This window comes from Zingiber officinale, chromosome 6B, assembly GCF_018446385.1.
Source record: "Zingiber officinale cultivar Zhangliang chromosome 6B, Zo_v1.1, whole genome shotgun sequence".
Classification (NCBI taxonomy): Eukaryota; Viridiplantae; Streptophyta; class Magnoliopsida; order Zingiberales; family Zingiberaceae; genus Zingiber; species Zingiber officinale.
The window spans coordinates 101,754,591-101,826,679 of NC_055996.1; the positions used below are offsets into that span (position 1 = coordinate 101,754,591).

The following is a 72,089-nucleotide window of genomic DNA, read 5'->3' on the forward strand; positions in this document are numbered from 1 at the left end:
ACAAATGAAGGAAATTATATTTATCAACATAAATACACTAAAGACTTACTTAAAAAATTCAGAATGGAAAATACAAAAGAAATAAAAACACCTATGGCAGTAAACACAATCTTAGACAATGACCCAAGTGGAAAACCAGTTGACTTAAAATATTATAGGAGTGCAATAGGTAGCCTACTATACTTAACTGCAAGCCAACCTGATATTTTATTTGCAGTTAGTATGTGTGCTAGATACCAAATTTGTGCTAAGGAATCCCATCTGACACATGTCAAAAGAATTTTTAGATACCTTAAGGGAACAACAAATGTAGGAATTTGGTATCCTAGGACAAATAATTTTGAACTAATAGGGTATTCTGACTCAGATTATGCTGGATGTAAATTAGACCGCAAAAGTACAAGTGGTGGATGCCAATTATTAGGTTCATCACTTGTCAGCTGGTTTAGTAGAAAGCAACATTGTGTTGCTCTATCTACAACTGAGTCAGAATATGTAGCTATAGGCGAATGTGTTGCACAATTATTATGGATGATGCATACTCTAAAAGATTTCAACTTAAACATCACAAATGTAAAAGTATTAATTGACAATATAAGTTCAATTAACTTAACCAAGAACCCTGTGCATCATTCAAGAACCAAACATATTGAAATTAGACACCACTTTATCAGGGATCATGTTACTAAAGGTGATATTGAACTCAAATACATTGAGTCTAAATCAAATTTAGCTGACATTTTCACAAAACCACTCCCTGAAAGTGAATTTAGCAACTTACGTCGAAAATTAGGGATGTGCTTAATAGACTAGGGTTTCTCAAATTTATTTTCAAAAATAATTGTTTTCAAATTATAAGTTAAAATTGTTTGTTTTCAAAACTTTCTATTTTTAGATTTTCAAAAACAGTTTTGGCCTTAGACTAGTTTTGAATCCCTAGAAAGCATGTACCCATAGGACTAGTTTTTGAGCATCTCACCAACACCTTAGGCTTACCTTGCTTGTGTTTGACAAGCATAGAAAGGGGTGAGATGCATAGGCCAACTGTCTGGACTTAAGATGCTTATTTCAGTGCATCAGCATAAGTCTGGACGTTAAATACAAATCAGACAGTAATCAGATTAAGATCATCAATCAAGTCAAACACTAACTGCTTGTAATCACCTTAATCTGACTAACCAAGTGAAAGCTACTATCTTCTGATAGTTAGTTAGTACCTAATTGGTTAGACAGCTGTTTAATGTTAAGTATCAAGTTCAGGGGGAGAAATTAATTAAAATTTTGTGTGTGTTTGAAAAATACTTTTATACATCTATTTTAAAACTAACTTATTTTTTAAAACACCAGTTTTCAAAAAGTTAAATTTAACTAAGTGTTTGAAAATTTTAGAAGTTTAATCCCACCTAATTTTTAAACCTGATTTTAAAAGTTGAATATTGCAAATTTAAACTTATTCAGTTTTGTAACATATGCTTGAAAATTAAACTTTCTAAACTTAGCTGTTATCAAATTAGCCTTAAGTAAATATTACTTAAACTTGAAAAGTAAATTTGAAAAACCTGATTTGAAACATTTTACACGTTTGAAAAGTTAAACTTGATTAACTTTAAAATTATACTTTTCAAAATTCAACTTGTCTCCCCCAAGTCAACTTGACTATTTTTAACTTAGTGTTAAAAAATTGTACTTTTATCTTTGAATTTTGAACCAAACTTAGATATTTTTCAAAATTAGCTGTTTTTTATTTTGATTACCTTTTACAGTAACTCTACACTATGATTGTTTACCCTTGCTTATTTTTTTGATGAATGCCAAAGGGGGAGGGTTAGGTGGTTAAGTTAGAGCAACTAAAAGTCAACTTGAAAAACTAACTTAAAACCTTAAAAACCTCGAAAATCATGCTTGATTTTTGCATATATTTATCACTAACTTAATCAGGTTGTCATTCCATCAAAAAGGGAGAGATTGTTGGTGCGGTTAGCACTAATGGTCTAACTCAGATTTTGATGAATGATAAATCAGGTTAAGTTAGGTTCGTCGTTATCTAACACTCCCGTGAAACAGGATAAGTCCAGCCGGTCGACGGGCCGACCGGATGTCCGCACGGTTCGACTAGGTCGACGGTGACCGGATAGTGGCGAGAAGTCCAAGCGGGTCGACGGGCTGACCGGACGCTGGCAAGAAGTCCAACTAGGTCGACGGGGACGGTTAGCAAGAAGTCCAGACGGGTCAAGGGCTGACCTCTGGCGGTAAGTGAGGTAAGTCACTAGAGGGGAGTGATCGAGGACGCGTTCTCGTGAAGGGAACATTAGGCGTCGATCCGCTTAGATCCATTTCGGATGTCTAAGTCGAGATCGTGACTAGATTCCGGTCTCGGAAAGACGGAATCTAAGTCATACTATTTGTGCAAATTCATAAATGTGCTAACAATCTATTTTGCAGGATATATATTGCCTCGGACTAACTTTGTTTTGCAGGAAAAGGGAGTTTTCTGGAACAAGGTGGTCCGGGCGCCCGGAGGTCCGGGCGCCCGGAAGGGATCCGGGCGCCCGGAAAGCAAATTATATCCAGGCCAAGTCGTCGCCACGTGGAGCATCTCGGTTTGAGCAGCTACGTCACATTCCAGGCGCCCGGAAGGAATCCAGGCGCCCGGAGCAACATATAAAAGAAGCCCCAGGCAGGAGCTTCAGAATCATCTTTCACATCTGAGAACTCTGAGATTACTCACTCTGCTGCTCTACGCTCCAACGACGATCACAGAGCTCCGACGACACAATCCCGCTCTTTTAAATTCCTTGTCTGTCGGTACAGCTTTGTTTTTGTTTTCATTAGCATCTTTTTGTACTTAAATTGTAATTATTCGAATTGCTAGTGAATTGCCCAACGAAAGTACTCAAGGAGTACGGGCCTTCGAGTAGGAGTCGTCACAGGCTCCGAACGAAGTAAAAAAACATTGTGTCTACTTTACTTTTCCGCTGCGCTTATACTCGATATTTTCGAATCGATATTCACTCCCCCTCTATCGAATCTAACGGTCTAACACTAGTGAGTGAAGCTAGGCAGAAGGGAAGTCCTTGTGAGGTTGATCGGACACTTGGTGAAGATAAGTCCAAGTGGGTAAAGGATAACCTGACACTTGGCACGAGAAGAAAAGTCCAAGTGGGTCAAAGGGATTGACCAGACACTTGGCGAGGGAGTCCTTGTTGGGTTTTTCGGGCCGCGAAAACCGCTTTTCGCGTTGTGGAAACCCCGAATCACCCAAAGCCGTAGGATCCGTGCAAAGAAAAATTTCGAAAACACGAGTACGAGTTATTAACTACGATCTACAGTAGATCTACAAAGAAAAACATTTTACCTTCGATGCGTGCCCTCGCAAAATCCCGCTTGTCCAAGGTACGTGTCGGATCTCCAAAGTATCAAAATAGATACTTCTCTAGTGATATCCACACGAACAAGTAGTACTCTCTAGCACTCAAGGATGGAGAAGAAAGACCCCAAGTGTGCTAGCACTCTCTCTAGGGCTCTCGGATGGGAATGGAAGAAGAAAGAAAAACAAAGAAGAGAATACAATACACTCCTCTAAAAATATTACCTTTCTTCTTGGACTTCTTGGATTAACTCACTCAACCCCCTTCTCCTCTCCATGAAAGTCACGGCAACACCTAGCCAAGAGAGGGGAGAAGCAAGCAAGAAGATAAGAGAATAAATGCACACATAACTCCACAAAATCAAAACCCCCTATTCCATTAGTGTGGCCGGCCACATAATGTAACTCCCCATTAATGTGGCCGGCCACATTAAAACCATGGAAGAGTGTAACCCCCATGAGGTGGCATGCCTCATGAGGTGGAGGTGATGTGGCAAGGATGAGTCATCCTTATGATGTGACAATACATCAAGTCAAACTTGATGTTTCAATTTCTACTTGGTCAAGTCAAACTTGACCAATTGTCTTCCTTGTTGAGTTAAATCCAACCTTTGACTCAAGTCAATTTTAATTTAATGAATCTCAATTCATTAATATAAATTGACTCAATGAATCAAATCTAAATTAGACTCATTCAACAATTGAATCTAATTGAGTCTAACTCAATAAGTCTAATTTGAATCCAATTGGTTCATCATATGAACCCAATCTCCATCCACTTGTTCTTTGTGTGTGACCCAATAGGTTCTTGTAACGTTGGCAATGTTTCTAAACTCCTTTAGAAACATAAGCAATGAGCGGCATCTAGCAATACATCATTGCTACCCAAGTTACAAGAAATGTTGAGATCCAACATCACCTTGTTACTATTAATTGTGACTCCTCACAATATATGACAAGTGTCCTTCTATCCTAGACATCTAGATTTATCAATGTGAGGCATAGACCGTGTCATCCTCTGGCCAATCTAAATCTTGAACTCCAAGTAGACTCACTCAATCAAATGAGCTCAATATCTCATATTGACTCATTTGAGTATGACCATACACTTCGTGGTCTTACTCTATCAAGAATATCGATGTCACTCCCGTCATATAGGAGGGATAGATCCCATCTACATCACTCACATCCCTCTGCATAATTCGTTACATACCCAGTAATCGCCTTTATAGTCCACCCAGTTACGGGTGACGTTTGACGAAACCAAAGTACATAACTCCTTATGTAGGGATCCATCGTGACTTCAGGTCTAAGGACTAATAGTCATACTAATAGCCACATGAGAAAGAATATGACACTCATATAACGATCCATGATACTTTCTCATGGCGAGTCATTCAGTATACATTCTCTAATGCATACCCATGTGTCAGCTTGATATCTCTATATCCATGACTTGTGAGATCAAGTCATCGAGCTGACCTACATGCTAGTCTTATTGTATTAACATTGTCCCTGAATGTTAATACTCGACTAGGAATGATTTAGAGTACTGTTCCCTATATCATCTCACTATCGATTCAACTAATCGATTGATATAGGTATGAACCTTCTACTCAAGGAAGCTATTATACTTAGTCTATTTGGCACTAATACAAATAAGTATAATAACCAAACAAATGCCTTTATTAATATACAAGAATATGATACAATGAGTCCATACAATCATCAAATGATTGGCTCTATGACTCTAACTAACAGTCCTAGCAGGTTGAGGGTGACCGGATGCTAGACATGATGTACCAACAGGTCATGGTTGACCGGATGTTGGTTTAGGGGACTTTGAACTTGGTTTTGGGTAAAAATCATGAGCTAGATCGATTAGTCGATCGATTGGCTCATGCCCAATTGATCGACTGATCGATTGGGTGAGTCCCCGCGACAAGCCTCCTCCCAATCGATCGATGGATCGATTGGGAGAAACTCGCAATCGCACAGAACAGCTCTGAATCGATCGGCCGATCGATTCAGAGCCTCTAATTGATCAGCCGATCGATTGGGAGCTACGATTTCACGCGATAAGCCCTGGATCGATTGACCGATCAATCTAGGCAATTCCCGAGAGCACAGAGGCGCTCTAAATCGATCCAAAGCCTCCCCAATCGATTGGGATTCGACCGTTGGCGCAGATAAAGACGTCGGCGAGCATTTTTCTCAGCACTTCTTCGATTCCACTCCACGAGCGACACAGGCAATTTCTCCACAGCTTTCTTCTCCACTCTCACACCAGTTCTTAAAGGATCTTGGAGGCACGTCCAAGTCAAGAGGCGAGTTACAACAAGAAGAAGAAGCTAGGGTTAGAGTTTCTTGTGTAAATCTTGTAAGCTTTTCCCTTGTATTTGCTTCTCTTTATTTCTTGTTGTATTGAGAGTGTTGTAAGGCTTCTCCGCCTTCGGTAGTTACCGTAAAGAAGTGATTTCATAGTGGAGGGCGCGTGAGTGTGTGGATCCTTGGATTAGTCACCTCTTCTTGAGGTGGATACCAAGTAAATCCCTTGTGTTAGTGTTGTGTGTTTGTTTTCTTGTATTTCCACTGCACATCATCGAAGAAACAAAACAACGAAGAGCACAAGATTGCGAAGAGCTATTCCCCCCCCCCCCCCCCTCTAGCTACATTTTCGGTCCCAACAACTAGAAATGTAGCTCAAGGCGCCTTCATCAGGTATTAGAGGCGCCTCCACATTGGAGGCGCCTCAATCAGCATTGGAGGCGCCTTCAATCTTGTTTGAGGTGCCTCAGCCCGGGTCAATTCGACCGTTTGAGCATGGATAGAGTTTTATTCGCTTGACTTGGTTGGAGGCGCCTTGGACCTTGTTGGAGGCACCTTGGACCTTCGAGATAGGATTTCTAGGAGCTATTTAAAGACCCCTGGAGCTAGGAAATAATCATTCATTCAAGCAATTAATTCCTAGCAACTTGTGAGCTCTTTTAAGTGTGTAAAAAGGCTTCTCCGCCTACAGTGAAGGAGACATTCTAGTGGAGCAGTTCAACCGCCTTGGATTAACAATCATCTTGGTTGTAACCAAGTTAATTTATGGTCTCCTTGTTATTTCTGCTTATTTTATTTGCTTAGTGTTGTATTTTTGAGTTGAAAGTCTTGATGAGGGTATACTTTGATTTTTCAGGTAATTCACCCCCCTCTTGTCGGCCCCACTGCACCAACATATAGTCGTCGCTCGACTCTGGGATTTAACGTCGCCGCTCGACCGTCGATGGAGACCTGGGTTTAACGTCGCCGCTTGACGATTTGATGAAGACTCGGGTTTAAGGTCGTCGCTCGACCGTCGATGGAGACCTGGATTTAACGTCGTCGATGATTTGACTTGTCGTTTGGCATGAAATTTGGTAACCTTTTGCTTTTGATTTCAGTCCTGCACTCAAAGGGCGTAGGGATAAAGAAAAATACATTGATTACATCAACGCACCTCTCATCCGACTTAGTATGGTTGGAGATGGTTTGCGCTCCACGGACGTTCTAATCGCCGTCCGTACTCATCCTCTAGGTAGTAGGCGCCCGAGCGGAGCTTTTCCATGATCCTGAAGGGTCCGACCCATGGAGCTTCCAACTTGGTGACGTCGTCGACCGACTTTACCTTCGTCCACACAAAGTCCCGACATGAAATAACCTTGGAATCACCCTTCGATTGTAGTTCTGCCTCATCCTCTGTCGGTAGGCCATCAGCTGGACGGTGGCTTTAGCACGTGCCTCGTCCACCAAGTCCAGCTCCAGGAGTCTCCGCTAGGCGTTGTCCTCGTTATAGTGATGATCTCCCTACTTCCTCTCACCGTTCGGCACCGTGGTGCCTGTGTCGCCGGTCAGGAGAGGGAGACCGACGACGATAACTTCTGGGCGTCGGTTGGGTGACTGAGTTGAATCCGCGACAATCGCGGGTATTGTGGGTTGCTGACTGATGGAAGGAACAGAACATGGGGGTTCATACCTTTCCTTTTGGTTTTGGGTGCCCTGAGGTCACATGCTGAACGGCGTGTGGCCTTGCTTCCTGATGTGGTCGTGCTCCTTCGGCTCGGGGCCCACGTGGTGGCTGATGGCTGATCGGCGGCCTTCGTTTGATCTGCGCTGACGGATCAGATGGCGTTTCCTTTCTTCTTGCCGCCTGGGCCTTTTCCACGTTTATGTATTTGTTGGCCTTTTTCAACATGTGGGCGTAGTCCCGAGGCGGCTTTTGGATGAGCGGCCGGAAGAAGTCCCCATCCACGAGCCCTTGGATGAAGGCGTTCATCATGGTCTCCGAGGAGACTAAGGGGATGCCCATGGTCACCTGGTTGAAGCGTTGGATATATGCCCGGAGGGACTCTCTGGGACCTTGCTTCATGGAGAATAGGCTGACGCTCGTCTTTGGTAGACGCTACTTCTAGCGAAATGATGTAGGAAGGTCGTTCAGAAGTCTTTGAAGCTTTGGATGGACCCGTTCGGCAGCCTTCTGAACCATCATTGTGCCAAGCCGGAGAGCGTGGTGAGGAAGACTCGACACTTGACTCCCACTGTATACTGATGAAGAGTAGCAGCGTTATCGAACTTATCAAGATGGTCGTCCGGGTCGGTTGACCCGTTATATTCTCTGATCGTCAAGGGAGCATAGTGCCTTGGCAGCGGATCCTGTAGGATTGCCTCGGAGAACTAGCGGTTGATCCGCTCATGCAACGAATCAGCTCGGGGCGCCTTGCCTTTCCTTGCGTCTCGCACGGGTGCTTTATCTGAAGAAGAGTCCCTTCCTTGATTGACTTGAGCAATCTCGGAGGGCGTTTGAAACAATGATCAATGAAATGGAATAAGCGCGGGTGGAGCCTCCCCGTGAGTGTCGGTCGGCCCTTTATTCTGCCCCCAAATGGACAATTGCTCCGGTCGGTCTTCATGGGCCGCTCGCCCTCCCGAGGCCAATGTTGCTTTTTGAGCCAGCCGATCGGCTAGCGCTCTTTGCTGCTGCTGCTCGACTAATTTTGCCGCTCACAATTGTACAAGTGCGTCAAGCTACTCTTGAGTGAACGTCACCGTGTGAAGTCACCCAGCTTCTTCCATCCTCTCGTCTCGGATGCAGGCGCTTTTCCACAGACGACGCCAAATTTGATCATGTCCAAGAGTCGAGGTGACGGACGCTGGGGATGTGGCACTCCTGTTGACCGTGCGTGGACCTCTGATGAGACTAGCCTTCGTCGAAGCTTGGGGTCCTTTATATAGGGCTCCCAGGGGTGCACGTGCACACTCCTCGAGGCGTGCATGCATCTCAAAGCTTTCCCTGATAGGACGTGTCAGAAAAGTGTACCTGACATCATACCTCAATAGCCCGAGCATATTCTGACAAGACAGTGGAAGCTTCCATGGTACGATTCTCTGCCTGATCATGCCGCCGACCATGTTGTGTGTCTGCGACACGGGTCTCGAGGAGGATATTAGTCGATCCTGCCTTTATCTACTAGTGGGTCGAGCGGGTGGCCGCTTGGCTAATTCTGCTATCTGGGTCGAGCGAGGAGGCTGCTCAGCTACTTCTGCTGTTTGGGCCGAGCGGGTCGGTCGCTCGGCTACTTCCACTGTCTAGGTTTGCTGGGTCGTGTTTCCATTTCATTGGCTGTGATCTGATCTTTGGCCGATCGGGATGTCCGCCTGGCACATGTCCCGTGCGATCGGCGCCTGCCTTGGTGATACTGGGCCTTTGAGCGTCGGAAGCTCAGTGCGAGACCGAGCTGTAATAACGTCGGACCAGCCATTCCTTAGTCCGATCGGCTGATGGGGTCGCCCGATAGGACGCTAGCCTGGGGGTGTTGACCGCCTTGACTTTGACCTTCCACGTGGTGCTGACCTCCTGCGGGACGGGGCCCGACCTTATCACCAGATCAAGCATATTTATACAAATTGTCCAAATAATAATGGAAAGATTAAATTTGACATATAATTATAAGCATAGTAATGAATATAATAGATTTGGAAGTATTATTTTTACTATTTGATTCATGTCGATCATGATTTTGATTGTGATGTCAAATATAATAAATATCAATTGATTGAAATCAATTCAAGATTATTTTTTATTATTGTCATTACCCTCAACAAACTCAATGGGAGTGCCTGACCGTTGAGTTTGAGTGCTAACTTGGTGAAATGTTGTCTGGATAATGACTTGATAAATATATCAGCAATTTGATTTTCAGTAGAGTTATAAAAAAACTAAAAGTTGTCGAGACGCCACACACTCACGAACAAAATAAAAATCAATCTCTACATGCTTGGTACGAGCATGAAAAATAGGATTTACCACAAGATAAGTTTCTCCAATATTATCACACCAGATTTTGGGTGTAACAGTTGGGGAAAAGTGTAATTCCGAAAGAAGAGATTGTAGCCAAATAATTTCTGACGTTGCTTTAGCTAAGCTTTATATTCAACTTCAGTACTTGAGCAAAAGACTATTTTGTCCAAGAAATATGACATATCCACTAGTAGAATATCTATCTTCGGGTGATATAACGCAATTTGCATCACTGTAGATAATTAACTTTCATGAGGACTGACGATATAAAAGAAGATCATGCAAAATAGTACCTTTGAGATATCGAAGAATTCTCTTAACACCTTCCTAATGACATTCAATAAGAGCATGCATAAATTGACAGACACGATTTATAGTGAAAGTAATATTGGGTCATGTAATGGTGACATATTGTAGGGCACCAACAATGCTTCGGTAGATTTGGGGTCAGCCGATGAAGAGGAGGATGAAGGTACAGTAAAATCACCTTCAATGATTGATGTGGAGATAGGACGTACACCATCTATTTTAGCTCGTTGTAGAAGTCTAGTAATATATTTGTTCTAAGAGAGAAGACAACCTTTAGAATGGGATACAAACTCTATACCAAGGAAAAAAAATGAATATTGCCAAGATTTTGAATAGGAAACTCTTGACGAAGAAGATGGAGTAAAGTAGTAATGCTATTTTGATCACTACCAGTTATTAATATATCATCCACATAAATATGAACAAATATTAAAAATTCCTCATTACATTTGTAGAATAGGGAAGAGTCAGTTTTTAAGTCAGAAAATTATTAAGTATGAAACCAGGTAGATAGACGATGAAACCATGTATGAGGTGTTTGTCAAAAACCATATATAGATTTCTGAAGTTGACACGCATGTGTTGGAAGTTGCGGGTGGATGAATCCAAGTGGTTGCTTCATAAAAACAATTTATTCAAGGTGTCCATGAAGGAAAGTATTGGAAACATCTAATTGTCGTATCGGCCAATTGGAGCTGACAGTTATAGATAGTAGCAATCTGATAGTTGTAATTTTAATGACTGGACTAAAAGAATCATTAAAGTCAATACCTGGTTGTTGATTAAAGCTTTTAGCAACAAGCCGAGCTTTGTAACATTCAATATATTCATCTGCACAATACAACTCATTTAGAACCCACAATATTCATAGATGGAGTACAAGGAACTAAGCTCTAAATTGTGTTTGTAACTTTGGGCGAACATCCTTATAAAGAGCTTGGAAGGCGCCTTCCATAGCCATTAAAGGCACCTCCAACCCGAGAAATCTGATCTCGAACAGCCCGGCTTCTATCCACGACGAGGTCTGAATTCTATCCTATGGAAGGAGCCTTTAAGCCATTGAAGGTGCCTTCCATGAATAGTGTGAAGACGCCTTCCAAGAACAGTGCGAAGGCGCCTTTCATAGCTATTGAAGGCGCCTTCGGGTACTATTCATTTGAAGGTTTTTTGCTCCTTTTGCCCTGCAAGTTATGTTAGTCCAAAACTAAAACATCTAACTTATAAAACAAAGTTAGTACATTGAAAAATAAGAAGTAGTAATTAGTCCTGTTCTCTCAGGACTAAGAACTAGTCAAGGTCTCAGATTAGGGATGCAAAATTAACCTAACCTGGACCGATGCCTATTGCCCCTTAATTGGGACTCGACCTCACAAAGTCACTCTCCTCTAGTGACTTACCTTTGCTTACCATCTTACAGTTGGTTTGACTAGTCTTTTGACCCACCAGGTCTTTATGTCAATTGTCAGGTTCGCAGACCAAACTGGACTTCTGCCGGTTGTCCAGTCCCATGGACCCAACCAAACTTCCTGCTAGATATATGGTCGGCTCTTTGACCTATCTAGACTTTGTACTAGATATCCAGTTCCGCAAACCTAGATGGATTTTAGCCTGGTGTCCAGTCCGTTGGACTCGTCAATTCTTTGACCTATCTGGACTTTGTACTAGATATCCAGTTCCACAAACCTAGCTGAATTTTAGCCTGGTGTCCAGTCCGTTGGACTCGTCAATTCCTGCACACTCGGTAAAGCAATTAGATCACAAAACACCTAACTTAACTCACTTGGCATTCATCAAAACCTTAGTTAGATCGTTAATACAAACCACACTAACACATTTATCACTCAATAATTGCTTAGAAAAAAATAGAAAGTAAGTTATAGTCTGGGTCCAAACACAAAGAAAAAGGTATGCAGGTTGATGAAGCAACAAATTCCTTGTCCAACTTGGTAGGAAACAAAAGAAAATAGGACCTCAGTTATACCATTATTAGCCCCGAACTTCTCTAGCTTGACTTTAAATATGTGAAAGATGGGATAGGATACATCCTAATTAAACCCAATACCACTAACACGAGACACTTAAGGATAGAATATATCCTCTGTTAAGTTAGATAACACATGGGAAAGTAGCAACACAAATATAGGATGATCGAGATGAGGGCAATTCACTCTAATTGCCTAAGGAATCCTAATAAATACAAAATTTAAATACTTGCAGGCATTATCTTTCACGACAGTTGAAAGTTTCACAAGAATAAACAACACCACACATGGTCTTATAATAAACTCCATATGGTCTTATAATAAACTCTATAGTTTGGGGATACTAAAACTTGTATAGAATTATAACATGAAAATGAAAAGAAAATAAAGCATGTTATCCTCAAGTGACAAGGGAGAGCTTAGCTAACCTCATGTAAGATCAAGAAATGTATATTAGCACCTTGCTTGCTGCGGAGGTTGGTGCTATGAAGAGAGAGGCATGCAGTGGAGACGGTGGATGTGGTGCTACAGGGGAAAGGAGGGAAAGGAGGTGTGATGGAGGAAAGGCCACCTACGATGCCGAGGCGATGCGGAGAGGAAGAGGGTCGTCTATGGAGAGATGTGGAGGCGATGAAATGCGGAGCGATACAGAGAGGAAAAGGGTCGGCTACGAAGAGATGTGGAAGCAATGCGGAGAGGAAAAGGGGCACCTGCGGAGAGGAAACTTCGTGATGCGCGAATGAGTGGGGAAAGGGAAAAGCTTAGTGATGAGCGACTATTTGTAGAAATGAGGAGAAGGAGAAGGCAAGTAATTAGGTTTAGGGGTTTAACTAATTATATACTTTTAATTAATATATTAATACTAATATTTATTAAATATGTTAGGATAAAGGGTCTAATTTGATATTTATTTAAAAAAAAAAATATTTTGATAAGTGCCCTTATAAGGTGTTTATCATGACACTATAAAACAAGTGTCATCAAGAAAGTGTCACAATAGACTAATTTTCTTGTAGTGAGAGCATTGGAGATTAGTGTTAAAAGAGGTTAATTGTTATTGACTATAGACTTACAAAAAATAATCTAGCATATCGAGGAAATTATAAAAAGCTTTATGTTGAGAATAATGGTTATTTTTTTGCAAATAATTGAAATGATTGCTGAGTTCGATCCAATAATACAAGAGCACATACGACGTATTCAAGCACATGAGACATATTCCACATATCTTGGTCCAAAATTTCAAAATGAATTGATTCATATGTTGGCAAATGAAGTTAAAAACTATAATTCTTAGAAAAATCAAAGAAGCAAAATATTATTCAGTTATACTAGATTGCACTCTAAACATAAGTGTTAGAGTGTATACTGAAAGCCTAAGCTTTTGTAAACATTTATTTTGAATAAAGTATCACATTTGGTCAAATTATCTACATTTGTTTGTAGTTGTTCAATTAATTTATATTGTAGATAACATAGTATGTGGTGTCACATACAGAAGATGATGTTATCAGTACCTTATAAATTATAAACAGCAGCTCACGACCAAAATGGAAAGGAACAAACCATTGGAAGGTCGTAGTGTAATTAGGAATTAGTTTATCTTAACTATATAATTATACTAGTACACTTAGAGTGTATTGAGTAGGACCATTAGAGGTCGTTTTCTTTTATACTGACTTTATAAAGGAACAAAGACATCAGTTATTATGGAAGTGTTTGCTCTTAATCCTAATATAATAACAAACACATATATTTGATATTTATTTCTTTAATTTATCAATGGGTGAAATTTAGTTCGATAAATCAATAAGCCCGATAAGTTGAGAAATGATATCACTTATAGTGTGTGTTGTTGATTATAGAAGGAAACTGTGTCCTAGTAATCTAGGTTGATAATGTCCCCAAGATGAGCTCATAAAGACTGTCATGTTAAACCCTGCAGGTGGACTTAGTCCGACATGACGATAAGGTTGAGTGGTACTATTCTTGGATTAAGATATTAATTAAATGAGTTGTCAGTAACTCACTTAATTAGTGGACACTCGACATCTTAAAGACAGGGAGACTAACACACTCATAATAAGAAGGAGCCCAAAAGTGTAATTTGGGATTGGTGCGGTAGTTCAATAATAGTTCTCTAGTGGAATGAATTATTATTGATAAAATTAAGTTGTGTGTTCGGGGCGAACACGGGATGCTTAATTTTATCGGGAGACCAAAATCAATTCCTCCTCTCGGTCCCTATCGTAGAATCTTATTTATAGAGTACTATATCCACCTTCATACCCATGATATAGGGGTCGGCCAAGCTACCTTGTGGATCAAGCTAGGGCCGGCCAAGCCTTGGATCATGGGTGGCCGACCCTAGCTTGAACCCAAGCTTAGGTGGTCGGCCCCCATTAAATTAAAAGAATTTTAATTTTAAAATTTTCTTATGTGGAAGATATAATTTATTGGAGAGATTAAAAATTAAAATATCTCTTTTAAAATGATCTACAAAAGATTAAAGAAAGAGATTAGATCTCTTTCCTTATTTGTAGATTGGAAATATATTTTATTTTTCTTCTTTATAAATTATTCACATGTAGAAAAATTAAAATTATAGAAATTTCTTTTTATCAACCATGAAGGGATTTTAAAGGGAAATTTTATTTTTTAAAAAATTTCCAAAGACAAATAAGGAATTTTAATTGTTGATTGAAATTGCCTTGTTTGCTCTTATTGAGGTGGCCGGCCATGATATAATTGATTAGGAAATTTTATTTAATTTTTCTTAATTAATTATTGTCAAGGAAAGTTAAGGAAATTTTATTGTAATTAAATTTCCTTATTTACCAAAGCTAAGGAATATAAAAGAGGGGGTTAGGGTGCCTTCATGACACACAACTTTTATTATTCTCTCCCTCTTTTTCCTTGGTGTTATGGCCGGCCATCCTCTCTCCCTCTCTTCCTCTTTGTGGTGGCCGAAACTCTTCCTTGCTTGGAGCTTTTGTGGTGGCCGGATACTACTTGGAGAAGAAGAAGAAGAAGGAGAGAAAGCTTGCATCCCTTGGAGCTTAGTTGGTAGAAAAAGTTCTTCATCCTTGGATTTTGGTGCTTGGCCGAAACTTGAAGAAAGAAGAAGAAGGTGCTAGGTGGTCCTCATCTTGGAAGATCGTTGCCCACACAACGTCCGAGGTTAGAAGAGGAATACGGTAGAAGATCAAGAGGTCTTTCAAAAAGGTATAACTAGTATTTTTCCTTTCCGCATCATACTAGTTATTTTTGAAAATAATACCAAATACAAGAGGCATGCGATTCTAGTATTTCGAATTTGTTTTCGATGTTGTGTTCTTTTATTTTTTTCCCTTGTGATTTGATTATTCTTTTCGGTTGACCTAAAGTTATTTAAGGAAATTAAATATTAGTTTTCCTTAAAAGGCTTTGTCTAGTCGGTGGTGGTTGCTCCCATATCCAAGAAGGTCATGTGCCTCGCCACGTCAGTACTGGAAGCCAATTTTGGAAATTAATATTTAATGGAATTAATAACCTAGGAGATTTGGATCGAACGTGTTAAGTTCCGCAGGAGATCCAAGTCAAAACCTAAAAGAACAAATAGATTAAACTTTGGATCAAATGTGTTAAGTTCCGCAGGAGATCCAAGTTTAATTTAAAAAAACACATGGTAGCTAGGAAAAGGTTCAGACCTTTGTACAAAATTTTTGTACAGTGGAACCATTAGATTTTCCGAGTAGCAACCAACAATAAGTCATGAGGAACAAATGTCTCTTGTAATACGTTGTGTGGATAATTCAACAAACTCTGTTATGGTTGAAGAATATTGTATAGTTTTTTTGAAAGTGGATGATACTTCTGGATTTGGATTATTTACTGAAGTAAAAAATGTGTTTGAATGATCTCGAGTTGAATATTAATGATATAAGGCGATAGAGGTATGACGACGAATCCAATATGAAAGGAAAGTATAATGGGATGCAAAAAAGATTACTTGAAATAATCATAAAGCCTTTTATATATCTTGTAGATGTCATAATCTGAATTTGGCATTATGTGATATAACTAATTGTTGTTCAAAGTTATGTCTAATTGTCTATGTTTGGAGTGATACAACGTATTTATACATTATTTTCCTCTTCTACCAAGCGTTGGAAAGTTGTAAAGATCATGTAGAAGATCTGACAGTTAAGTCATTGTCACAAACTCGTTAGGAAAATCATGTTGAAAGCGTGAGAGCTATAAAAGAACAAACATAAAAAAATTAAAGATGTTTTACTTGATTTGACACAAATGAATAAAGATCCAAAACAAAGACTGAAGCTAAATCATTGTCAATATATGAACTTGGAAATTTTGAATTTTTGCTTGGCATGATAATTTGGTACAAGTTGTTATATGCGATTAATACGGTGAGTAAATTTCTTCAAGGTGAAAATATGGATATTGATATTGTAATTAAACAATTAAAAGGATTTATTCTTACTTTTGAGGAGTATTGAGAGTTTAGATTTGATAAGGCTATGATAGAAGCGAAGCAAATGGCAAAAGAAATGGAGATTGAAGTTATGTTCAAAGAAAAACACATTAGCTGAAGAAAGAAACAATTTGATGAAAGCAGTAGTGAAGATGTGATGTAATGACTAAAGAATCTTTTATAGTTAATTATTTTATCTTCTTAATGGATCAAACTATTTCTTCACTAAAAACTCAATTTGAACAATTTTAGAAGTACGAAAAAATATTTAGATTTTTGTTCAATCAGAGAGATTAAAGTTTGCTAATGATGATAGCCTAATGAAATTTTGTAAAAATCTCGAAGAAACATTGAGATATAATGACAAATCAGATATTGATAGAGATGATCTGTATATGGATTATCAATTTTGAAATAGTCTTTACCGGTGGAAGTAAAAAGAGCAATAGATGTTTTGGATTATATGAAAAATATGGATGATTATTATCCAAATACTCAAGTTGTATATAAAATTTTATTAACCATACTAGTTACAGTGGCATATGCAAAAATGAGCTTTTACAAGTTGAAGTTGATTAAAACATCTTCGATCAACCATGTTATAAGAAAGATTAAATAAATTGACGATGTTGTCTATTGAAAATAAAATAGTTGAATATCTTAATTATATAAGCTTAATTGGTATTTTTATATCTAAAATAGCAAGACGTGTTATATTTAAATGATTATTAGTAATAATTATCTTTTTATTTGATTATATTTTGTAATATTAAGTGTTATTTAACTTTATATTTTACTTTACATGTTGCAATCTCACTAAAATATAATAGCAATATACATGGTACTTTTATACCTAAAATGGAAGCAAGACTTATATTAGATGATTATTGGTAATATTATTTTTTATTATATTTTGAAATATTAATGTTACAAACTCTTTATTTTATTATATATTTTGTAGCCTCACTACAACATTTTGATCGCACGTTGAAAGGAGGAACATATTTTGAAATGTAGATAATTTTTTAAGTTAATATAGTAGAAGACGATATAAAGGGGTTCTTTTTATTGAAGTTTGACTCAGACTATCAAAATCTCAAGTATGATACTGCTCATGGCGAGGGATTATATGCAAATAATGATGTTTGAGCAAAAACAAGGGTGATACAAATGAGACAAGATTTGATCGATTAGATAGAGAAAGAAGGTTGGATCGAAGAGGGCAAGCGAAGAAACAACATGGTACAATTGAAGAAGAGGATCAACAAGAATAAAAATATGAGAAAGTTGAGGCGCACAAAGTAGGACCACGAAGGAGAGACATATGGTAAAAAATAAAAAAAAAGGCCCTTACTTTTCTTTTATATATATATATATATATATATATAATATATATTAAAGCAACCCTTCAAAATATTCTACACTTGAAATATAGTAATAATTCTTATAATACAATAAAATAAATGAGTTCAATATTTTTTAATTAATTTAATCAAAATTTGATGATATTCGAAACAATTATATATTTTTTCCAAAAGTTTTAAAATTAATATTTTCGTTTTTAAAAAATAAACACCGAGAGATTAAACGGTCGATTGTATTTTTTCATTTATTTTTCGATAAAAAGGTTTTTATTTTGAAAAACTTAAAATAGACCAGCAAGTCTACACGTGTCCACAAGCGGAGCTATGAGGGAAAAACCCTAATTAGACCTCCCGTATATATATATATATATATATATATATATATATATATATTAAAGCCACCCTTCAAAATATTCTACACTTGAAATATAGTAATAATTCTTATAATATAATAAAATAAACGAGTTCAATATTTTTTAATTAATTTAATCAAAATTTGGTGATATTCGAAACAATTATATATTTTTTTCAAAAGTTTTAAAATTAATATTTTCGTTTTTAAAAAATATACACCGAGAGATTAAACGGTCGATTGTATTTTTTCCATTTATTTTTCGATAAAAAGGTTTTTATTTTGAAAAACTTAAAATAGACCAGCAAGTCTACACGTGTCCACAAGCGGAGCTACGAGGGAAAAACCCTAATTAGACCTCCCGGCTCCCTCTTTTCTCTTCTCTCCTTCACGTTGTTGCTACTTCAGTGATGCTCTTTGCAGTCCCTCGCCGCTCTATCCGCGGCCTCCTTATGGGTGGTGTCAAGTACCCCTCTGCTCTAAACTCGGTCTGCTCACCACCGCCGTTCCTCCGCCACCGCTTTCTCCATCTCCGCACCTCAATCAGATGTCCTCCCGAAGTCAATAGCCTCTTCTGTTGTTTGAAGTCTTCCCGATTCTCCTCCTGCGTTGCTTGCCCTAGCACGGGTGCACATGCCGGTACCCAGTTTAAAAAATTGATTTTGTTGTTTGCTTTAGATGTTAGCTTCTGTTAGTTTTCGTTTTTCCTTCTCACGAACTTTTTACTGATTTTATTTCCCATTTGATGAATCAGTTGAAGGCGATGAGGTTGCTAAGCGGGTAGATTATTTGACATCGAAGCTGGAGGCATTTGGGATTCATAGTCGTGAATGTAAGCCCGGGCAGCAAGTTCGTCAATTATGCCCAAAGGTCTGTTTATTTGAGCTCTGCCTCCTAACCCTTTGATTTGCTCATACAATATATTCAAACCAGGATCTCATGTAATTTATGACTTTTGCTAACAATGGACTAATGACATCATAAGATTTGCCAAAAGGGGACGTGTATAACTTGTAACTTGTGACTTTCTTTTATCTATATAGTTGGGTGAAAATTTAAATTATTTTATACAGAATCAATAAAAGATGAAACCTATATGTTCTCAATTAGAATAGCTGGTCGATAAGGTTGTTGATCACCAAAATTTTTTATCATTTGGTTTGTTGGTACAAAGCATAATTTCTATTGTGAAAATCTTGTTCATTAATTTGTTCTGCATGCATTTATGTTGGTTAAAGTGATGCGAAAATGAACAACCTATAAGCTATTTTGCACTTGTAAGGACAAAATGATTTTAAAAAGTATACAGTAAACAAGAAAGAGACTAAGAAAACCATGAGTGAAGTTAAAAATGAAAATTTCAAACACTTATATCGATAGCTAGATGCCAAAGAAGGGGAAAGCAACATCTTTAAAATAGCTAAAGCGAAAGAGAGGGTGAAAGAAATCTTATCCAAAAAATAAGATGCATTAAAGATGAATGCATCATGGTACTAGTGAATGATGGGAAAATAAAAGCGCAATGGAAGATGTATTTTCATCACTTTTTAATAAAGGTGTAGGTGATCAACTTAACTATGTTGGAAATTTAAATTTTTATCGAGATTTTAAACTTCAAACTTTAAATGAAATGCAAGATGGAAAAGTTTTTGGACTAGATGATATTCCGATAGAGGAATGAAAATGTCTAGGGAATTGAATGGTCTCCTCCCTTGGTTATTGCATGACTTACGAAATTATTCAATCTAATATTAAAAATAAAAAATATATATATTTGATCAATGAACGGTAAGTACTCTAGTCTCCCTATATAAAACAAAGGAGATGCATACAATCATGCGAATTATATGGGCATTAAACTAATGAGTTATATCATGAAACTTTGAAAAGAGTGGTAGAAAAATACTAAGGAAGAAGACTACAATGATCGAAAATGAATTTGAATCTATGGCTAAAAAGTTGATATTGTATATGTTTGCAAATGATGTTGTTTTGGTAGATGAGACTTGTGAAGCAGTAAATGTGAAGTTCAAATCTTGGTGGAAAAGACTAGAAGTGAAAGTAACGATAAATATATGGAATTTAAGTTTAACAATATTAGACGAAGTAAAACAATTGTTATGATAAGAGATGCCGAGTTATTTGTAATTGAAAGCTTTTAAGTATTTTAGAATTGTCTTTGCAAAAGAATGGAGGGGTTCAAAGATATGTTTTACATAGAATACAAGTCTTTTTTGATCGTAGGCACCTCTAAAATTTAACAGGAAGTTCTACAAAATGACGATCAGACTTGATATATTACATGAAGTTGAATGCTGGTCTGTGACTTGAGTACACGAGCAAAAGATTAAAGTTGTAGAGATGAGGATGTTAAGATGTATGTGCGGCATACGAGGATGGATAGAAGAAGAAATGAGAACGTTAGAGAAATATTTGAGGTTGTGCCTATTGTGAAAAAACTTGAGAGATGTGCTTAAGATGGTACAAACATACAATAAATGTTCTAATTAGGTAGTGCTGTAAAACGGGTCAACCCGCCAAAAACTTATCATGATGGGGCAGGCCGACCCACCATCTTGGTGGACTAGAAAATCCCCAACCCAATCTAAGGCAAGTTGCGGATTAGGTGTGGTCAACCCATGAGCCCACCAAAAAATAAAAAAAAAAGGTTGAAAATTTTAAGATTGGGTTGCAGATTAGGCGGGCCTAACCCCACTTTAGTTTTAAAGTTTTGAAGTTTTTTTCTCAACCCATAAGCCAATCTGCCACGGGCTGACCCAATTGGGCCCGCAACCCTTGTGGGTTGGCCCGCCTTAATCCGCTTTAAAATGAGTTTATAAAATTTTAACCTAAATTGCTTAAATTGTTTGGCGGGGTGTGCCAATTCGACATGCCCAATCAAATAGACGGCTCTACAATTAGACAATGTGAAAGTATGACAAATACACACATTAATTGAGGAAAAAGGAGACAAAAAAAACCTTGGTTAGCAATGATAAAATGAGATAAAATTTATTTAAATATAGATGATATAGCAGTGGATAGAGCTCAATGTTTACCCTAGCGGCTGGTGGAAAACTTCAACGGGGCCGGGCCATCGCCCAGGTTCGGTGTTACTTGGTTCGACATTTTTTTTTAGATAGAGCTCAATGACATAGGAGGATCCATATAACCAGCTTCATTTAGTAGGATAATGCGTGGTTGGTGTTGTTATTCTAATATCATAATCCACAATCCAAGAATTCATTTATATGAGACGATTAAAACCTGATGTGAAACCTTTCTAGGCGTTACTAAAGAATCACTTACATATAGTTTGATGGAGGGATAATTCTATATAGTTGGCCTGAAATTGTTGTTCTCATGGCTTGTAGTAATTGTTACATGACATCACTTGGCTTATGTATAATGATGATTTCTTTAGCTATAAAATTATAATGTAGGTGTCGACATGTTTGGTTTCTACGAGTCGATGTGCAAATATTAAATCATAGGGAAATTGTTTAGGTAATGATGTTCACATTTGCTTTTGCTGTATTTTCTTTATTATATTTTAGACTAGTGTCTGTATGTGTTGAAGTGTGCCTAAAAATAACTCGTGATCTTTGATTGGTTAGTGTAAAGGAGGGAGTTCTGCGGAGAGCAGCCTTTCATTTCTAATCAGCAAAGATGGGTGAGTATTATCAAATTTCTTATGATAGCATGTTTGTGATACTTATTTGTGCTCCTGTTGCTACTTTGATTCATCTGGCTTCACGTCCTTCTTGATAGTGATTTATTGTTATTTTGTTCTGTGATTCTATCTTGACCTTGTAGAGATTCAGCCATGTGGCTATGTTTTAGAGCTAAATGTGGTTGGAAAGGTTATATACCGGTATTGACCCCCTACTGTAATTTACACATATGGCATTACCACCACCATAAATCTGTTCGTAAGTCTGTGTGCTTTTGTTAATCTTGCTTGCAGGTTTATGGAGATGCCAATACAACTTATGCTTCAAAAAATAAGAATTTTAGAGTAATCACTGAAAGGGATCTTCAGCTAGAGCCATTATGTGAAGAGGTCATGTATATCTTGATTTCCTTATGTGATTTCTCCGGCTTCTATTGACCCTGTGTTATGTTAAACAGCTCTTAGTTAATAGAAGAAACCAATACAAGATGCTATAGACGTGCTTATATTTTTTTTATTTCTGCAGATATGCTTGATATAGAACTAATAATAATATTATTTTTAAATTAGTGAGAATCTACCAAAGGAATGATCCAAGTAGTATAACTTGAGAATTGTTGAACGGAAGCCTTTGACATTACTAAATTTAATTTTCCAATTAACTAGTATACTTATGAAATATTATGGTAGTAGATTATTTATTAGATCGTATGATTTATGATTCATAACATGTGATGCATTGTGATTTGCATGTAGAATTATAGAATTTGTATATATCAATTAGAAACAAAAATAATCATGATGATTTGATTCAATACTATCCATAATGAATCTTACTTTATATGATTTGTTAATAAGAAAGAAAACCCAGTAAATGCTAAATCTAACAAATTAAAAGTGATATTAAATTAAACTGAATATATTAGAGATTAAATCAAATCCATTAGAAAAGAAGAAAGAAATCATGAATTTTTATTATACAATAGAAGTATAAAGGTGTAAGAAAATAAAATATTAAAATAACAATAGCAGTTGAAGTATCACAGTGGATAACAGCTAAGGTGGACTTGACATCTAATAATTATTTAAAAAATATAAATCTTGTCTTGTCTTGTCAATATACAAAATGGGAATAAGGGTAAAATTAAAAATGACTTTGAAGTCTTGTCAGGCAAAGGTTGTTAGGCTAATATCATCATTCATTTGACAACAATGGTTATTTTATGTAAAAACATTTGATTAAGAATTTCCTAGTATTCATTTTATTATAATTATTAATGGAAGTCTATATACCTTTTTTTTATGAATCATCATCAACTTATGCCATTTATACTATTATGCCATTAAATGAAATATTATATTATGTTACATGACTTTAGTAATTATAATAAAGTAGAATTAATGGTTAACATATTTTTTATACGAAGCTTACAATTCATGAATTAAAAAATTTACCAAGGCGATTCATTATTTGAATCTTTATTTGAAAATCTCACTTGCTTTATTTTTGTTTGTCTTGTTTGATGCAAGATTTTTACTTTTTTTTTTTGACTCCTTAGGATCTATTTCATATGTAGGGCTTTAAATGATCCAAGTTTTATGTTGTTTAAGCTTGTTTGATAAGGTAAACAACCAAAACCAAGCCGAACGTAAAATTAACCAAGCTGTTGAGATGGTTGATCAAGCTTGACTTGTTTTTTAAGTTTTTTTCCAAGCTCGAGCTTGGTTCTAGTTTAACTCGAACTTGGTTCGTTTAGATGTTATCAAGTTCTTAATTTGAGTTTATTTGATTAACTGAAACTTTTACACTTTAACCTTATTTGGTTGGCTAGTTATCTTGATATTACAAGTTTGATTGTTCATTTTGAAGACTTGTTTTCTCATTTACAAGTTTGATAAGAGATTTATTGATGAACATAGTTTACAAGCTTTATTTGTAGACATTGTTCTTGAACATTGTCCACAAACATTTTAAAATCTCAATTTACGAATATTAAATAGCTGAACATATATGTATATGTTATCGAGTTCATTTAATTAAATGAGTTGATTAAATTTGTTCATTTACTCGATCTTGTGTATATTGAATAAATATAAACAAACTCTTACCAAGCTTGCTCATGAACAGTTTTGGTCATTTGTAACCTTATTTATAAGACACATCTCTTGTTTTTCTATAGTTAAGTCTATTGGCAAGGATTGATAGATGATGTGATTTACTTAAATTAAATCTTTTCATTTACTTTTCCAACTTATTTCATATTTTTAGAAAGAAATATCTCAATAGGAAGTAGGAACTCTTCAAAGAAATTTTGTCATGCAATATAAAGATGATGATGAGGTTTGATCATAATGTTTCCACTATCTAGACGAGGCTGCCATTTACTAACCATGATAAGATAGTAGTGTTTTATGGTAATATTTTTTTTCTCCATAGATTATTATTGCCTTTGGTTATAGAAGAAAAGGAGTGTTTGTAATCTTTTTTTCTTTCTTTATGATTTCTTTGATAAGAGATTTGTTGATGAATATGGTTTACAAGATTTGTTCAAGAACATTGTTCGCTTATATTTTAAAATCTGTATTCACAAACATTAGTAAGCTGATCATATATGTATGCCAGTTTCTTCATTTAGTTTAATAAGACAATCAAGTTTGTTTATTTAATTGACCTTGTGCATATTGAATGAATATAAAGAAACTTTTATCAAGCTTGCTTATGAACAATTGGTTCATTTACAACATTATTCATAAGACACTTTTTTGTTTTTCTGGGGTTAAGTTTATCAGCAAGGATTGACAGATGATGCGATTCACTGAAATTAAATCATTTCATTTAATTTTTCAGCTTATTTCATATTTCTCAGAAAGAAATATCTCAGAAGAAACTCTTCGAAGAAATTCTGTCATGCAAAGTAAAGATGATAACGAGGTTTGATCATAATGTTTCCATTATCTTGACAAGGTTGCATATACTAACCATTATAAGACGGAAGTGTTTTATGTTAATCTTTTTTTTCTTTGTTTTTTCTCATAGATTATTATTACCTTTTGTTACAAAAGGAAAGGAGTGCTTGTAAGCTGCAGTTATCGTACTGTCTCCAAGAATATTTGGCAGGTTCGAGATAATATATATTTTTCAACTCTGAGCTTATTTTGCTCTAAATAGTGTTTCTATTTTCTAAAACTCAGCTTTTTTTTGTCCATGTTTTAGGAATTGGGCACAGAGAGCATCTTTTATGGACTTGATGACATAAATCAAGCTACAGATGTTATAATTGTAATCTCTTGTGCTTATATATAATTAATTATACTTTTTTGCTTTGGTAACACATGTTTCATATTTTTTTGTTTGAGGTTTATGTTCTTAATTTATTGAGGTGTTTTTTCATCTCTTTCCTTCATTTTTTTAATGCAGGTTCTAAGTGAAATAGATAAGCTCTCTATGGAGGAGGCTGGCTACCTCAATTGTGTTAGTGTACCTTGTGGTGTAATAGATCAAATTTGCAACGGTCAACTTGATCTGGAGGTTTTAGACCTGGAATATAAACAAATTTGCTTATGCTATTGAATTCTGTGTTCTTTTACGCTTTGTTGTTTTTATGCTCAGTCTTGAGTCTTTCTTTGTTAAGATTGTTATGCTATAATTTTAATGTTTCCGAGGTGAATTGTTATGATGTCAAAGCAAGCACCCAATACTTTGATGTTTTTTTTTTAATTTCATGTCATTATTGTCTTCATGAGTTTTGTTAGTCCTAACTATTTTTGGTTGGCCACATGACTCATCCTTCCATTGAACATAATCCTATGCAAGACCATATTATTGGTATTAATGAGAGCTCTCAAGTCATTATGTTAGTGTTTTCTTTGGTTTCCAATATTCCTTACACTGTCAATCATTATATCTTTTGGTGTAATTGATTCCACTTGTTTTACCATAGAATCTATTCATTTCTTTGTATAAATTTTATTTCAAGTTGCTTATTCCATATGTTTGTTAGGAAATTATCTGTTATTGATTGGGAAAACCCTCTATCATTATAGTAATTTTTCTCTGTACATGAAGCATTGTTTAAAACACCAATCAGACTATTTTCTACTAACTGATTACTGGTTCATGCAATGATGAGAGACAACATACAAATTTTTTATACCCACAGGTCATCTTATGCCTTTGTTTTTCTCAGTGATACTGTGTACTAGAGGTATAACAGATGGTCAGACTGGTATTGGATTAATTCTCCTCGATAGGTTAACCAAAATTTCTGCTGGATCCTGTCTTTGAATTATTGCGAAATTGACTCAAAACTTTGGTTAATGATGCACTGATTTATTCCATCTAGATATAAAACTACAAATAATAATAATAAATACAAGAGTTTTGTACGCTAGAAGCTTTCAAATACACAATCCTTAAAATTAACGTATGCAACGTATATTGGCTATTTCCTTTGATATAACTAAGTCTTCCATGATATCCAAATTTTTATAGGATTGACATATGATGTGTAGAAATCCAAGCATCATCTGCAATAGCTGTAAAGTCATGAGAGATACTAAAGTCATAACAGAAGGGACTTTTCTCCATGAATTTGATTCATAGTGAAAGAGGGACTAGCTGATTCTCTCATTTTGTTACAATTTGTTGTTTTGAAAATTATGACATTTGATTGGTTAGCTATATCCCTTTGCCTAGCTACAGAAGTTACATGATAAGAATATAATACTTTTGAGGAAATCCTTATCACCATCTATTCTGCAATCAACTGCAATCAAACTTTACATCATCTTCTGAGCACATGAAACTCTTTAAGATAGTCAATTTGAAGCTGTCAATTTGCAATTATCTAGTTGTATAAGTCCTCTTAAACTTATTTTTGGTTGTTGACAATTTAATTGAGAGATATACTAGCTAATAATTCTGCAAAAACCAATTGAATTTAGCAGTGTTCTAAATGGAGGCCAAGGCAGCCACCTAGCTAGGAGGCGGGCATCAACCACACCGCCTTTGCCTGAGGCGGTGCTTTAGGCGGTAACTCACCTCCTTCCACCACCGCCGCGCTTGGAACCGCCACTGCGGCTACCTTTTCGCCACCGTGACGTGTCCGGACGCATCGCCTGGGCCGGGAGGCGTCACCCATGCTCAGCGATAAACCCGGATGACGCATCGCCTGGCTCGGTAGTGTCACCCGGCTCGACGATAGTCCCGGATGCATTGTTCGAGCTCAACGATGCATCTTCCCGGTGATGCGTGACTCATTGTCCGACCAAAACAGCGCGGGCAAGTTGTGAGTTAGGGTTTAATTAAATAACTTTAGGTTATTAATTTTAATCAACTTCTAATTATAATTAAGATAATTTAAATAGACTTAATTAAAGTTTAATAAAACTATATATATATATATATATATGAGTTTTTTACTCTGTGCGTTGCGTTTGATACCTTGCACACTTAAAATTTTGTTTCAGTTTTATATATATATATATATATATTTTTTTTTTTTACTCTGGGCGTTTGATTTGATACCCTGCACACCTAAAAATTTATTTCAGTTTAAATTTTTTTTTTTTGCTTAATACTAGACGAGGAACAGGAAGACCAAAAAAGACTTAGTTAGCAACAATAAAACAAGATAAAATTTATTTAAATATAGATGATGATATAATAGGAGATAGAGCTCAATGGCGTAAAAAGATTCATACTGTCGACCCCACCTAGTGGGAAAAATGCTTGGTTGTTGTTGTTGTTGTAATACTAAAGGCAAAATCTTATTGACACAGCTGGTAGCTTAAAAACAAAAAATGGACGCTGGCCCCCATGCTAAGCGCCCAAATTGGGCGTCCAGGATAACAAACAATTATTTATTTATATATATATTATTTTAAAATATTTAGATTAAATTTATATTTTTAATTAATATATTTAAATATTATTAAGAATAATATTTATTTATAATATTATGTATAAAAAATAGTAAAAAAAAATCAACTGCCTAGGTGGCGGTAGGCGGTCCGCCTAAGGCGGCAGTAGGTGGTCACTGACCGCCTAAGGCGGCGGTAGGTGGTCATTACCGCCATTTATAACACTGGAATTTAGTTTTATTGAGGGTGCTTTTTCAGACATATATTTGATTTTCTGATTTATGTTTGCTGTGGCAATATAGTGTAACCTACTAATCTTGAGAATATCTATATTCTTCAAACACTACTTATCTATATTGGAAAAATCATTGCAATGATCAGAGTATTCTTTTTTTTTTCTTATATATATGTATATATATCAATTTTTTAATTACATTTTATACTTTGTATACTTAATATTCAATATCAGAATCTAACATTCATCATTTTATTATGTTAAGCCAGGATACAAAGTTCCAATATTTGTGGAACTGCAATGAGTATCTAGAAAAGGTAGGTTTTTCGTGAAACAAATAAATAAGAATTGGACATTAGCTTGGATTGGCTGAGTGATAATTGCTTTGTTGATTTTGATGAAATGTTTTGGTTGAACGTCTTAGGCATCTCGGATAATACTAGCAACAGATTCTAACTCCTCGGGCCAAGCTGTAGCTGAAGAACTAGCACGACGCCTTGGTAAAGAAAGGTTTGTTTTTTATCATCAAAGATTCAGCATGGGTGACCATCTTTTATCCTTTTTCATGTTTGTCAATGTGCATGATTAATGGTTCTTTGTTAAATCATGGTTCTTTGTTCTTATCCTCTTAAATGTTTTTTACTGTTGTAACAACAATCACAAGTCTTGCTTGCCAACTGTTTGGGCTCCACTATATTGATCTTTTCATGCTGTTTAACTCTAATCATTTTTATATCATAAACTGTAAATTTCTTATTCTTGACTAGGTGCTGGAGAGTTGAGTGGCCAAAGAAAAATGATGCTGAACTTTGCAAAGATGCTAATGAGGTTTGCTCAGACTTTTTTTCCCCTAAATTTGAGAGTTTAGAAACATTAGTTCTTGTGGTTTTGAGGAATTTCTTGTTTGTAAGTATCTACTTCCACACGTTTTAGAATTTTCTAAAATTCAGCTTAGGTCACATTAATTGACTATTTTTTAGTTTTTTAAAATATTATTGTAATTAAATATGCATTTTATTTTTTCTTAGTTAAACTCAGGACGATCCATGTTTCTTTTTGTGCTATTTTGTGTCAGCATCCAAAACTGGACCAATAACTGAGTCCCTAAAAATTTCTAGAGACTTCGATCCAGTCAAGCTGCTTTTAAGCCCATGCCACCATAAGTTCGCAGCCACTTCTTAAGAATATGGGTTTTGAGTCAACTAGTTATAGGAATGTAGGCTGTACCTGGAATATGACAGATTTGGATTTTTTTCTTAGTTGCAGTACGAGGTGTATAATCAAGATTTTGTTCCTTAGTTTTCATTAATTTGCTGCCTCTTAATACATGATTATGATTTCTTTCTGGGCACTAAAGAAGTGTCATATCGGTTGTCATTAATTTTTCTGTTTTACATTTTTGATTATTTGAATGGGTTAAGGGAGTATGTTTATGCATGTAGATTCCATTTGTTTGACCAACTATCTAACCTTCGACTGAAGAAGGCCTCTGCGGCTACCTGTTTTCCCTAACATCTTAATATTGAAGCAAAAAAGAAAAAGTGATTTTTGAGGTTTTCCCTCGTTATCTTGTCGTAAAGTTTTTTTTTACTCTTTTGCTCCAGGTTCTAATGTATCTTGGACCAGATTCTTTGAGGAAGGTTGTAGAAAATGCTGAATTGTATCCTATAAAGGGTCTATTTAAGTTCAGAGATTTTGTTCATGAGATTGATGAATACTATTACCAGAGTAATATAGAACACCTTGGTGTCTCTACTGGTTGGAGAGCTTTGGACGGATTATACAATGTAAGAATTTAACTTGATTACTCATGGGATATGTTTTTGATTTATTTGAAAACTAAAATGCTAACATTTCCTTCTCCGAGTTTAATTTTAATTCTGATTTGTTTAGTTTACATCTAGCCATATACGTGGTGATATTTTTTTTTATTGTGTGTATTAATTAATCTATTCAAGCTAGCTATTTTTTATTTTTTTATTTTTTTGGCATAGTTAGTTAGACCTACCCTCTAACGTACTAGCAATATGTTCACATTTCTCCATAGTTTTAAAACTGATTCCGAAATCAAACTGAAGAGCTCTTGGACATTGGTTAACTGATCGAACCCATGTTCAATCAGTCAATTGTGATTCAATCTGGACAAGCTAATTGGTTAGACTGATATTTATTATATCCATTTAACATAACCAAAATTATAGTTGTGAATAATCATAATTATTCATAAACCTATATATCATAAGCACATAAGGTATAAGCATTGTTGTAGAACTAGATTAATCAGTTTGCAATTACATTAGTATTTCTTCTGATGCAATTATCATTAAGGCAGTTTAAAATATGAAAAAAAATATTTTCTCTACCCACCAAAATTTAATTACGTGAAACTATGAATGAGCCTGTCTGAGATTTCAATCCATCTGAGAAAACTGATCCAGCTTTTTGAAAATCAGTCATTTCTTATGACTTTGCATGCCCCTATTCACGAACTAACCTGAGCAGGAGCAGTATCTGATCCTTTTTTTTTTCCAATCACCTAATTGTTTGGCAGGGAAATTAATTCTACCATCGAAAACTAAAAGCATGAGTCTACATTCCGATATACCATATATAAGAAGCGTGCATTGCGTTGCTGTGATTGTTATAGAGGACATGGGTAACACTCAAATGTGTGAGTATACGTGCTACAAGACATGACTGGAAAGTAGTTGATGAGAAGATAGGAAAGAACAGGATAGAGGGAATAAATGAAGTAAAGAGGAGGTAGAAAATGAAAAAGAATAGAATAAGAGAGATAAGGTCGGAAGAGAGGGAGAAAGGAGTTGGATAGATGGTTAAAAGAGAGATGCTTAAATTTACTAACTCATAATATATCCTTAAACTGTAATGCTAGATGCTTTATATAAGTGTTATACTGTATTGCATCTCAATTCTGCTAAATAAGATAACAAGTTAACAACCCACTTGATACGATGATGAAGATTGCCCCCACCCCCAAAAAAAAGTGGGTCAAAGAAAAAAAGACTAGCTGACATGGAGGTCAAAGTCAAACGGTCAAAATCGTAAAGCTAGGCGGACTATGAGACCGCGGAGTGTGGATAAGGCAAAGTTGGTCGAGTGGGCCCTGGCTCCTGTCGGACGTGAAGTGCTCACTTGACCGGCCGAGCGACCAACCTCCACACTTACAGTCGAGGTTAAGAGTCAAATACTAAGTTATCCGGTCCATCGTCTTGGCCGATTGGACGTAATACGCCTCTCCGACAACAGTAAGGTTGAATGAAGAACAGGACGATAGCTCCATTCAGTACAACCGAGCTGGTGATGCCTCGGCCGAGTGGCCCCCGGTCGGCCTACAGCGGGACCCACATACATGTCTTATCGTATCCTTTTGGAAGTTTGTGCAGTTGACAACTAAGACCTATAGGCAAATCGTATTTTAAATGCTTCCAGCCTGTCACATCAGAGATTTATGTGTCAACTTATGGAAAGGTGTCAGAGATACTTTTCAACTTATCTTTTCTTATGAAACTTTGGAAAACATGTACACTCTTTGGGATGCGTGAGTGACACTATAAAAGGGAATTTCCATCTACAGGTAGAGGTATGTGATGCTTTATATTTGAACATGCCCATTGCTACAATCTTTTTATTATTCTCCTCGTACACGGATCACTGATTTGAGCGTCAGAGGGCTAACACCGAGACCCCTTCCCTGCCCAGCACTAACGCTCCCGGTTTTGTAGGATGACGCGGAGTTTTCTTCCTGTCAATACCAGAGCCACGTTCCTAGCTAGCTGCCGTCTCAGCTTTCGGACAAGATTATATTTGGTGTTGTCTGTAGCAAATATACCTGCATCCGAGACGTGAAGATGGATGACGCTAGATGACTCACAACAGTAACGTTAACTCAAGTAAGAGTTAGAGATGTTGATTAATGCTTGAGCTACAAAGATGGTGCAACAGCAACAGGAGATAGTGGCCGATCGCCGAGCGCCAAATGATGTTGCTGTATCGATGACAGGTTAGCAAGCTGATCAAAGAACCCGAGTGGAAGACCCTGCTAGCCGCAAGCCGAACCACAAGCCGACTAGCGCCTTCCAACAAGCATCGAACACGCTGATCCTGTCCCGTACCACAGGGTGTTATTCCGCACACCCTCAGAAGAGCATGGCTGAGTTGAAAAACCCTACGATTATCTTCTAAGAGCGTGTCTGTCCGGGATATGTGGAAAGGCAAAGCACCCTAGCTCGACGACTCTCCCGAGCGGATCATGAGGCAGTTCTCCCAAGAAATCCTCGACGATCAATTGCCACCTCACTTTAGACCTCTTACGATTGGAGAGTAACATAGCCATGCTCCACCAATACACCGACAGAGTTAAGTGCGGAGTGTTCCTCACCTCGCTCTCCGGATCGGCTCCATCTGCAGCTTCAAGGACGTCCGAGTGGCTTTTCTTCAACATTTTGCTAGCAGTCGCTGTTATTAGAAGATTAATGTGAACCTATTCGTGGCTACATTAAGAGATTTAATCAAGTGGTTACGGATGTCCCATCAATCACTCAGGAGATCTTGGTAAGTGTCTTTTAGCAGAGACTTATAGATAATAACTTCTTTCGCTCACTTATCTAGAAGACTCTGAGAAACTTCAACCATCTACTCGGACGGGCTATGAAGTACATCATCTAAGAAGCCCAATCAACTCGGAAAAAAGAAGTCATCCTCGAGCCGATGACTGTCCCTGAACACCGAGCCGTTCACACCCATCCATCGCCAAAAGGGCCTCGAGCCTTGAGCCTCGAGCGAGTGCAACACAACAACATCATGGGCCCCGAGCCCATGCAGTCCAGCATGTGGAGGCCGATCGGACAAAATTCATCGAGCCTCGGCAGTGGACCCCGTTATTTTGCTTTTATCACCGCTTGACAACTCATAATACGAAGGATTGTTACCATCTCAATCCAAAGCCGTGCAGACCGACTCCCCATGGGATTTGTCGCCAATCACCCTCTCCCGATTGCCACCATTACTGCCGATTGGATAAACAATATGATCAAGGCCATACGCCTGCCGAGCAGCACCAACCACAACCCCAACAAAGAGATAATCAAAGACTCACTCGGGTATCTGTTGAGCGGCCACGCCTGTCAGCACGGGAGGAAGAAAATCGTAGCAACGCCGCTCGGGGCGACATCAGCATGATAGCAGGAGGCCCGATCGACGGTGATTCCAATCGGGCTCAGAAGTCGCATGCCAGGTGGTAGGAAATCTACGCAATCGGGTGCAGCGAAGAAAAAGCATAGGGATCGGAAATCAATTTTGGTTCTCGAGATTTGGAGGGAGTGGAGGTCCCTCATGATGGTGCCTTTATCAAGGCTGTGATCGTCAACTACAATATCCACTGGACCTTTGTTGATTCGGGCAGCTCGGTCAATATTATATTCAAGAAGGCATTTGATTAGCTTCAGATTGACAGAAGTGAACTCCAACCCATGACAATTCCATTGTACGACTTTATGGGCAACGAGGTATTATCGATCGGGCAGGTTTGGTTGGCCATCTCACTAGGAGAGGAGCCACTCATGAGAACTCGCTAGACGAATTTCATTGTGGTGGATGCGTCTTCTGTGTACAACGTAATCCTCGGTCGACTGAACTTCATTGTGGTGGACGTGTCTTTCACGTACAACGTAATTCTCGACCGACCGATGCTAAACGATTTATGAGCCGTCGTCTCTATATTTTGCCAAAAGATCAAATTTCTTGACGACTTGGGCGAAGTTAAAGGCGATCATTTGGTGGCGCGAAGATGCTACGTGGAGGTTGTAAGAGCTGCGTCTAGAGCCGCTCGGAAAGCTCAAAGACTTGAGGTTAACGCGATTCGGGAGGCTCCCCCAACTCTGGTGTATGTAGAAAAAGAAGTACAAATCCATCCTAGCCGACCGGGCGCCACCACGTTCATTACAGCCGACTTAAGTTCTGAGAAGAAGTCCGAGCTGGTTGCTTGCTTGAAGTAGAATCATGACGTATTCGCATGGACCACCCACGAACTCCCGGACATCTCCCTATCAATAGTGCAACATGAGCTGCACGTCCGATCGGATGCCCGCCCGGTTAAGCAGAAGAAAAGGGATTTTGGAACGAAGCAAAATCAAATTATTTGAGCAAAAGTGAAAAAGTTGCTCGAAGCTGGGCATATCAGGGAGTTACAATTCCCGAGCTGGCTGGCCAATGTTGTGTTGATATCCAAGCCAGGGAACAAGTGATGGGTCTGCATTAATTTTAGAGACCTAAACAAGGTCTACCCAAAACACTATTACCTGTTGCCACACATTGATTAAGTGGCGGACTCTATTGCTGACTACGAGTTGATATGCATACTGAATGCATATCAAGGATATCATCAGCTGCCGCTCGCCAAGAAAGACAAAAAAAAGGTTTGCTTCATCACGGTCAATGGGACTTATTGCTATAACGTCATGCCGTTCGGATTGAATAATACCGGAGCGACATATCAGAGATTGATAAACAAAGTGTTCTGGCGGCAAATCGGCCGAAATTTGGAGGTATATGTAGATGACATATTAATAAAATTTCTCTAGGCTGCTGATCTTTATGCAAATATCAAGGAGACGTGCTAGACTTTGAGAAAATATGGAGTTAATCTGAACCTGACAAATACTTATTTGGAGCGAAGAGCGGAAGATTCCTTGGATACATTGTAACCGAGCGGGGAATTGAGGCAAATTCTAGCAATGTAAGAGTACTCTAAGACATGCCCCCTCTACGCAATTCGAAGGAAGCTCAGCATCTGACCAGACGAATTACGGCTTTGTCAAGATTTATCTCCAAGTCGTCCGATCGAGCAAGCTATTTTTCAAAATTCTGCGCCGAGCCACTAAATTCCAATAGGACGCCGAATGCAACAAAGCATTGGAAGAGCTCAAAGTTTATCTATCTTCTTTATCGGTACTTGCAAGGCCAACCGCCGGCGAGCCGTTTTGGATCTACTTGTCTTCCACAAAGCGAGCTGTCGGGTCGGCATTGGTGCAACAAGATAGCCATGAACATCAGTCGGTGTATTTCTTGAGCTATTTATTAAAAGATGTTGAATGTCGTTACAGCTGCTCGAGAAATTGGCCTACGCGTTGGTCTTGGCTGCTCGGAGGTTACGTCCATATTTTCTCTCTCAACCCATAATCTTTTTAACTATCAACGCACTAGGCTGAGTTCTCCTCAACCTTGAGGTATTTGGACGATTAATCAGGTGGACAACGGAGTTAAGCGAGTTTGATATATAGTACCGGCCCAGATCAGCAATTAAAGTACAAGCCTTAGTCGATTTTGTAACGGAAATACATAACCCCGAGCCAGAGGAAACATAGAGAGTATGTGGACTGATCTTCCACTCTGTGGGCAGTGGAGTGGGCATACTTTGAATATCACCGCGCGAAGACAGAATGCAGCTATTCGTTCGCTTGGACTACCGAGCCACAAATAATGAGGCAGAATACGAGGCTCTGATCGCCGATCTACAAGATGTGGGAGCAACATGAGTTCTTATCTACTCGGATTCCCAACTGGCAACCCAACAACTTTCTCAGGTTGAAATTATATATTGCGGCCTTCGAGAAGTTAAAGGCAGGACTCCAAGAGGTAATCGTGCAAAAGCTCCCCTGAATGGATAACCAATATACAGATAAGTTGGCCAAGCTATTAAGTTCTTTAAGTCTAATAGCACTGGACAGGCCGATCGAGCAGGTGATGTTGGTAGCTCATATTGAAAGAGCGGCTAAATTAGGAGCACCAAGTAATTAGAGGACACCTTTGATTAAGTTCCTCCGATCGGGCAATGTGTTGGCTAATCGGGAGCAGGCTCGACTGATAAGAGAGTCGGGCGGTTTACATTAATAGGGGATCACTTATACAAGAGAGCTTTTTTCAGGCTATTGATCACATGCATTGGATCAGCAGACATTCAGTATATCTTGCAAGAAGTACACCAAGGCTCTTATGACAGTCATCCGAGCGGCCGTTCACTAGCTCGGAAAATTTTATTAGCTGAATATTTTTGACCTACCTTACAAACAGATGCCGCTTGGATAGTAGCAACTTGCCTATCATGTCAGAGGCACCAGAACATACCATACAAACCTACGGAAGAACTAAAGATATCCATTGTCTCTTGCCCGATCGACCAGTGAGGCATGGATATTGTTGGACCTTTCCCCATGGCGATCGGTCAGAGAAAATTTCTTCTCGTAGTTGTGGACTACTCTAAGTGGGTGGAAGTTGATCTGCTCGCTAAAATAATCGAGTAGATGGTTATCAAATTCTTATGACAAAATATTGTGTGTTGGTTCAGCGTCTCTCACAAGCTCGTCATTGACAACAGAAGATAATTTCAAGGATGAAGGCTTAAAGAATAATGTGCCAACTATGACATTCTATAAGCCTTCACTTCAGTAGCCTATCCCCAGAGCAATGGTTGGGTGGAGGTCTCCAACAGATAAATCATCAAAGGACTCAAAACTCGGCTCAACCACCATAGAGGAAGCTGGGTTAACGAGCTCCCGAGCGTGCTATGGGCCTATCGCACTACGCCTTGAGAAGTCACCAGCATAATCCCGTTCCACTTGGTATATGGGGGAGAAGCAGTAATGCCAGTCAAAATAGGTGTGGAGTTCGATTAGAGGCAACTATATGACGAAGAAAACTTCGAGTGACGTTGAATGGAGTTGGACTTAATAGAAGAAATCAGAGATAAAGCAATCACTCGGCTGATGACATACCGGTAGAGAATGAAACAAAACTACAACAGAAGGGTTATTCCCATATCTTTCCAGGTCGGTGACTTAATTTGGAAGAGAATCAAGTCGGTCGACGACGTAAGCAAATTAGAGGCCGCTTAGGGTGAACCATATAAAGTGATACAGAAGCTCAGCTCGGAATCTTATTATCTACAAGATGAACATGGGAGGAATCTGGACCAGTCTTGGAGCGCAAGCCATCTACAGTCCTATCGGGTCAGATAGTAAGTTTGCGATTGAATATATGTAAATTATAAAAATATTTGTTCTATGAATGCAGGAAGATTTAAATGAAAAATTATTTAGTCTTTTAGACTCTCATGCCATTCAGCCGAGTTATAAGCGAGCAAAGCCCTTGCACCAAGTGTCCCCGACTCTCGAGTCGATCAGCCGAGTTATAAGTGAGCATGCCCACACAACTAAATGTCCTAGACTCTTGTGTCGTTCTACCGAACTCTAAGTGAGCATGCCTTCACGACTAAGTGTCTCAGACTCTCGTGTCGTTCGACCGAGTTATAAGTGAGTATGCCCTCATGACTAAGTGTCCGACTCTCACGTCGTTCGACTGAGTTATAAGTGAGCTTGCTCCCACGCGAAGCTTCCAAACTCTCGTGCCGTTCAACCGAGTTATAAGTGAGCATGCCCGTACAACTAAGTGCACCAAACTCGCGTCATTCGGTCGAATTATACGTGAGCATGCCCTCACGACTAAGTGTCTCAGACTCTCGCGTCGTTCGGCCAAGTTATAAGTGAGCTTGCTCTTGCGCGAAGCTTCCAGACTCTCATGTCGTTCGGTCGAGTTATAAACGAGCAAAGTCCTTACGCCAAGTGTCCCAGACTCTCAAGCCGATCGACCGAGTTATAATTGAGCATGACCTCACGACTAAGTGTCCCAGACTCTCGCACCTTTTGACCGAGTAATAAGTGAGCTTGCTCTCGTGCGAAGCTTCTAGACTCGTGTCATTCGCCCGAGTTATAAGCGAGCAAAGTCCTCACAATACGTGTCCCAGACTCTCGAGCAGTTTGGCCGAGTTATAAGCGAGGTTGCTCTCGCGAGAAGCCTCTAGACTCTCGAGCCGTTCGATCAAGTTATAAGTGAGCATGCCCTCAAGCCTTAGTGTCTCATACTCTCGAGCCGTTCGACCGAGTTATAAGTGAGCATGCGCTTATTTATAACTCAGCGGAAGCCGTAGGAAAGATATTAGTTGGGTCGGGATGGTGCCGGCCGACAACGTTGACAGGGATGGTGTCCAATTGGAGGATGGAGGAGTTGGTAGATCGACCGCCTTCTCGGGGACTGCAGCGGAAGAGCTTTCACCCGCTCTGATGGAGGTCGCAGAGCCTACGCGGCAGCAGAAGTTTGTGGAATAGAGGCCTTCGAGCGGGAAGAAGCCTTCAGCCAGAGTCTTTTGCGGCGTTGGCATTGGATTAGCGACTCGCTAGAGGTGGTAGATTTTGAAGGAACTACTTTGGGCGCCATGGAAGAGCGCTCGGGAGGTAGCTCGCCAGTGTTGGCCACGGCGTCACTAGCCGCTCGGCTCACTTCTGCTTCGCCGATCTGTTCTTCAGAGGGCCCGACCGACAAGAGCCTGTGACTCTCCATCTCGGCCGCCCCCTGGCCTCGACTATTGCATCAATTTTGCTAGAGCCGCTGAGCAACAGCTTGAACATCACTTTGGCTGTCAAAAAGAAAAAGAAATCAATTAGATTCAAAAGTGACAGAAGGAAAAATCGTTTACCAAAAGGGTCGGGCAATCCAACTCAGATGGGACTTAGCCTGAACATATACAAGACGCCCTCTAGCAGTAGCTTGTGTATGCTGTATTTTAGACCTGCCAACTGGGCGGCTGCTTGGAGGTAGGTCGACTCCCATCGGTCTCCCAGCCTTAGAGAGTTTGGTAGATCCAACTGCCAGCCGCTCTGAAAAGCGGGCCGGTTGGGAAGTCGGACGTAGAAGTAATGAGATTAACAATCCTTATTGGACGTGGGCATTTTTTCAAAATGAACGACGCCCATTCGGGCTTGAAAGGGAAGACGCCTGGCTCGAATAATTTGGGGTAATAAAAATAGCGGAAAATACGAGGCATGAGAGGAATTCCATACAAATGGAATAGTACCACAATCCTGCACAGTAACCTAAAGAAATTTGGTACCAATTGCGATAACGGGATGTGAAAATACTTACAAACTTTAGAGAAAAAGGATGGATAGGAAAACGAAGACTGGCGTATATTTGATCCTTAAAGAAAGGGAGGAAGTCGTCAGGGGCGCATGAGGACAATCATATGCAGAAGGGATGACGATTTGGTAATCGTCAAGAATGTGATAAGTCATTTTCATTTGGTCCATCTCGTCAACATTGAAGTTGGACTTGGTGGAGGCGTACCACAGCTACGAGATGACAGGAGGAGAAGGAGAGCGCGCCGTCAGAGATCGAAGGGAGAAAGGAGAAAGAACTTACTTGAGAAGAATCGCTTGCGATGAACATAGAGCAAGTAGCAAAGAAGACGAAGACGAGTCCGATATGGCAAAGGGAGAAATAAAGGGTTTAAAAAGCCCAGCCATCGGTTAATCAGAGTCGTCCGATTAAGGGTTTAGGAAAGCGAGGTTTAATTTGGGCTGTCAAATTCGAAGAGGCAGTCGTCACATCGAATCCCAACAGTCGCTTGTCACATCATACATTCGATGGCAGGAAAAAATGACACATGGAGATAAATCATCGGATGCATTTATGATGAATGGATATAATTAGCAGGCATATAATTAAAAAGCATGTTGGGCATGCTTTGCATTAATGGAAAAAGATTTGAGTGATTTTCGAGAAATCAGGATGTCAGTGGTAATTAAAACGCATTGGGAGTATGAGAGGTCGCTCGGGAAAGGGATCAGAAAAGAGCTAACAAATGACTAATTGTCGTCCACGTCCGATCCGAGCGGTGTCAACCTCGAAGTCCCCTGTCTGGGAGGCGAGGCAGGGAGTTTTCTTAGAATTTGAGCGGCGGTCCAGAAGCCAAACGTGGTCGGGAAGAAGAGTTGTAAAAAATACTAATTGTCCAGTCAGTCGGACTTGCAGCCTCCTTCGACTAGACTTGAGGGGTAGACTTGTGATACAGTGATGAAGATGGAGCCCCCAAAAGGTGGGTCAAATTAAGGAAGACCGGCTGACATGAAGGTCAAAGTCAAACGGTTAAAATCGCGGGGCTAGGTGGACTACGAGACCGCGGAGTGTGGATAAGTCAAAGTTGGCCGAGCACACCCTGAGAGCCAGTCGGACGTGAAATGCCCACCAGATCGTCTGTGTGGCCAAATACTAAGTTATCCGACCCATCGCCGTGGCCGATCGGACCTTAATACACCTCTTCGACAGCAGTAAGGTCGAATGAAGAACGGGACGATAGCTCCATTCAGTACGGTCGAGTTGGTGACACCTCGGCCGAGTCACCAGCTCGGCCGAGAGGCCCCCTGTCGGCCTACAGTGGGACCCACATACACGTCCCTTTTGGAAGTTTGTGTTGTCGACAACAAAGAATGTACTTTAGAAGTTTCCAGTTTATCACATCAAAGATTTGCGTGCCCGCTTAAGGAAAGGCATTAGAGATATTTTTCAACTTGTCTTTTCTTGGAAAGCTTTGGAAAATGTGTACATGCTTTGGGATGCATGCACAGACGCTACGTGACACTATAAAAGGAGGTCTCCATCTACTGGCGGAGGTATGCGAGCTTCATATTTGAACACGTCCATTGCTATAGTCTTTTTACTGCTATTCTTCTCCTCGTACACGGATCACTGACTTGAGCATCGGAGGGTTAATGTCGGGGACCCCTTCCCTGCCCAGATCTAACTCTCTTGGTTTGGCAATACAGCGCGGAGTCTTCTTCTATTCAACACCAGAACCACGTTCCCACCCGTCGTCTTCTCAACTTTCGGACAGGATCACCACTCTTAGACAAACACCCACAAAATCATTAATGACCTGGCTTACATGACAACAATCAACAGCAAAATTTGATTCCCAACTATTTTGTGTCTATTATACACATCTTATCTAATTATTGATCTTATGTTAAGATTAATGCAATTGTTAACATGGTTTTACTCTTGTTTTGAGGGCTTATAAGGTGATCCCCATCTTCTTCGTCTGAGTTTGATTGCATTGACAGAGTTGCACCACTTGCATGACCCACTCAAAATAAATAAATAAAAAGTGCCCTGCATTAATATGATTATGGTGTTGCATGAAATGATCAAGAGAATAATTGAGCCAAAGCAACACTTCATCCTGCAAAAACCTTATTGCTTACTTGCAATGCACTAGTTGCTATCAATAATTTACAATATACTAGTGTTCCTTGATATGATATTACAGAACTGGTTTCTATATTGACTGAGTTATTATGATTATGCTGGCTTAGCTTCTTGTCTGCTAAGTAGGTGAAACTTCATAGCTAACTTTTAGGACTCTCGCTATTTTTTTTTGTTATATCATGGTATTTGATAGGAAGTGCAGAAAATTGGTGGCTAGTTGTTATATTAGAATTGTGATTATAAATCTCATGTGATCCATGAGATTGAGAAATTTCTTATGCCTCAATAATATATTATCTTGTAAATTCTTAGAGGTTACTACAATAATACCTCAAATCATTCAGATTTTAACCAACAATTTAATCTTTTCATATGTTGCTCTTGAGATGCCAAAAATGATTTATTAAGGATCTCATGTGTATGTCCTTTTATCAGGATTAGTTTTCGTATTTTATTTTTTCAAAAATTTTGAACTTAAGATGCCAAAATGATGCCACAAAGTCCAATGGTTAGGCTTCATTTTATGCCAACCATCTAATTCAGCATCCAGCATGCGGTTGTATCAATTCACACTTTTTTGTCCCATGCTAATCATGCAATAGCTTCTTTGCGAGTTGCCATCTTTGTAGATATTAAGTCTATTACATTTGTCCTCAAAATTTATTGTTTGTGGCATTTTTTAATCTATTAGTTACCAATTCTGGAGCAATGATATAAAAGAATCTCAATTTCTTTGACATTCTTAGGCAAGACGGGAGTTCATAGATACATGTCAATGTTTACAATTTTATGCAAGATTTACTTGGAAATTTATTTTGTTTTTTGAGCAGGTTGTGGCTGGAGAGCTGACCTTAATAACAGGCGTTCCAAATTCAGGCAAAAGTGAGTGGATAGATGCCTTGTTATGTAATATCAATGAAAGGCATGGATGGAAGTTTGCACTCTGCTCAATGGAAAACAAGGTTTACTATGTGAATCTTCTACTTTTACCTTTTTCTTGTGCTTGCATTATTTATGATGCTGATTTTTTAGGTTGAAGAACATGCACGGAAACTTTTGGAAAAGCACATTAAGAAACCCTTCTTCAGTGCAAGGTTACAAATTTCATGATAGTTTACCTGTTCAAAATGGTGACTTAGGATTCTCTCAATTTTATGCTCCCTTTGAAGAAAACATGCTCGGGTGGTAATCAACAGTCAATGGGATTGCACTTGCTATTATCTTCTCTGCGAGTAATTTAATATGTTATCTTTGAGAATGTAGCATTTAATCATTCTAGAGTTTCATCAGACCCATAAATTGTATCTACATTTCTCTCTATAAAATCCTCTATACAATAATTCTAAAAAAAATGGGGCAGTCCGGTGCACGAAGCTCCCGCCATGCGGGGTCCTGGGGAAGGATCCATTGTACGCAGCCTTACCCTGCTTTTTGCAAGAGACTGTTTCAGGATTCGAACCCCTGACCTTTTGGTCACAAAACAACAATTTTACCGTTGCGCCAAGGCTCCCCTTCTATACAATAATTCTAAACATATTTGAAATTTGTTATTTGTGTGTGTGTGTGTGTGTGTGTGTGTGCGTGTGTGTGTGTGTGTGTTTTCTCTATTTTGTAACAAACTAGAAACTGAATTATTTATGCTCCAACATGTTGAGGAGCTCGTGTTTCCTATGAGAGAAAGGAGAGAAATAGGAGTAGAGAGGTAACCATTAAATGAGTGCTTCAAAATGTGGGTTAGCCTCCAATGAGTTATCATGTCCATTGGTATTATATTAGAGCTCTATATATAGGTGTCTCTGTCAATTTAAGTAAAAAAAAAATTAGAGCTCACATAATACAATTATATCTCTCTTGACTTTCTTTACTCCCCAAACAGTCATTATTTTTTCCACATTGTCGATCTATGGAGTCATAATCATTGTCAAGCTATGTAAGTCTCAGTGATTTGAGCTTGATGGATCTTCCATTGAACTTTCTGAAAGATTATTTCCTTAGTGATACTAAATCCAATTAAATCATTTTTATTAGTCTTCCTCCACACCTTAGACGCTACTCAAATTGATTTAAAAAAGGGCAGCCTAATGCATGAAGCTCCCGCTAATGCGGGATCGCGGGGAAGGGTCTATGTTCAACTATAATTAAGTCAACTTAACTAAGTCTAGAATTGCTTTTGAACATGTCTATACCATCATAATATATTTTTATTCATTGTATTATCTGTTGGTTGATAGTTGATGTATGATAAAAAATGTAGATTAGGTTAATTCTATAATTAGACACCCTTTTCACGTTTGCTTTTAACATTGCTTATATTTTGATCCATTAAACTTTATTCTAGATATGGCATAACCACCTTTTATAATTTGTCTGCCTGAAATTTGCTATCAATTCTTTCATTCTTAATTATTACTTTTGTTCTTTTTTATACTAATATTAACTTATTTGGCCATGGATCTTTTTAGTTATGGTGGATCTACTGACAGAATGACTGTTGAGGAATTTGAAGCGGGAAAAAAATGGCTCGATAATACATTTTATCTAATTCGGTGAGTCTTTATGTGGAAGCATATTCAGTTTCTCTCTGTTCCAGTGATTTTGATTTTTTTTCCTTCATACACATGAATAGACAAAGGAAGTTCTGTGTAGTTCATCTTACACATAAATTGCTTGATATATTAACTCTCTCTTTCTCTAGTCGGATATATTGGATAAGCAAAAGCTTTGTGGTAATTTGTTTTTGATCAGTGTCAGCTGGCAATTGATTGCTTTTTGAATCTATAATAGGTGCGAGGATGATTGCCTTCCATCTGTAACTTGGGTTCTTGACCGTGCTAAACTTGCAGTTCTTCGTTATGGTGTTCGTGGTCTTGTTATTGACCCATATAATGAACTTGATCATCAACGTTTCAACTTTCAGTGAGCATTTCTTGAGAGCTCAGACATAATTTTAGTTTAAATTAGGTGTTTCTAGCCATTTGTGTTTAGTAATCCAATCTTGCTTTTTGTGTACAGAACAGAAACAGAGTACGTGAGCCAAATGCTTACTAAGGTCAAGCGCTTTGCTGAGCATCACTCTTGTCATGTGTGGTTTGTTGCCCATCCAAAACAGGTATACAGTTTAGGATGGTATTCATGTTCTATTTGATGTTTCGATTTTTCTTCTGAAACTAACATACTTTCAGCTGCACGATTGGGATGGTAGGGCACCTAACCTATATGATATTAGTGGAAGTGCACATTTTGTAAATAAATGTGATAATGGAATTGTCATCCATCGCGATCGGAATTTGACTACTGGCCTTGGTGTTGAGGTTCACAATCATCATTTATATGTCTTAACTTCTAATATGCTTTCAAAATTGCCTTACGTTTGTCTCAATTTTATTTATTTAGGTATATGTGCGTAAAGTACGAAATAAGGTTTCTGGTACAGTTGGAGTAGCATCGCTATCTTATAAACGGTATTTTGCTCACTTGTTCTCTATAAGAACAGCTTATTATTAGCAATCTTGGTGTTTGGCTCGATAAGAATTTATGTTCATTTGATAGTAAAAGAATATATAAAACAAGTAAGCTTGCATGCATTAATGGTTTATTAACAAAACTCGTGAATAGTTTATGAACAAACTTTTTTATTAATTTGTCTAAATCTCTCTTATGAACTTGTTCCTTTATTTTTTTTAAAAAAAATTGTTTTTAATTTATACAGTTTTACAATGCTTAATCATCCATAATATATTAAAATTAGAAATATTAATTTGTCAACATTTTGCCAAAATGATAAGGACAATAAAACTGCTAGTTGAGCTCGAGAAAAAGCTCAATCTTGATAAGGCTTTTATTTTGATACTAAAATGATCAAGTTTAAAGAAAGTTAACCCGGCTCTGCTCAGTTCATTTACATTCCTAGTTTCTTGGTTGGAAAAGAGGTTAAAAATAAAGGAAATCAGAGAAAGGTGTTGGGCTTTCGATGAGATTGGGCTGCATGTGGCCTAGCATCATGCCTAGAGTCCAGTGTAGGTGTGTGCAGAGTGTGACCTAGGCATGTGGTTGGCTGTGGGAGTGTGTTGACATACCCCATCATATAAGGTATTTTTCCATATTGTTAAGTGTGCTAGACCATTGAAGATGCCATATATCGTGTGCCTAGTCACTAGTATACCAAATGTTCATGGGAGATTTTCTTCGTTGAGGTGAGATTTAGTTTGTTTGCTTCATTGATGTTGAAAGAAGATTCTAGGGAAGATTAAGAGAACAATGTATACAAGGTCTGAGTAGTTGTTCGTCCGAGTTTCTCATTACTTTTTCTCTTATATCATAGACTTGGAATAATTGTTTCTCACTTGTTACGTTGCTCTCATATCATATAGAAGACAATTGTCTCTTTCTCTACCTTTTTTTTTTTCTTTCTATTTGATGGGTCTTTCCTACACAATAAATCCTATTCTTTTTTTTCTGAACTATCTGAATCTATTGTCGCTTTATCTTACAGTGTCACAGGAGAGTTTCATGATAAAGATCAGAATTGTTCTGGGACTGCTGTGACTTCCTCTGAGGAAAAATTGGAGAGGACTCCCTATCAAGATATCGTGAATAAATAAAAAGAAACAGTGGCGGAGTTAGACAAAAAAGGAAGAGGGTGCTCAAAGAAGGGAACTGGAGCTTGTCTTCCTTCTCACTGCCTCTTGGACTGCAGCATACTGGTAGAATTTTCTGGGAGCAAGGGGTCCTCAAGCACACTCCTGCTCCCCCCTAGATCCGCCACTGAAAAGAAATGATACCAAGTTCCTAGCTCCAATCCATGTTTCATCTCTAAATTTTGTATTTGGAGGATGCAGCCCCTTCAAATTCCATCTTGATGGCAGAGTTCTTGTTTGACCTATAGAGAAAAAAACGGCAGGGGTCCTTGCATTCTCATCGACATCGCCCACATAACTTGCTTCGGGTTTAAGTTCAGCTCTCCGACTGAAAGATTATGCATTTAGTCAGTCCGTGAAAAATTTGTTTCTAGTTTTCTTTTTGAATAGTTTGCTGTGTAATGTCGTTACGGAATATTCAGTACTGAATGGTAGAGTTTCAATTTAAAGTGAAGACTCTATTATGTAATTTTCAATAGAGAAAAATTTATATTCTTTAAAGATGGAATCGTAAAAGGATAACAAGATTCTTTAATCCTCACCATAAAAATCGAACTTTATGCAACGACTTTGGATTGTTGATCAAGTGAAGAGGTACTTGGTGGAGGTAAAGCATAAATTAAGAATTGGTCCTTCAAAGAGCAAGAATTCCACATAGTAACTTAATATATGTCATCTTAGTTTCAATAATATCTCTATGGCAAACAATCACAACAAATTAATTTTCTCAACTACTTTGTCATGCATGCATGAAGCAAGTTCTTGTTCATACTCAACCAAAACTTGGTCATGAATGGCAATCCCTATATAACATAAACTATCTCAATCATCACCTGTACAACTTTTCGACATTTGGAGCAAATCTTAATATTTGCAAAAATAAATAAGTCATTTTCAGTGACTCTTTCAACTCCATCAGCGTTCAAATTTGTTGAAAACATCAGTTCAAATGAACACGCTATCTGATCTCAATTTGACCAAGACAAACTTTTAATATATATTTATTAATCTAAATTTCACAGTTAAAGGATCTATAAATACTCAACTCCTCCAACCCAACCTCATTTCATCAACCACCTCTCAAGCTTCTTCTGCCAAGTGATAGAGAGACTAGAGAGATGGATGGCCCCATCATCTTCCTCGCCCTAGTTGCTTTAGCTTCCACTGCCGCCATGGCTTCTGATCCTAGCCAGCTCCAAGATTTCTGCGTCGCCGATAAGAATTCTGCAGGTGACTATAAATTCTGCTCATTGAATTCTTACTTTTGTCACGTTCACTTACACTTCTTTTCATGCATATTTTGCAGTCTTTGTTAATGGCTTCGCTTGCAAGGACCCAAACACAGTCACCGCCGATAATTTCTTCTTCTCTGGTCTCGATAAGCCTGGCAACACGTCGAATGCAGGTGGATCCAGTGTGACCCCTGTCGCTGTGGATCAGGTCCCCGGGTTAAACACATTGGGCATCTCCTTGGCTCGACTCGACTTTGCTCCATATGGCCTCATCCCACCCCACACCCACCCGCGTGCCACTGAACTCTTCACGGTCTTGGAAGGCAGCATCCTTGTTGGTTTCGTCACGTCTAACCCTGGGAACAAGCAATTCACCAAGGTTCTTAACAAGGGTGATGCTTTTGTGTTTCCTCAAGGGCTCATTCACTACCAGTACAACATCGGTGCTACCAGTGCATTCGCCATCTCCGGGCTTAGCAGCCAGAACCCTGGAGTCATCTTGGTTCCAAATGCAGTCTTCGGATCGACGCCGCCGATCTCTGACGAGGTGCTTGCTAAGGCTTTCCAAGTGAGCAAGCAGACTGTTGACATGATACAAGCCAAGTTCTAAATCAGATTAAATTAGCCATAGTTGTTGTCAATTCCTGTGTTCGCATGCATTTGACTATTTGTTTGCTAGGGAAGCATAACTTGTTGTATTGGTTTGAATTTACCTGTTGATTTCATTTGAAGTAGCCTCTATTTGTCTCACACAATAAAGGAACAAATTGTTCTCATGTGTTCTATTCCCGTACTAAGTTGAAGGAGATAAATAAGTCTCGACAGCAACAATGTGAACCATTCTTCCCAGGAAATGTAGTAGTGCTAGAAGATCAAATAAACATAACTTAAGAACCTTGTTCTGAAAATATACTCAAAGAAACTAATCAAACTTCCATAAAGAATTTAACAGAAACCAAAAAAAAAAAAAAACTCCAATAACAAATAAATTTCCAAATGCACGTTAGCACATCAATATTGTGATTAGAACAATACGAAATAATTCAACTGTGATATACTTGCAGATAAGCAAACAAAAAGTCACAGAACAGCTAAACAAAGATGACAAATGGAAAACAATTATTCAAAAAAGAAATGAGTACATAAGCAATTACCACTTAATAATGCATTATTACAAGCTGAATTAATATATTGTGGAAACAAATTTCGACTAACATATTGTGGAACAAGAGTTAGAGTATCATTCCATGAAGAGGTTTCGGACCCTAGTTGCAAACTTGTAGTAGATGCATCAAATCTTATGACACTTGTAGAGCATGGGAAAACCAGTCAAGCTGCACCATAAATTAGGATTGACACCATTAATCATGATGATGATGGCAGGTGAAGGTTTCACCATAAATAGTAGTGAAGGTTTCGTCTTTCCCGACTCGTTCAATTGGGATGATTAATCATAGCTCAAGTGAGGATGACCAAATATGCAAAAAAAAAAAAAAAAAAAAATCAATGGTTGCCTATAGAATGGAGAGCAGAGAAATTATTTAACACTGTAGGAAAATTGTAAGTAGAAAACTCCATAACAAACATGTCAACCGAGAATTGGTGTGGCAGACTATAGTGGATAATGTTTTGGTCTTATTTAATCACAAGAACTCCCTTCAAGTTTTTCCTAGCAAATTTACTTACAAAATCTTATCCCAACGTTTATCAAATCTCAATTGAATGCAATATCAAAAAACACTATAAAACAAAGTACAAAAATTGATCCTGTCCGAGTGCTGAGACGATGGTCGCTGGGGACGTGGCGCTCTCTGCTGGCTTCACGTAAGCTCCGGGATGGCGTAGACTTCCGTCGGGAACCTGCAAGCACGAAACCAAGCCGGAAAGGGGTTCCCGGCGACGGCCCTCCGACGCTCAAGTCAGTTCCCGGCGACGAGAAATTGAAGCAGAGTAACGAGAACTATAGCTACAGTGGTGAATAGCGCATACCTCCGTTGAAGTCTAGGGGTCCTTATATAGGGCTCCCTGAAGGTCGTGCACGCTTACCATGACGTGCACGTTTCTCAAAACATACCTATAACGGGTGTGTCAGAAAAGCGTGTCTGACGTCATACCTTAACAAATCGGGCATATCCCTGACGTGATAATGGAGGCTTCCACCGTACGATTCTTTGTCTGACCATGCCGCCAACCATGCCGCTTGTTGGTGACACCTGTCCCAAGGAAGATATCCCCTCCTGCTCATTTGACCGTTTACAAGACTGAGCGGGGTCCACTAAGCTGCGCCCCCACACTGCTGAGGGAGTGACCGAGCCGAGTGGGAGGCCCCCTCATCCCCTAATGCTTCATCCTGCTCTCGCCTCGCCACGCGTAGTCGAGCCGTGTCCATCGTCCGGCCGAGCGGGGACTCCGCTCGGCCCCTGAGCGTCGGAAACCCAGCGTTGAGCTGGGTTGTTGCATCATCGCCCGGGCAGTACACCGGCCGCTCGGCCGAGCCCGGGATGTTGACCGTGCTGACTCTGACCCCCACGCGTCGTTGGCTCCTCTTCCATCCGGGTCCCACTTTACCCCTAGATCACATGCCTCCCCTTCAAGTATAGTCGAAGGAGGCTGTAAGCCCGACTGACTGGACAAATTGGTTTAGTGCTTTGCCGACCGCTCGGTCGTGATGATGAAATGCTCAAGGTGGGCATGGGTGATCCGCTCGGCCGAACCTTCGTTGGCCGCTCGTCGGGGAGTGCGCCGGTACTTGTTAATCTTATCGCTCCATGTCCGGGTCTGCTTGTGATCAAAGCTGTCGTCATCGAAATCCCTTCGGAATTCGTACAAATCCCCGTCATCAAAACCGAGCACTCGGCCACGCCGATTGATGGCCTCCATTAAATGTCGCCCTGTAACCTGGCGCCACATGGCGCCGCCGCCATCATTGTATGGCGGGGGCATCAGCTCCGATGGGACATGCTGCGGTTTGAATTTCACAGCCGGATGCAAGCCTCAATCCCTGTGACCTAGATCAGACGGCTCCGGCTGGCCGAGCTCAATTTCTATAAAACCTCGAGGTCGACTTCTGTTCCATTGTTGCTGCCTTCATGCTTTGGCGACTTCTTTCGTGCCCATTGCTCCGGCGACTCGCTCCTTTGGTGTTCCGGAGAACTCTCGGCACACTTCTCCTTTGCATTTCACTTTCTAGTAAGCTTCTTCGTTGCTCTACCTTGTCGTAGCATTCCTTCGTGCGTTGACTTTCCTTCCTGTGCGCTGTTTCTGCCCCTGTCGGCCTTTTCCCGTTGATCCTTTGGCGAAACCACCGAGCTTTTCGTTTTTCGATCATGGCAAGTTCCTCTGACCCTTCTCCCGGCCTTTGGTACCACAACATGGAGAGTCGGTTCGACTCGGGTGACGCCGCCAGCCTGATAGGGGCTTTCAATCTTTCCCCTGACTACGAGATAGTTTTAGTCGAGCCGTCCGATCGACCTCACGACCTGCCGGCCGACACTATCACCTTTTTTCGAGATCAATTCGTAGCTGGCCTTAGATTTCCCATTCACCCTTTCATAATAGAAGTCTGCAACTACTTCCGCATTCCGCTCTCCCAACTCGTTCCAAACTCCTTTCGGCTACTATGCGGCGTAGTTGTGCTTTTCCGAGCGCACGACATTCCCCTAAGGCCTCAAGTTTTCCATTATTTTTATTATCCGAAGCAATCTGAGATAGGTACCTTTTTGTTTCAGTCTCGGATCGGCCTTATCTTTTTTGATAGAATGCCCTCTTCCAATAAGCATTGGAAGGATTACTTTTTCTATCTGCATCTCCCCGAATGGCCTCCCTTTCGGACCAAGTGGCAGACCACCCTGCCATCTTCACCCGACCTGAAGAAATATAGGACTGAGCCGGCCTACCTAAACGCAGCTAACCTGTTGGCCGGGCTGAAGCTGGATATCCATAAACTGCTCCCCGAAGGAATGATGTATATGTTCGGCTTAAGTCCGACCCGAACGAGACTTCCGAGTGGCCCTGGTAAGAAATAGCTTTCTCTCTTTTTCTTTGGGTCTAACTGATTTCTTTTCTCTTTCTTACAGCTGCCACTATGATGAAGTCGGTGGTATCGGCATGATAAAACGCAAGGCTGTCGAGATAGAGGCAGCTGCCGCGTAGGAGGCGGAGAGACTCGGTATCGCTCTGGTCGGCTCTCATGAAGGCGAGAGCGAAGAGGCGCAGACTGCGGGCGATGCGTCTACCGCTCGGACCGCTACTATCGATGCGGCAGGAGAGACCGCTCCGTCAGGTACTTAACCGACCATTCAGGCCGAGGAAGCCGAGTCTTCTGGTGATGAGCTTCCACTGGCTGGACTCAAACGACGTCGAATGGGCACACCCACCCGCTCGGCCACCTCAGCCGTGTGTGTGTCCGAGCAGACGGACGTTCCCCCTCCGTCGGGTCCTGTGACGGTGGAAGCGCTATCTTCCGACCGGGCCCCTTCTCAAGGTGATTGGCCTTCTGACCCCATCGTTGTCCAGCCCCTTAGCTCACTCCCTCCCGCTCAGCTGAAAATCAGGCGATCTCTTATCCGCTCCAATCCGATCGGCCAGTCCTCTGCCCCCTCAGCCTCCGCCCAATCTACCCCGGGCAGGCGCAGGATTATCAAGGCCATACTCCATCTATCGACGGAGGAAAATCTGCAGGCGACCGACCGACAGGCGAGCCCCGAACACCAAATAACCATCCGGGGACCCTTGGCGAAGGTTTGGGAGGACGCTCGGGCGCGCGTTGCTCTGATGCCCCCGGGGTTGCTCAGCAACAGCCACATACAACAGGCCACCGGGGTAATTCTCATCATAATCTTCACTTTTTCATTTCCGTTCGGCACTGATTTTCCCCTCTGATCTTATTGCAGTATTGGGTGGAAAGTATTGCAGTGAGCAACTGCCTGACGCTCCTAGAAGAGGAGTTCAAGAAGCTCAAGGTTTCTGGTGAGGCTCCCCCTCAAGGCCCCTCTTATGCTGAGTTGAAGGCGGACCTTGACAAGACCAAGAGACTGCTGGAGGCCGAGCAACACAAATCTTCTGGCCTGCAGACCATGGTGGATCGGCTCAAGACCGAGGTTAAGACATATGACAAAAAGATCGAGCAGGCCAACACCAAAAAGAACACGGCTATCTCCGATCTGGAGATAAAGAACACTGAGGCCCGGGCCCTTGCGCAGAGGGTTCAGGAGTTGGCGGACCTGCTGACCGCTGAACAGACTACTCGCTCGGCAGATGCGACTACCCTGCGAGAGAAGTTAAAGAACCTTCAGGACGCGCTGGAGGCCTCCCGAGCTGCGTTCAAAGAATATCAAGAGGCCGAGCCGACCCACGTCGCCTTCATGCGGCAAAACTATATCCGCTCGACAGAGTTCGTTGAGATAGCGAGCGCTCGGCTCGTTCGTGCGTTCGAGTTGGTCGTCACTGCCACGGTCAATTATCTGAAGACAGAGGGTCGTCTCCCTGAAGACTTCACCATTCCTGTCCGTGACCACGCCGGGCTTCTTACTACGATCCCGGATGAGGTCTTTAATTATCTAGTCGTCGGTTTGGCTCTGGCGTTTAACGTTGCCGCTCGACGGTCTTCAGAGCGGGGTATTTATAGCCGCCGGTTCGGCTCTGGCGTCTAACGTCGCCGCTCGACGGTCTTCCGGGTTGGATATTTATAGTCGCCGCTTCGACTCTGGCGTTTAATGTCGCCGCTCGACGGTCTTCCGAGCGGGGTATTTATAGTCGCCACTTCGACTTTGGCGTTTAATGTCACCGCTCGATGGTCTTTCGAGCGGGGTATTTATAGTCGCCGTTTCAACTCTGCGTTTAACGTCGCCGCTCGACGGTCTTCAGAGCGAGGTATTTATAGTCACCGCTTCGACTCTGGCATTTAACGTCGCCGCTCGATGGTCTTCCGGGTGGGGTGTTTGTAGTCGTCGCTTCGACTCTGGCATTTAACGTCGCCGCTCGACGGTCTTCCAAGTGGGGTATTTATAGTTGCCGCTTCGACTCTGGCGTTTAACGTCTTCGCTCGACAGTCTTCCGAGCGAGGTATTTATTGTCGCCGTTTCGACTCTGCCGTTTAACGTCGTCGCTCGACGGTCTTTAAAGCGGGATATTTATAGTCGCCGCTTCGACTCTGGCGTTTAATATCGCCGCTCGACGGTCTTTCGAGTGGGGTATTTATAGTCGCCGCTTCAATTCTGGCGTTTAACGTCGTTGCTCGACTATCTTCAGAGTTGCCGAGCCGTTCAACAATAATTTTGCAATCCTTTGCTTTTCGATTTTAACCCTGCAGTTAAAAAACGTAGGGCAAAGAAGGGATACCCGGTACTGAATACATCGGCACACCTTTCATCCAGCTCGGTACAGCTGGAGATGGTTCACACTCCATGGATGTTCCAGTCTCCATCCGTCTTCATCTTCTAAATAGTAAGCTCCGGAACGGAGCTTCTCCATGATCCTGAACAGTCCAGCCCACGGAGCCTCCAGCTTGCCGACATCGCCGACCGGCTTCACCTTCTTCCATACTAGGTCGCCGACCTGAAAGGATCGGGGGATCACTAGTTGGTTGTAGCTTTGCCTCATTCTTTGCCGATAGGCCGTCAGCTGAGCGGTCTCCTTGGCGCGCGTCTCATCCACCAAATCAAGCTCCAGTTGTCTTTGCTCGGCGTTGTCCGCGTCGTACTGCTACACCCGGTCAGATTCTATTCCGACTTCGACAGGAACGACTGCCTCACCCCCATACACCAAGTGGAAAAGCGTGATGCCCGTTCCCTCCTTTGGCGTCGTTCGGATTGCCCACGATACGCCTGGGAGCACGCCCACCCAACTGCCTCTGACGTGGTAGAGTCAGACTCGGAGAATTCGCAGGATCTCCCAATTGGCTACTTCGGCTTGCCCATTGTTTTGAGGATAAGCCACTGAGATGAAGCCCTGCTGGATGCCGTATCCTTCTACCACTCTCTGAGTTGCTGTCTGACAAACTATCTTCCATTGTCTGAGATGAGCCAGCGCGGGATGCCGAACTGACAAATAAGGTGCTGCCAGATGAACTTCTTGACCATCTGTTCGGTGATCCTGGCCAGCGGCTCGACCTCTACCCACTTGGAGAAGTAATCAACGACAACGAGTAAAAACTTCCATTGACCAGTTGCCATGGGGAAGGGGCCCACTATGTCCAGGTCCCACTGGTCGAACGGGCAGGATACCGCGGACGTCTTCATTTCTTCCGTCGGGCGGTGTGAGAGATTGTGATACTTTTGGCAGGACAGGCAAGTGGATACGGTCCGAGCGGCATCCTCCTGAAGGGTCGGCCAAAAGTATCCAGCTAGCAAAATCTTCCTTGCTAGCAAACGGCCGCCCGGATGTCCTCCACAGGAGCCTTGGTGTACCTCCTGCAGTATGCATTCGATGTCTTCGGGCCTGACGCATTTGAGAAGCAGTCAGGAGAAAGCTTTCTTGTACAGCTGGTCTTTGATTAATGTGAATCTGCCCGCTAGCCTTCTCAGCAGGTGAGCCTCTTCCCGATCAGAAGGCGTAGCTCCCGCACGCAGAAACTCTATCAGCGCCATTCTCCAGTCGTTGGGAAAGGTGAGTCCCTCCATCCGGTTGATATGGGCCAGAAGGGACGCTTGGTCGATCGGCTGCTGAATGACGATCGGCGATATGGAGCTAGCTAGTTTCGCTTGTTCATCCGCCGCTTGATTCTCCGCTCGGGGAACCTTCTTTATAACCACCTCCTGGAAATTGGCTTTCAACTTTTCGAAAGCCTCGGCGTAGAGCTTGAGCCGAGCGCTATTGATCTATAACATTCAGGAGAGCTGCTGGGCGGCTAACTGTGAGTCCGAATGAATCAGAACTCTGATGGCACCCACATGCTAAGCGGCTTGCAGCCTGGCTATGAGAGCCTCGTACTCGGCCTCATTGTTGGTTGCTCGGTAGTCCAGCCGAACAGACAGCTGCATCCGTTCTTCTTTGGGGGAGATCAGTAGTACTCCCACCCCACTCCCTTGCCGGGTGGAAGACCCATCCACGTACACCTTCCAGGTGACTTCGGGCTCAGGGTCTTGCACCTTGGTGACGAAGTCTGCTAGAGATTGTGCCTTTATGGATGTCTGGGGCTGATATTGAATATCAAACTCATTGAGCTCCGTGGTCCACTTGATCAGCCACTCTAATGCTTCTGGATTAAGGAGGACCCTGCTCAATGGGCTGTTGGTCATTACTATGATGGTATATGCGAGAAAATACGGACGGAGATTCCGAGCGGCGAGGACCAGTGTAAAGGCGAGTTCTCGAGACCAGTGTAGCGGGATTCAACGTCTTTAAATATATGGCTCAAGAAGTATACAGGCTGTTCCTCGCCGTCCGGCCTTACAAGGGACGAGCCGACCGCGTGATCGGTCGAGGACAGGTAAATTTTGAGGGGTTCACCAGCTATTGGCTTGGCTAGCACTGGTAAGGAGTTAAGATAGGCTTTGAGCTCCTCGAACGCCTGATCGCACTCCTCGTCCCACTGGAACTTCGTGGCTCGGTGCAAGATCTTCAAAAATGGTAGGCTCCGGTCAGCAGACTTTGAAATGAACATTGATAAAGTCGTTATCCGGCCGGTAAGACGTTGTGCTTCCTTCAGGTTTCTTGGTGGTAGCATATCTTGTAGCACTTTCACCTTGCTGGGATTAGCCTCAATGCCCCGTTTGGTCACAATATACCCCAGGAAACGTCCGCTCTTAGCGCCAAACAGACATTTTTGGGGGTTGAGTTTGATTCCGTACGTCTGGAGCGTATGGCAGGTCTCCTTTATATCTGCACAGAGATCGGCAGCTCGGAGTGATTTAATCAATATATCGTCTACATATACCTCCATATTACACCCGATCTGCCGCCTGAATACTTTGTTCATAAGACGCTGGTAAGTGGCCCCAGCGTTCTTCAAGCCGAATGGCATCACATTGTAGCAATAGGTGTTGTCCGTTGTGATGAAGCTAACCTTCTCCTTGTCCTTGCAGGCGAGCGACACCTAGTGGTATCCCTGGTATGCATCCAACATACATATTAGCTCGCACCCGGCGGTTGAATCTACCATTTGATCGATTCTGGGCAGAGGATAAAAGTCCTTCGGGCATGTTTTGTTCAGGTCCCGAAAGTCGATGCAGACTCTCCAGTTGTTGTTTGGCTTGGAAACGAGCACTACGTTCGTGAGCCAGCTCGGGAATTGCACCTCGCGAATGTAGCCGACCTCCAGGAGCTTCTCAACCTCCTCTCGGATTATTTGATTCTGTTTGGCACTGAAGTCTCTCTTCCGTTGCTTTACTAGCCGGGCGTCTGGTCGGACGTGGAGTTCGTGCTGAGCTACGCTTGGGGAAATGCCGGGCAATTCATGCGTCGACCATGCGGAGACATCATGGTTTTGTTGAAGGCATTTGATGAGCTCTTTCCTCTATTCCCCATCTAGGTCAGATGCTATGAAGGTGGTGGCCTCCGGTCAGCAAGGATGAATATGCACCTCCTCCTTTTCCTCATAAACTAAAGTGGGAGGTTTCTTGGTTATAGCATTTACCTTGATCCGGGGTGTCTTTCGTACGGATCTAGCTTCAGAGCGGACCATTTCCACGTAGCAGCGCCGAGCTGCTAGCTGGTCTCCTCGGACCTCTCCTACCCGGTCCTCTACGGCGAATTTTATTTTTTGACAAAAAGTCAAGACGACCGCCCGAAACTTGTTAAGGGTTGGACACCCCAGGATCACGTTGTAGGCGGAGGGGGCGTCTACCACGATAAAGTTAGTGGCTCGCATCCTCCGGAACGGCTCTTCTCCCAGCGATATGGCTAGTCGGGTCTGTCCGACCGGCATAACCTCATTTCCTGTGAACCCGTATAGTGGGGTTGTCATGGGAAACAGCTCGGCTCTGTCAATCTGAAGTTGGTCGAATGCCTTCTTGAAGATGATGTTGACCGAGCCGCCTGTATCAATAAATATGCGGTGAATAGTATAATTAGCTATTACCGCTTTGATAATGAGAGTGTCGTCATGCGGTACTTCGACTCCCTCGAGGTCCCTTGGACCAAAGCTAATCTCGGGCCCGTTCGCCTTCTCTTCGCTGCAGCCCACAGCGTGGTGGATCCTTAGTTGCCGAGCATGCGACTTTTGGGCCCGGTTGGAGTCCCCGCCGGTGGCCCCTCCTGCTATAATATTGATCTCCCCCCGAGCGGCGTTGCTTCTATTTTATTCCTCCCGTGCGGATGGTCTAGCTCGCTCATGAGAGGTCCGGGGCTGATCACCATGATGTGGCCGCTCGGATGATCGCCTAACTTCTTGTCGCCCGGCGTCCCGGTGCCGATGCCGCTGGTTGGGCGAGGGCGATCAGCGGCGATAGTTTCTTGGTGTCGGCGAGACAACTGGGGCAAACCCTCGACAATCGCGGGTGTTGTGGCTGTCTGACCGGTGTAGGGAACAAAATATGGGAGTCCATACCTTTCCCCTTGCCTTCGGTCGTTTGGATGTTACATGCTGAACGACGCGTGATCTAGCTTCTTGATGTGGCCTCATTCCCTCGGCTCGAGGCCCTCTCGGTGGTTGACTGACCGGCTGCCTCCACTCAGTTGGCGCTGGTGGGTCAGTAGTCGTCTCTTTCCTTTTGGTCTCCTGGGCCTCCTCCACGTTGATGTATTCGCTTGCCTTTTTTAGCATATGATCGTAATCGCGGGGCGGCTTCTGGATGAGCTAACGGAAGAAATCCTCATCGGTCAGTCCTTGGGTAAAGGCGTGCATTATGGTCTTGGACGAAACTGTCGGTATATCCATGGCCGCTTGGTTGAATCGTTGGATGTAGGCTCGGAGAATCTCTCTGGGCCCCTGCTTCATGGAGAATAGGCTGACGCTCATCTTCTGATAGCGCCGGCTACTTGCAAAGTGGTTGAGGAACGCCGTTCGGAAGTCTTTAAAACTCCGAATCGATCCATCCGACAACCTCCGGAACCATCGTTGCGCTGAGCCGGACAGGGTGGTGAGGAAGACTCGGCACTTAACTCCGTCGGTGTATCGATGGAGAGTAGCGGTGTTATCGAACTTATCGAGATGGTCGTCGAGGTCAGTTGCACCACTGTATTCCCCAATCGCCAAGGGAGCATAGTGCTTTGGGAGTGAATCCTGCAGAATCGCCTCTGAGAACTGACGATTGATCCGCTCGGGAGAAGAATCGATCCAAGGCACCTTGCCCTTTTTGATGTCCCGCGCGGGCGCTTCATCAGCTGACAATCCTTGGTTGGCCTGCGCGAGTTCGGAGGGAGTCTAGAATAGGGCCCGACGGAAGGGAATTGGCGCAGGTGGTGCATCTCCTGGAGTGCCGGTCTGCCCTCTGTTCTGCACCCATGTAGAAAATTGTTCCGGTCGATCTTCCAATGCCGCTCGGCCACCAGATGCCGAGGTGGTCTGCTGCACTAGCCGTTCGACTTGTGCCCTCTGCTACTGCTCGACTATTTTTGCCCGCTCGCGCCTGGACGAGCGCGTCGAGCTCCTCTGGATAGAGTGTCATGGTGTGTGAGCGTCCAACTTCCTCCATTTTCTTGACTCGGATTCAGGTGTGTTCCCACAGACGGTGTCAATTTGATCATGTTCGAGTGCTGAGACGATGGTCGCTGGGGGCGTGGCGCTCCCTGCTGGCTTCACGTAAGCTCCAGGATGGCGTAGACCTCCGTCGGGAACCTGCAAGTACAAAACCGAGCCGGGAAGGGGTTCCCTCCGACGGCCCTCCGACGCTCAAGTCAGTTCCCGGCGGCGAGAAATCGAAGCAGAGTAACGAGAACTATAGTTACAGTGGTGAATAGTGCATACCTTCGTTGAAGTCTGGGGGTCCTTATATAGGGCTACCTAAAGGTGTGTGCATGCTTACCAAGACATGCGCGCTTCTCAAAGCATACCTGTAACGAGTGTGTCAGAAAAGCGTGTCTGACGTCATACCTTAACAAACCGGGCATATCCCTGATGTGACAGTGGAGGCTTCCACCGTACGATTCTCTACCTGACCATGTCGCCAACCATGCCGCTTGTCGGTGACACCTGCCCCGAGGAAGATATCACCTCCTGCTCATCGGGTCGTTTACAAGACTGAGCGGGGGGTCGACTCGGCTGCGCCCCCACACTGCTGAGGGAGTGACCGAGCCGAGTGGGAGGCCCGCTCGTCCCCTAATGCTTCATCCTGCTCTCGCCTCGCCACGCGTAGTCGAGCCGTGTCCACCGTCCGACCGAGCGGGGACTCCGCTCGGCCCCTGAGCATCGGAAACCCAGCATTGCGCTGGGATGTTGCATCGCCGCTCGGGCAGTACATCAGCCGCTCGGCCGAGCCCGGGATGTTGACCGTGCTGACTTTGACCCCCACGCGTCGTTGGCTCCTCTACCAACCGGGTCCCACTTTACCCCTGGATCAAAAACAATTCAATTTATCTTAAATCAGTGTATGCCTGATTCCCAAAGTTACATAGAGCTTAATCTCTTTGAAGAAAACTATATAGATAAAAATAAAATCACAGGTTACAAAGAATTCACATGTCACATTTTGACAAATTGCTTGCTGTTATCAGTTAACTGTTAAATTTCTTGTCTTAAATCATAATATACTTGGATAGATAGTTGGCTAATGGTGTCTTGCCAACAATGGTTGCCAAACTTGGATTCGTTGAAGGTCAGCATTCAGCACTCCTCATCCAAAATACTCTTATTATATAAAAAGTATACATGGGGTCCTGGTGCGAGTATATTGTATGAGGCAAGTCAAAGGGGTTAGGAGGTATAGAATCCAAAATAGACACACCTGCGGGCATAACTCTCGTAATTGCTTCCCAGGGATTGTAGCCGCGGCCATCAGTCCCAATTTCCACATGCTTCGATGTCAAATAACCGATCTGCATGGCTACCTCGTAGCGTTCAACTGCTGCATCGAGTAGGAAATAAAATCAGCTAAAATCCAGTGAGAAGGAAAACGAAAACGAACAGACGGCCGCAATTCTAAAACAAACAACAAAATCATTCTTTTTTTTAAAATTTTTAACTGGATACCGGCCTGTGCAGCCATGAGTACGGGGAGAGCAAGCTGGAAGAAGAATCGGGAAGGCTTCAGAATAAAGAAGAGATGTTTGTCTTCGGGAGGACATCTGATTGATGCGTGGAGACGGGGAAGAAGATGCGGGAGGAATGGTGGCGGTGAGTAGACCGAGCTTCGAGCCTTGAGGTCTCGGGGAAGACGCTGGTGATTTCTTGTAAAACCTAAGTTGCATGGATTCTAATAACCGTGTAAAAATTTATATATAGGAAATACAAGAACATATGAACATGAATTTTCATTTCATTGAACACATGGTGACAAAAGGCGAATAAACTCATCTCCAACGTCCCCGCTAATCCGTCCCAAGACTAGGGCTGTAAATGAACCAAGCGTTCGTGAACAAGCTTGATGTTCGGCTTGGTAAGAGCTTGTTTATGTTTGTTCAATATACATAAAATTAATTAAACAAACAAGCTTGAACAGCTCGTTAAGCTAAACAAACAAGCTTGAACATATATGTGTTCAACTCGTTAACTTTCGTGAACAACGTTCATGAACAATGTTCATGAACAATGTTTGTGAACAACGTTCGTGAACCATATTTAATAATAAAACTCTTTTCAATATGCTAAATAAACAATAAAATAAAATAAAATAAATAAATAAATTTAAATTATCAATCTTAATAATCAATCAAACAATTAAAAGTTTCAAACAATCAAACAAGCTTGAATTGAGAGCTTGATAACATCTAAACAAACCAAACTCAAACCAAGCTCAAGCCAAGCTTGAATTGAGAGCTTGATAACACCTAAACGAACCAAGCTTCAAACAAGCTCAAGCTTCAAACAAGCTCAAGCTCATAAAAAATAAACCAAGCCAAGCTTGAACACTCATTTCAAAAGCTTGGCTCATTTTAAGCTCGGCTCGGCTCGGCTCGGTTATCTTATCAAACAAGCTTGAACACCCGAAAGCTCGGCTCGGCTTGGCTCGTTTACAGCCCTACCCAAGACCAACACGTCGTTTCATTGAAAACATGGCATAACATAAGAAAATATAATAGATAAAAAACTTAATTATATTGAAGAATCATATTCTTGTCTTTAGCGTAGTTAGCTCGATCACGTGAGTCAATGTGTAAATTTTTGGTGTTGACATGTTTGGTTTCTGCGAGTCAATGTGTAAATGTTAAAGCAAATAGAAATTGTTTAGGTAATGATGTTCAAAATTTGTTTTTGCTGTATTTTGATAGTGTTCTAAATAACTGTTGAGACTGTCGCCTAGGTAGACTACAAGAAAATTAGGATTTAATAACACTTAAAAGATAATATTTTTTTAAAAAATATTGTCTTTTTTTATTTTACAACATTTTTAACTAAGAGTGTTGTCTATATTTTATATTTTTTATTAAACACAACATTTTTTCACTTAACTGTTGTTTATTGATATTTTTATTGGGTTAAAGATAACACTTTTCAAGAAAACGTTGTCTATGATAATATTTTTAGTGTATGTTACAACGATTCCCCTCCCTCAAAATTACACGAAAACCTAGCCTCCATAGCTATCTCCACCAAAAGTCCATGAAAAACGCATCTTCGCCAAAACCCTCCTCCGCGCCACCCTCACTAGCCTCCTCTGCCACTCCTCCGGAAGGAGCTCGAACGCTACTCAGGAGAGCGGCTCAGGCACAGCTTCAAGGAATTCATATCCATTTGGAGCGATCGCGAAGAGGAGGGTGGGAATGGGATGAAGCTTGAAGCAGATTGCAAGGATAAGACACACTAGATGAGCTCCACCCAACTCTGGAGCCCTAATTCTACCGCCAACAACAAGGTCGACGATGATGGCAAAAGCATTGCGGATGAGGTATGAAAGAAGAATCTTGAGCGGTGTTTTCTCCGATTTGATGTTTTTTTAACAGATAAATAATTTGGTTTTGGTTACAAAGAAATGAAAAACCTGATCTCACGGAGGAGAAGGAGATCGATTTCTTGGAGTCGAAAAGCTACAATCTTGCGGGCGGATTCTTTCCGTTTAAGAGCTCAAAGGAGGCGTTGAAGCCCTCAATGACACCATGTGATCTCTCTCTTCTATCGCTCCGGCCGTCAAGATGTTGCCTTCCCCATCTCTTCGACGGCCGACAAACACTCTGACAGTGGCTCTGGCACCAAGCACTCCGACAGTGCCAAACCAGCATCTGACGACGCACACCTTAGCTTGCAATTGCAGCATCTTCCGAGGAAGACGAGGTGGTGCTGGGCATCAAAACTGCATCGCCGTATCAAGATCACAGAATCAAGGAGTATAAATAATGGTTGTCTAGATTCATTTACCTGACCAAGATGGAGCTTGGGAATTCCTTGTAAGAACCACATTCTGTTTGACATACTTGAGGGATTTTGATCCGACCAGATAATTGTGAAGAACCTTTATGACCTAATAGGGATGACAAACTGAGTTCATTTCATTAGGGGATGATCAATCTTATTGAAGTTGGTGCTTTTGGCTTATCTCTGATTCCATTTTATTGCTGAGAATGTATCATTAGAGGATCGCTTTATCCATCTCAATATATCTTTGTATTTTATGGTTCATTCTTTTGCAGGAGACTTTGCACATGCACCATGAAAAAATTGATGATCTAGAGGCTTCCTTGATTGGGTACGAGGTAAAAGAAACTAGTGATGAAGCTGAAGAAACTATGGTACGTGGAAGCTAAGCAAAGCTTGATTAGGAATTGGCAGATTTCTGCAATCACTGTTTATTGTGTCTTTGCTCTTCAAGACATGGCATACTATGAGGTAGCATGATTTTTATGAATATCTATTTATCTATTCTTTTTAAAGGTTATCATTCTTGTGATGCACGGAACACATTGTTCTATTAATAAAAGTATGAAACATACACATGTAATGATTAATCTGGTTAGAGAAAGAAAACATATTGAGAACACAAAGTATGTTAAGCGGAATATATGGAAAATTTTGACAAATATGCAAAATAATGTTATCATAAATCATGGGACACAATAAATAGCAATTGTTTTAGAGTAAAAACAATTAGTTCACATGCCTTTTTCTTTTAGAAAAAAATACTTGCTCTTCAAAATATAATTCTTGCTAATATTAATTGTGATGTATGATAAATAAGGAGTTAGCATGAGGAAGTTATCATTTATGTTTCTCAAACTATAGTATGATGCAAATACTATAACATTTCAGATTTTCTTTTTATGGGCCGTGAGCAACAAAAGATTTGGTGGTTTGAACTTTTCATCTAAAGACGTTGGTTAAAGTGCTTGCAATCTCAGGTAAATATGTCTGTGCATCTAGAACTCTAGAAGGCATTGTAATATGGTCATAATTGAACTACATATGCAGTTAACTGAAAGGCTCCGCATTAGCTGGTATAGTTACATCATATTTCATCAATAACCTAAATATGCTAACTTGTTATTTTCAATTTAGAACTTACATACCACTTGCTAAAAGTAAGAGTGGTCCATGTAATTATGCTACTGAAAACATTAACTATTGAGTGATAGACAGATTTTATTCAGAGTTAGTGGTGACTAGTTAAAATAAGAATGCTTTCTTCCCATGTATATTCACCACACGATTATTGTGAGTTAAGATATCACTTCTTTGAACAATTAATAGAATCGTCCAATTAATTGTATTTTAAAAAAGACAATGCTTTGTCATCAGCAAGGTATTTACTTTCCCTATATTTGCCTTTATCTTTAGTTGATAGTTTTATTTCAGTTGACTTTGTTCTTATGCATCAATTTCTTGACTTTTTTAGAATAAGGTTTTCTTTGATGATAGAAGTTGAGATTGTGGAAATTTCACATGTCGTTTGCTTAATCCTGTTGCCTTTCATTAGATGTTGAGATTGTGGAAATTTTACATGCAGTACATTTTCAGATATTTTGAAGGTGAATGGAGGTATTCAGGAACTCCAGCTAAACAGTTCAGGTATGGATGATTATAGGAGCAACAACTATATGCTATGTGGCACTGCATCAGAACCTCAGGAGTGTGACTGAGAAGCACTTCGACGAAGAACTATCAAGAAGACTTTAGGATTTAAGCGAGAAGATGGTTAAAGCCAATAAGTAAAGAACATTCAAATCAAGAGGATAAGTAACATCTATCAAGATCCTTTAAGTTCATGTAATAAGATGTAGTCGATAGGAGTAGCTTTGAATGCCTCCTAATTAAAATTTCTTTGTATGCGAGTAATTATATTTGTTATAGAAGTGTAAGTATAATAATTTGTATATTTATCTTGGTTGTTTATTTAATAATATGTTGTTGATTGAAGTAGATTCGTTTTCATTTATCTTTTATTTATCTTTGGTATTAAAAGATAATAGTTTAAAACCTCTTGTCTTTTGTTAAAAAAGACAACGTTTTTTATGAGTTGTGAAACTGTTGTCTTTGTTAAAAAAAGACAATGTTTTTTATGCGTTGTCTTTAAAAAAGACAACGCTTTTTATGCGTTGTCTTTGCAAAAAACGACAACGCTTTTAAAGCGTTGCAAAAGCGTTGTCTTTGCTACAAATGACAACGCTTTTAAAGCGTTGTCTTTGAGCAGACTTTTAACAACAGTACTTTTAACAATACTTTTTCAGCTACATAGACAACGCTTTTAAAGCGTTATCTATCAGCTTTTTTCTTGTAGTGTGGACCTCAACTGTACCATCTTGAACCGCACCGCCTTGTGTTTAGGCAGTGGTAAAGTATTTTCGATTCGGACTCGGGCAACTCATTCAGATGCGTCGTCGGGCTCGGGCGATGTGTTCGACCATGCGCGACGGGTACAGACTCACGCCGGGCCTCGACGACGGGTCTAGATTGATCACCGAGCTTAGGCGATGCATCCAGATGCGTCGGCGACGTGTCGCATCCGACGACGTGTCACTTCCAGTGACATGGCCGACGTTGAAATATCAAAGTCGATCGCCGAATAGAATAGGTTTTTTTTTAACTTAGGATTTAATCGAAATTTTAGATAAATAATTTTAATCATGATTGATATAATTTAAGTAGACTTAATAAAAATCTAATAAAATTAAAATTATCCTCTATATATATATATATATATATCAAGTTATTATTATTTATTTATAAAGAAATAGGTAGATTATTTTTTTTAGTTAATATATTTTATAGTATTTTTTTAAATTTTTATCATTTATTTAATTTTTTATCCTTTAGTTAATATATTATTTAATTATATAAAAAATAGTAATAAAAATTTAACCGTCAAAGCACTATCTAAGCATTGCCTAGACGGTAGACGATCACTAATCGAACTATCACCGTTTACCATCATTTACAACTAGTATTTTCTTAATTATATTTTACACTAGTGTCTGTATGTATGTATGTGCTGAAGTGTGTCTAAAAATAACTCGTGATCTTTGATTGGTTAGTGTGAAGGAGGAGTTGTGGGGAGAGGAGCCTTTCATTTCTAATCGACAAAGACGGGTGAGTGTTATCAAATTTCTTCTGACATACAACATGTTTGTGATACTTATTTCTGCTGCTGTTGCCACTTTGATTCATCTGGTTTCATGTCCTTGATAGTGACTGACTGTTATTTTGTTATGTTTTGACCTTGTAGAGATTCACCTGTGTGGATATGTTATAGAGCTAAATGTGGTTGGAAAGGTCATATACCGGTATTGCCCTCCTACTGTAATTTACACATTGACATTACACCACCATAAATCTGTTCGTAAATCTGTGCACTTTTGTCAATCTTGCTTGCAGGTTTATGGAGATGCCAATACAACATGCATGCACTAAATAAACATGTCAATCATTGTGACAACTCTTTATTAAAGATCCAAAAAGGCTGAGTGGGTGTGTTTTTAATAACACACAAGTGTTCTGATAAATACACTGGATATGCCTGCATTTAGTGTAGCATCTATCTGTATTGTTTGTCTTCAAAGTGATTTAAGATGAATTGAATTATTTATGGACTTTGTTTTAGCTTTTTTTAAAAAGAATTTTTTATATATAATAGTTTGATGGTATTGGGCTATTGGCTAAATCAGGAGGTTTATTCAAAAATTGATCTATAGAATATTAGTGCTGTTGAGATTTGATTTTTTTTTTACATGTTAAATACCTATAGAATTATTTAATGTGTGTCAAAGTTAAGAGTCTTGTTTAATTCTTAATGTGTCCCACCCGACCAATATATGCATGAACTCTCAAGCTTAAAAAAAATTAAAATAAAAATAATAAAAGGACAATTATATATATATATATATATATATATATATATATATATAACGAACATAATATTTTTTTAATAAAAAATAATTCAATTTGTGCTAAAGCTACGAAATAGATTGCTTAACTAACCCTTGTATAGTTGTATTCCCAAACTCATTTAGATTAAGCAATGCAATATTAAAGTATGCTTATGCAAAACTTAATCCCCCAATTAGTAAACAAACATTTCAACTTTAGTTCGGATGTTTGCCTCAGAGCTCTGCCATTTTAGCTTGTTTATGGTAACACTAAGTATGGTGACACTTTGCACATATTATATATATATACACACATATAATACACACACGGTCTTTGACTTAAAAATAAAATAAATGCGGACCCAAGAGGTATAGAGGAGTAGAATTTTTATTTAAAACTGTCTCATTTTAATGAGGTTATATTAGAAGTTTGTTGACGGTGGAAAATAAAATAAGATCAGGTAAAATTCGAAAAGACATCCTTGCTTATTGGATTTCTCTTTTGTATGTTTTACTTTTCTAATATATCTTTAATTTTTTTTGTGCTATTGTAGTATATATAAGATTATAGTTGCAACACAATCATAACAACTATAATTTTATAGTTGCTACAAAATTATAATTGTTATAATATAATATTGAGGTTTTCCTAAACACAAATAATTTTTTTCCTTTTCTTCTTTAACTTGAACATGCATCACATTATCAATATGTTGAGGGGGCCCCATCAAACTTTCAACCATTTTCTCACATATAGTATGAGGCAAAGAAGCTGCATAACTAATATGAGTAATAAATACACATATTTTTCCTTAGTTGTCTTTTTTTTTTTTAATTGTCAAATCCTTCGTTAACTAATGCTAAGATATTAGATGAACTAATATCATTTAGAAAAAAAAAGAAACAATCAAATATTATGCCTTATTTGTTGAAAGCAAATATTCCAATCAATGGAATTTTTAGAACCATTTTTTCTGAAATTAATGATTATGACTTCTAAATTTTGTAGCCAGATACTCCAACATATTTGGTTGATAAGGTCCCATTTTAGATATGAAAATCTTATCTCATCTCATATATTAACATGATATTGACATATTTATTTTCTTTTTTCTGGATCTCATTCAATATAAGTAGAGCATGACCAATGGTCATTGCTAGGAGAAAAAATTGAAGGAATTTGGACACTAGGAATGAGAAACTCTCACTAGATTAACGTTCAATTATAGTAGGAATTGAAATGTTTTCCCTAGTATCTTTCCTTTGTTCGTAGTAAATTGATGTTCTATTTTGAAATAGTTTAAATTATAATCCTAAATAAATAAGTAAATAATAAACAAGTAATAGTTTATTAATGACTCAAAGAATTATGTCGGGAATAGCTTGAGCTTATTCTAAAATAAAATCTTAAAATCTAAAGCCAACGGAATTGAAAAATAATGATATTATTCAGAAAAATAATAATAAAATCAAGTGCAGTAAAATAATGGCAATTGACAACCCAACAAAATCAAATTATAAATCATTATTTTATAAATAATGATAAAATATTGAACGCGATGCTTTGGCAATTGGCAGCGAAGCTGCGACATGCTTTGGCTGCTCCATGGCAGCCATGACAACCAAAGTTGGGAGGTGATTACTAATAAGTTACAGTAGAAAAGAGAAGAAGAAAATACTAGAGATTTAGGATTACCTGTTCAACTGTCCTATACTATCCTCAGAGAGATACGCATATGTCATGAGGGCCAATGCAGTGGTGCCGATGCAGTGAAGTCACTCTGTGTCTCCATGGTTGGACATCAGGCGGTACACCTTCACGGTGTCATTAGATGACACACTGCGTGTTGAAGATGAGGAGGAGTTGAGCGATGGGATAAGCAAAATAAAGAATTAGATATTGCGCATAATTTTTTTTTTTCTAGGAGGGGGAGGAAAAATCCAATATAGCCCTCGAATAGATCCATCTCTAGATGAACTCATTTTATGATAGTACTGTTGAATATCTATTTCCTTTGTATTAATTATTGATGGACATGTATCATACTGTGGAAAAGGAAATGTCTCATCATATATGCTAGTATTAGGTGAATCAAGATATGAAGATGATATCCCACGTGCTCTGACAACCCACATATTGTGTCAGCGTAGGTATAGTCCTCCATAATGAAGCCCATAAGGCCCTTGGGTCATGAGATAATTGGACTAAAGGTAAAGGGCTTGCTAGAGCATCGAAGCACTAAGGCTAAGTGAAGATGAGTAAGGTGGGCCCGATGGCTATGAGTGGCGCCTCTTCGATCGGGTGGATCGATTGGGGAATAATGAGGTGCTTCACTCGATCAGATTGATCAGAGGAGAAGTGGAGTTTGCCCGATTAGTGGGATTGACTAGAGTTAAGTGGAGCGCGTTCGATTGGTAGGACCGGTCAGGGAGAAGTGGAGATCGAACTGCGAGGAGTGGAGTGCGTTTGATTGGTGGGACCGACCAGGGAGGAGTGGAGTGCGTTTGATTGACGGGGCATATTGAGGAGGAGTGGAGCATGTCCAATCAATGGGACCGGCAAGGGATGAGAGGCAAACCGCGTCAAGAGTGTCACCCGATCGGGTCTAACATGTGTTGACTTTATCTTGACCTTGGCCTTCACCTAGACATGATGCTTGACCGTCAAAACATGTGAAAGCTTCCTCATACTCACCGTACCATCTTCCAGTAGAGATATTGAGGCGGCAGAAGTGACGTTAGGCAGGTCAACGATTCCCAATAAGGAAAGTAGAGGCAACCATTTGACAGAGAAAAGCAGGGACCCGACAGTTTCAACTCTTCTCCATCTTAGTTTCTCTCATAGGGGATGATGATTATGGCTTGCTCGCTGACAGTCAACTGCATGTTTGTGCATCAAAGAGGCAGGAGACAGTGGGGAGAAGATGGGGCATACGTTGGTCGTTTTTTTCCTGCGATATATAGGAGCGAGCTCGGCTCATGGGTAGGCCCGGACCTGAGATGAGGCCCAGGAGGTGAGCGTCTGAAGCTCATTTCTTAAACGGGCTCAAAAATTAAAAATTTATTAAGCCATTAATATTAAAATTTTAATTTGAACGAAAAGTGATAATCTCCTAATTTCGTCGTGAGTTCCTCATCCCCTTAATTTTACCTATCCTCATCTCTTTCTTGTGACTTCGCTCCTCTTCCAGCTGATTGCCACTAGGGGACCAGCCGCTGTTGCCCGCGCTCTCTCACCTCGCAACATCGTCAAGGTGATCCCTCCGCCTCCCATGACAGGAGCCAATGCTCCATCACCATTGGTGATTGGCAACTGACGGTGATCGGTTCGCCCCCTTTTCCTTGCTTGAAGCTTTTATCCTTTCTATGATTTATCTCGGCATCCTTGTTTTTCTCGGAATCGGTTAGGTTTCTTTGTTACTTCATTGATTTTACTGCTATCTGATTCTAAATTTGTGTTTCATGTTAGCTAGAGCCCTAGAGTCAATCATTTGATGATTGTATTGTTGTATCATATTCTATATAAATAAAGGCATTTAGTTTTTAGTTATTATACTTACTTGTATTGGTGCCAAATAAACTAAGTATAATAACGTCCTTGAGTAGAAGGTTCTTACCTATATCAATCGATTGGTTGAATCGATAGTGAGATGATATAGGGAACACTACTCTTAATCATTCATAGTCGAGTATTAACATTCAGGGACAATGTTAATGCAATAAGACTAGCATGTAGGTCAACTCGATGACTTAATCTCACAAGTCATGGATATAGAGATATCAAGTTGACACATGAGTATGCATTAGAGAATGTATACTGAATGACCCGCCATGAGAAAGTATCATGGATCGTTATATGAGTGTCATATACTTTCTCATGTGACTATTAGTATGACTACTAGTCCTTAGATCTGAAGTCACCATGGATCCCTACATAAGGAGTTATGTACTTTGGTTTCGTCAAACGTCACCCGTAACTGGGTGGACTATAAAGGCGATTACTGGGTATGTAACAAATTATGCGGAGGGATGTGAGTGATGTAGATGAGATCTATCCCTCCTATATGACGGGAGAGACATCGGTATTCTTGATAGAGTGAGACCACGAAGTGCATGGTCATGCCCAAATGAGTCAATATGAGATATTGAGCATATTTGATTTAGTGAGTCTACTTGGAGTTCAGGATTTAGATTGATCAAAGGATGACACGGTCTATGTCTCACATTGATCAATCTAGATGTCTAGGATAGAAGGGCACTTGTCATATATTGTGAGGAGTCACAATTAGTAGTCACAAGGTGATGTTGGATCTCAACATTCTTGTAACTTGGATAGTAATGATGTATTGCTAGATACCGCTCATTACTTATGGTCCTAAATGGGTTTAGGGGCATTGCCAACGTTACAAGAACCTATTGGGTCACACACAAAGAACAAGTGGATGGAGATTAGGTTCATATGATGAACCAAGAGGATTAGATTCATGTGATGAATCAAATTGGATTAAGAGTAATCCTAATTGGGCTAATTGAGTTGGACTCAAGTTGATTCATGTGTTCAATGAGTCTAATTTAGATTATGACTCATTGAATCAATTTAATTAAATGAATTAGATTCATTATATTAAATTGGCTTGAATTAAATGGTTGGATTAGATCAACCATGAGAGAGATTAAGTCAAGTTTGACTTGACTTGAGAGGAAGAGGAAGAGTCAAGTTTGACTTGACTATTTGCCACATCATTAGTGATTTGGCATTAGGAGGACTAATGATGATGTGCCACATCATCAAAGTGTGTCACCTCATGGGGGTTACAAATCTATTCTCTTTAATGACCACATTTAATGAGAATGGGGGTTACCTTTTTGGTTTTGAATGAGAATGAATTTTTCATTCACTCACATTCACATCATCTTCTTCCTCAAGCTCTCTTTTTGCTCCTTCTCTTCTCTTGGTCGTGGGTTTCAAGCAAGGGAGAAGAAAGGAGAGTGAGTCTAATCCAAGAAGAAAGGTTAGTGAAAGTCACATAGAGATTTTTTAGAGGAGTGTGTTCTCTTCTTTTCCTTTCTTCTTCTTCCAATCCCATCTGAGAGCATCAAGAAGTGCTAGCACACTTGTGGTGTTCTCTTCTCCATCCTTGTGTGTTAGAGAACACATCTTGTTCGTGTGGATACTTCTAGAGGATTGTCTACGTTGACAATCTTGAGATCCGGCACTTCCTTGGACGAGCGGGATTCGAAAAGGGCACGCATCAAGGGTAATTTTCTAAACATATAGATCTAAGAGTAGATCTAGTTAGTAAACTCGTACATGTAAAATTTTGTTCTATACTCTTCGCACGGATCCGTTGGCTAGGGAGTTTCGGGGTTTCCGCGACGCGAAAAAGCGGTTTTCGCGGTCCGAAAAATCCGACATTTCACTCATTTATCCTTGAAAAAAATCATGTTTTTTTTCTGAAGCTTAAGATTGTCTTAATGGTAGATTTGCCTCTTTTTTGTAGCAAAAGGTGGAATCTGCCACCCCAATGGCTTCACACGGTCGACCCCATGACTATCTGTGAGGAGGTAAATCGGGAAGCTGTAGTTGGCTAGTGCGAGTAGAGCTTTTTCCTTAGCTTTGCTGAGATTCGAATCTTTGTCATATTATGGCAACTATACCCCGCACTAGCCAACTTAACCTTGCTCCAGGGGCAGATTTGCCTCTTTTTTAAACTGTGCATATGATGTGCATCTTCCTGATACCTAATGTATTAAATTCCTCAAATGCTCAATACTTACTGGTGCATTAAAATTTGAGAAATAAAATAGGAGAAAAGCTTGTATTTCTTGAGGGAAGAATAT

At 40.3% G+C, this 72,089-nt stretch overlaps 2 protein-coding genes and 1 long non-coding RNA gene across 7 annotated transcripts; all 3 read left to right on the top strand.

The window, feature by feature from the left end:
* Positions 1-18,538: 18,538 nt before the first annotated feature.
* LOC121988537 (twinkle homolog protein, chloroplastic/mitochondrial-like) lies at positions 18,539-46,193 on the top strand. Of its 5 annotated transcripts, none has more exons than XM_042542004.1 (21): positions 18,539-18,809; positions 18,925-19,040; positions 21,788-21,843; positions 21,987-22,044; positions 22,138-22,233; positions 24,692-24,775; positions 24,881-24,961; positions 25,058-25,123; positions 25,262-25,372; positions 28,210-28,257; positions 28,365-28,450; positions 28,708-28,768; positions 29,545-29,727; positions 41,884-42,015; positions 42,086-42,147; positions 43,516-43,599; positions 43,838-43,969; positions 44,066-44,162; positions 44,236-44,364; positions 44,447-44,514; positions 45,546-46,193. In XM_042542004.1, the coding sequence occupies exons 1-21, from the start codon at positions 18,581-18,583 to the stop codon at positions 45,652-45,654; spliced, it is 2,088 nt and encodes a 695-aa protein (XP_042397938.1). In that variant the 5' UTR covers positions 18,539-18,580; the 3' UTR covers positions 45,655-46,193. The 5 variants fall into 5 exon arrangements, 2 of the variants coding, with proteins under 2 accessions (XP_042397938.1, XP_042397939.1); XM_042542005.1 differs by having other exon boundaries at positions 43,537-43,599; XR_006114044.1 differs by lacking the exon at positions 45,546-46,193 and having other exon boundaries at positions 44,256-44,364; positions 44,447-44,480.
* Positions 46,194-46,719: 526 nt separating this feature from the next.
* Positions 46,720-47,698, top strand: LOC121988538 (putative germin-like protein 2-1). Its single transcript, XM_042542007.1, has 2 exons — positions 46,720-46,920; positions 46,997-47,698. The coding sequence occupies exons 1-2, from the start codon at positions 46,809-46,811 to the stop codon at positions 47,530-47,532; spliced, it is 648 nt and encodes a 215-aa protein (XP_042397941.1). The 5' UTR covers positions 46,720-46,808; the 3' UTR covers positions 47,533-47,698.
* Positions 47,699-65,180: 17,482 nt separating this feature from the next.
* LOC121990484 lies at positions 65,181-65,897 on the top strand. Its single transcript, XR_006114605.1, has 3 exons — positions 65,181-65,472; positions 65,609-65,666; positions 65,758-65,897. It is a non-coding gene; the product is annotated as an uncharacterized LOC121990484 (long non-coding RNA).
* The last annotated feature ends 6,192 nt before the right edge of the window (positions 65,898-72,089 follow it).

Excerpts from the sequence above, each read along its gene's own strand:
- LOC121988537 (XM_042542004.1), top strand. The coding sequence starts at position 18,581 with ATGCTCTTTGCAGTCCCTCGCCGCTCTATCCGCGGCCTCCTTATGGGT. Across the intron at positions 21,844-21,986 it reads TTTCTAATCAGCAAAGATGG|AGATTCAGCCATGTGGCTAT; the intron begins GTGAGTATTATC and ends TTGACCTTGTAG. Across the intron at positions 42,148-43,515 it reads AAACCCTTCTTCAGTGCAAG|TTATGGTGGATCTACTGACA; the intron begins GTTACAAATTTC and ends GGATCTTTTTAG.
- LOC121988538 (XM_042542007.1), top strand. The coding sequence starts at position 46,809 with ATGGATGGCCCCATCATCTTCCTCGCCCTAGTTGCTTTAGCTTCCACT. Across the intron at positions 46,921-46,996 it reads CGCCGATAAGAATTCTGCAG|TCTTTGTTAATGGCTTCGCT; the intron begins GTGACTATAAAT and ends CATATTTTGCAG.